The 72,089-nt window shown below is 46.3% G+C and overlaps 1 protein-coding gene across 7 annotated transcripts; it reads right to left on the bottom strand.

Moving 5' to 3' along the window:
* Nucleotides 1-27,140: 27,140 nt before the first annotated feature.
* Nucleotides 27,141-63,036, bottom strand: LOC119970403 (AN1-type zinc finger protein 5-like). 7 transcript variants are annotated; one of them, XM_038804969.1, is made up of 6 exons: nt 62,885-63,036; nt 53,935-54,094; nt 50,380-50,476; nt 41,708-41,805; nt 30,099-30,224; nt 27,141-28,983 (listed from the first exon to the last, which is right to left on the bottom strand). In XM_038804969.1, exons 2-6 carry the CDS (start codon nt 54,083-54,085, stop codon nt 28,832-28,834), a joined length of 624 nt encoding a protein of 207 aa, XP_038660897.1. In that variant the 5' UTR covers nt 54,086-54,094; nt 62,885-63,036; the 3' UTR covers nt 27,141-28,831. The 7 variants fall into 7 exon arrangements, with proteins under 7 accessions (XP_038660897.1, XP_038660899.1, XP_038660901.1 ...); XM_038804971.1 differs by having other exon boundaries at nt 62,925-63,031; XM_038804973.1 differs by having other exon boundaries at nt 62,966-62,990.
* Between the last annotated feature and the right edge of the window lie 9,053 nt (nt 63,037-72,089).

Raw genomic sequence — 72,089 nt, 5'->3', positions numbered from 1 at the left:
AGACACGAGCTGGCGGCTGGCCTCGGAAGGGTGATGGCTAATCGGCGGGGGGAGTGGGGGGGGGGGGGGGTGCAGACCCCCGACTATGAACCGCCCCCCCCCCGCTAGGATGATTACTTGGAACATCAGAGGGCCAAATGGGTGGTTAAGACGGCTCGCATGTTCGCGCATCTGAGGGGATTGAAGGCGGACATGGCAATGTTACAAGAGACACACCTAAAGGTTATAGACCAGGCCAGATTGAGGAAGGGGTTGGTCGGCCAGGTATTCCATTCAAGGCTGGACTCTAAGACCAGGGGGTTTGCGATCTTGATTAACAAACGTGTGGCATTTGAGGCAGGGAGAATCATGGCAGACGCGGGGGGCAGGTACATTATGGTGAGTGGGAAGCTTGAGGGGATGTTGGTGGTACTTGTGAATGTATATGCACCAAACTGGGATGATGAAAAATTTATGGGGTGGGTGTTGGGTAAGATCCCGGACCTAAGTCACATAATCTGATCATGGGGGGAGATTTCAATACAGTAATTGATCCAGGATCGGACCGGTCAAAATCTAGGACAGGGAGGGTACCAGTCGTAGCAAAGGAATTAAAGGTGTTTATGGAGCAGATGGGGGAGTAGACCCAAGGCGGTTCAGACGGCCAAGAGTGAAGGATTTTCTTTTTTCTCCCATGTCCACAAAGTATATGTTCGGATCGAGTTTTTATGCTGAGCAGGGCTCTGCTGCCGGGGGTGGTGGATACCGAGCACTCGGCAATCGCGGTGTCGGATCATGCCCCACATTAGGTGGATCTGCGGGTTAGTATGGAGAGAAGGCAGCGCCCGTCATTGAGGCTGGATGTGGGACTATTAGCAGATGAGGGTGTGTGTGAGCGGGTGAGCAAGTATATCCAGAACTATTTGGAAATAAATGATACGGGGGAAGTCTCGGCTGCAACGGTGTGGAAGCTCTGAAGACAGTGGATAGAGGGGAGTTAATTTCGATACGGGCCCATAGAGAAAAGGTGGAATGTGCAGAGAGGGGTAGGTTGGTTGGGGAGATACTCCAGGTGGATAGGAGATATTCGGAAGCCCTGGACGTGGGGCTACTGAAGTGGGGCAGAGGTTACAGGTGGAATTTGGGCTATATCTACAGGGAAGGCGGTGGAACAATGGAGGAAGGCAAGGAGAGTGTTGTATGAGTATGGGGAAAAGGCCAGTAGAATGCTAGCACACCAGCTGAGGAAAAGGGAGACGGCCAGGGAGATAGGGAGAGTAAAGGACAGTGGTGGGAATGAGATCCAGGACGCAGTGGGGTGAATGAGGTGTTTAAGGACTTTTATAGCAAGTTATATGGGACGGAACCCCTGGTTGGGGTGGAGGGGATGAGACAGTTCCTGGGTCAGCTGAGGTTCCCGAGGGTGGAGGAAGAACTGGTGGAAGGGCTGGGAACCCCAACTGAAATTGAGGAAATAAAGGAGGGGCTGGAGATCATGCAGTTGGGCATGGCCCCGGGGCCGGATGGCTACTCTGTGGAATTTCACAAGACGTTCTCGGAGATATTGTGCCCACTGCTGGTGAGGATATTTAATGAGGCAAGGGAGAGGGGAGCCCTTCCCCCAACAATGTTGCAGGCCTCAATTTTATTGATTCTGAAACGGGAGAAGGACCCTGAGCTATGCTGGTCACACAGGCCAATCTCCGTATTGAATGTGGATGCCAAACTGCTGGCCAAGATATTGGCCACAAGGATAGAGGTCTGTGTCCCTGGGGTGATAGGGGAAGACCAGATGGGGTTTGTAAAGGGCAGGCAACTCACGGCCAATGTTAAAAGGCTCTTAAACGTTATCATGATGCCCTCAGAGGGCGGGGGGAAGATGGAGGTGGTAATTGCGATGGCTGCGGAGAAGGCCTTTGATCGGGTGGAGTGGAATTATTTGTGGGAGGTGCTGGAAGGTTTGGGTTTGGTCACAGCTTCATTGATTGGGTGCGGTTGCTATATCAGGCACCAGTAGCAAGTGTGCGTACGAATCGGCTGATGTCGGGCTGTTTTAAACTGTACCGAGGGACAAGGCAAGGGTGTCCCCTCTCCCCGCTGTTGTTTGCTCTGGCTATAGAGCCATTGGCTATGTCGTTAAGAGCTTCCAGGAACTGGTAAGGGCTGGTCCAAGGGTGGGTGGAGCATTGGGTTTTGCTTTATGCGGATAACCTGCTCCTGTACATTTCGGACTGTTAGAGGGGATGGGGGAGATTATCTGGATCTTAGGGGAATTTGGCAGGTTCTCGGGGTGTAAATTGAATATGGGGAAAAGCGAGATGTTCGCGATCCAGGCAGGGGAGCAGGAGAGGAGACTGGGAGAACTGCCGTTTAGAATGGTAGGAAGGAGCTTTCGCGATCTGGGAATCCAGGTGGCACGGGAATGGGAGACATTGCACAAGTTAAACTTGTCCGGGCATGTAGGACAAATGAAGGAGAACTTTTGGAGATGGGACATGCTCCTGCTGTCACTGGCGGGGAGGGTACAGACCGTGAAAATGACGGTCCTCCCCAGATTTCTGTTTGTCTTTCAGTGTCTCCCCATCTTTATCCCGAGGGCCTTTTTTAAACGGGTGCATAAAGTGATTTCAGGCTTTGCGTGGGCGAGTAACACCCCGCGAGTGAAGAAAGTGTTGGAGCGTAGTCGGGGGGAGGGTGGGCTGGTGCTGCCGAACTTTTGTAACTACTACTCGCTGGCTAATATAGCCATGATTAGGAAGTGGGTAGTTGGGGGGTCGGTGTGGGAGTGAGTAGAGGCGGCATCGTGTAAGAACACAAGTTTGGAACTGACAACGGCACCTCTGCCGTTTTCGCCGGCCCGGTACTCCACAAGCCCGGAGGCAGTGGCGGCTCTGAGAGTCTGGGGGCAGTGGAGGAAATATAGGAGTGCGGAGGGAGCATTGTTCTGGGCCCCGATTTACAACAACCATTGGTTTGTGCCAGGGAGGCTGGATGGTGGGTTCCGGAGAAGGCTGGGAGTAGGGCTTGAGAGGATGGGAGGTCCATTTATAGTCAGGAGCTCCCCTAGCTTGAAGGATTTGGAGGAGAAATTTGAACTGCCATCAGGGAATGGGTTTAGATATGTGCAGGTATGGGATTTTCTGAGAAGGCAGGTTCCGACCTTCCAGCTCCTGCCACCATGTGGGATACAGGACAGCGTATTTTCCAGAACATGGGTGGGAGAGGGGAAGGTATCAGATATCTACAAAGAACTGATGGAGTTGGTGGAAACTCAGATAGAGGAACTAAAGGGCAAGAGGGAAGGTGAGCTAGGGGGAGAGATAGAGGTGGGTCTGTGGGCGGATGCCTTAAGCAGGGTTAACACATCCTCATCATGTGCCAGGCTTAGCCTTATACAATTTAAGGTAGTCCACCGGGCACACATGATGGTGGTCCGGATGAGCAAGTTCTTTGGGGTAGAGGACAGGTGTGCGAGGTGTGCGGGAGGTCCAGCAAACCATGTCCATATGATTTGGGTATGCCCGAAGCTTGGAGGGCTTTGGCAGGGTTTTGCTAAGACTATGTCCACGATACTTAAAACACGGGTGGTGCCGAGTCCAGAGGTGGCGATCTTTGGAGTGTCGGAAGATCCGGGAGTCCCAGGGGCGAGAGAGGCGGACGTTTTGGCCTTTGCGTCCCTGGTAGCCCAGAGACGGATACTGTTAATGTGGAGGGACTCGAAACCCCCAAAATTAGAGACCTGAGTTAGTGACATGGCTCGAGAAAATAAAGTTAACCCTAAGAGGGTCATTGTTAAGGTTCTTCCGGAGGTGGCCGCCGTTCGTCGACTTTCTCAAGAAAATTCAAATGTCAGCAGAGGCAGGAATCTGGGCGGTGGGGGGTGGGGGGGGGGGGGGGGGGGGGGGGGGGGGGGGTGGTTAGGCTATTGTCTCATTGATTGGGGGTGCGAAGAACGTGATTGGGGTGGAAATGTTTTATGTACCATGTTTATGTTGCTGTTATTGCTGTTAGTATAAAAACTACAAATACCCTATAAAAAATTTTTTTTAAAAAAGAATTCTTTGAAGATGTAACTAGTAGTGTTGACCAGGGAGCCATGGTGGATGTGGTTTATCGCGACATTCAGAAGGCTTTCGACAAGGTCTCACATAGTAGACTACTATGCGACGTTAAACCTATGGGATTCCAGGTAGTGTCTTGAGATGGATAGAAAGCTGGTTAGCAGGTAAGGTAAAGTTGCCATAGTCCCAGGTTACATAGAACATAGAAAAATACAGCACAGAACAGGCCCTTCGGCCCACAATGTTGTGCCGAACCTTTGTCCTAGATTAATCATAGATTATCATAGAATTTACAGTGCAGAAGGAGGCCATTTGGCCCATCGAGTCTGCACCGGCTCTTGGAAAGAGCACCCTAACCAAGGTTAACACCTCCACCCTATCCCCATAACCCAGTAACCCCAGCCAACAATATGGGCAATTTTGGACACTAAGGGCAATTTATCATGGCCAATCCACCTAACCTGCACATCTTTGGACTGTGGGAGGAAACTGGAGCACCCGGAGGAAACCCACGCACACACGGGGAGGATGTACAAACTCCGCACAGACAGTGACCCAAGCCGGAATCGAACCTGGGACCCTGGAGCTGTGAAGCAATTGTGCTATCCACAATGCTACCGTGCTGCCCTTAAGAACAAATTAATCTACACCCCATTATTCTACCGTAATCCATGTACCAATCCAATAGCCGCTTGAAGGTCCCTAATGTTTCCGACTCAACTACTTCCACAGGCAGTGCATTCCATGCCCCCACTACTCTCTGGGTAAAGAACCTACCTCTGACATCCCCTCTATGTCTTCCACCATTCACCTTAAATTTCTGTCCCCTTTTAATGGTTTGTTTCACCCACCCGGGGAAAAAGTCTCTGACTGTCTACTCTATCTATTCCCCTGATCATCTCATAAACCTCTACCAAGTCGCCCCCATCCTTCTCCGTTCTAATGCGAAAAGGCCTGGCACCCTCAACCTTTCCTCCTAAGACCTACTCTCCATTCCAGGCAACATCCTGGTAAATCTCCTTTGCACCTTTTCCAAAGCTTCTACATCCTTCCTAAAATGAGGTGACCAGAACTGCACACAGTACTCCAAATGTGGCCTTACCAAGGTTTTGTACAGCTGCATCATCACCTCACGGCTCTTACATTCAATCCCTCTGCTAATGAATGCTAGCACACCATAGGCCTTCTTCACAGCTCTATCCACTTGAGTGGCAATTTTCAAAGATCTATGAACATAGACCCCAGGATCTCTGCTCCTCCACATTGCCAATAACCCTACCGTTAACTCTGTTGTATTCCACATTCATATTTGTCCTTCCAAAATGGAAAACCTCACAGTTTTTAGGGTTAAACTCCAGCTGCCACTTCTCAGCCCAGCACTGCGTCCTATCTATGTCTCTTTGCAGCCGACAACAGCCCTCCTCACTATCCACAACTCCACCAATCTTCGTATCGTCTGCAAATTTACTGACCCACCCTTCAACTCCCTCATCCAAGTCATTAATGAAAATCACCCAGAACTGATCCCTGCGGTATGCTGGGCTCCAGGCTGAATATGTGCCATCCACCACCACTCTGACTTCTATTGGTTAGCCAGTTCGTTACCCAACTGGCCAAATTTCCCACTATCCCATGCCTCCTTACTTTCTGCATAAGCCTACCATGGGGAACCTTATCAAATGCCTTACTAAAATCCATGTACACTCCATCCACTGCTTTATCTTCATCCACATAAGAACAGAAGAACTAGGAGCAGGAGTAGGCCATCTGGCCCCTCGAGCCTGCTGATCTTTTGTGGACTCAGCTCCACTTTCCGGCCCGAACACCATAACCCTTAATCCCTTTTTTCTTCAAAAAACTATCTATCTTTACCTTAAAAACATTTAATGAAGGAGCCTCAACTGCTTCACTGGGCAAGGAATTCCATAGATTCACAACCCTTTGGGTGAAGAAGTTCCTCCTAAACTCAGTCCTAAATCTACTTCCCCTTATTTTGAGGCTATGCCCCCTAGTTCTGCTTTCACCCGCCAGTGGAAACAACCTGCCCACATCTATCCTATCTATTCCCTTCATAATTTTAAATGTTTTGATAAGATCCCCCCTCATCCTTCTAAATTCCAATGAGTACAGTCCCAGTCTACTCAACCTCTCTTCGTAATCCAACCCCTTCAGCTCTGGGATTAACCTCGTGAATCTCCTCTGCACACCCTCCAGTGCCAGTACGTCCTTTCTCAAGTAAGGAGACCAAAACTGAACACAATACTCCAGGTGTGGCCTCACTAACACCTTATACAATTGCAGCATAACCTCCCTAGTCTTAAACTCCATCCCTCTAGCAATGAAGGACAAAATTCCATTTGCCTTCTTAATCACCTCTTGCACCTGTAAACCAACTTTCTGTGACTGATGCACGAGCACACCCAGGTCTCTCTGCACAGCAGCATGCTTTAATATTTTATTGTTTAAATAATAATCCCGTTTGCTGTTATTCCTACCAAAATGGATAACCTCACATTTATCAACATTGTATTCTATTTGCCAGACCCTAGCCCATTCACTTAACCTATCCAAATCCCTCTGCAGACTTCCAGTATCCTCTGCACTTTTCGCTTTACCACTCATCTTAGTGTCATCTGCAAACTTGGACACATTGCCCTTGGTTCCCAACTCCAAATCATCTATGTAAATTGTGAACAATTGTGGGCCCAACACGGATCCCTGAGGGACACCACTATCTACTGATCGCCAACCAGAGATGCAACCATTAATCCCCACTCTTTGCTTTCTATTAATTAACCAATCCTCTATCCATGCTACTACTTTACCCTTAATGCCATGCACCTTTATCTTATGCAGCAGCCTTTTGTGTGGCACCTTGTCAAAAGCTTTCTAGAAATCCAGATATACCACATCCATTGGCTCCCCGTTATCCACTGCACTGGTAATGTCCTCAAAACATTCCACTAAATTAGTTAGGCACGACCTGCCCTTTATGAACCCATGTTGCGTCTGCCCAATGGGACAATTTCTATCCAGATGCCTCGCTATTTCTTCCTTGATGATAGATTCCAGCATCTTCCCTACTACCGAAGTTGAGCTCACTGGCCTATAATTTCCTGCTCTCTGCCTACCTCCTTTTTTAAACAGTGGTGTCACGTTTGCTAATTTCCAATCCACCGGGACCGCCCCAGAGTCTTGTGAATTTTGGTAAATCATCACTAGTGCATCTGCAATTTCCCTAGCCATCTCTTTTAGCACTCTGGGATGCATTCCATCAGGGCCAGGAGACTTGTCTACCTTTAGCCCCATTAGCTTGCCCATCACTACCTCCTTAGTGATAACAATCCTCTCAAGGTCATCACATGTCATAACCTCATTTCTATCAGTCACTGGCATGTTATTTGTGTCTTCCACTGTGAAGACCGACCCAAAAAACCTGTTCAGTTCCTCAGCCATTTCCTCATCTCCCATTATTAAAACTCTCTTCTCATCCTCTAAAGGACCAATATTTACCTTAGCCACTCTTTTTTGCTTTATATATTTGTAAAAACGTTTGCTGTCTGCTTTAATATTCTGAGCAAGTTTACTCTCATACTCTACCTTACTCTTCTTTATAGCTTTTTTAGTAGCTTTGTGTTGCCCCTTAAATATTTCCCAGTCCTCTAGTCTCCCACCAATCTTTGCCACTTTGTATGCTCTTTCCTTCAATTTGATACTCTCCCTTATTTCCTTAGGTATCCACGGTCGATTTTCCCTCTTTCTACCGTCCTTCCTTTTTGTGGGTATAAACCTTTGCTGAGCACTGCGTAAAATCGCTTGGAAGGTTCTCCACTGTTCCTCAACTGTTCCACCATAAAGTCTTTGCTCCCAGTCTACCTTAGCTAGTTCTTCTCTCATCCCATTGTAATCTCCTTTGTTTAAACACAAAACACTAGTATTTGATTTTACCTTCTCACCATCCATCTGTATTTTAAATTCCACCATATTGTGATCGCTCCTTCCGAGAGGATCCCTAACTATGAGATCATGAATCAATCCTGTCTCATTACACAGGACAAGATCTAGGACCGCTTGTTCCCTCGTAGGTTCCAATACATACTGTTCTAGGAAACTATCGCGGATACATTCTATAAACTCCTCCTCAAGGTTGCCTTGACCGACCTGGTTAAACCAATCGACATGTAGATTAAAATCCCCCATGATAACTGCTGTACCATTTCTACATGCATCAGTTATCTCTTTGTTTATTGCCTTCCCCACCATAACGTTACTATTTGGTGGCTGATAGACTACTCCTATCAGTGACTTTTTCGCCTTACTATTCCTGATTTCCACCCAAATGGATTCAACCTTATCCTCCATAGCACCGATATCATCCCTAACTATTGCCCGGATGTCATCCTTAAATAACAGAGCTACACCACCTCCCTTACCATCCACTCTGTCCTTCCGAATAGTTTGATACCCTCGGATATTTAACACCCAGTCGTGACCATCCTTTAACCACGTTTCAGTAATGGCCACTAAATCATCGTCATTCACGATGATTTGCACCATCAACTCATTTACTTTATTCCGAATACTACGAGCATTCAGGTAAAGTACACTTATGTTGGTTTTTTTACCTCTGTTTTGAATCTTAACATCTCCAGTTTTACTCCTTTTAGTATTACTGGGCCTATTCACTGAGCTCCCCTCAGTCACTGTACCTTGTACTGTCGCCCTTTTTGATTTTTGACTATGTCTTCTCTGCCTTACACTTTCCCCCTTACTTCCTTTTGCTTCTGTCCCTGTTTTACTACCTTCCAACTTCCTGCATCGGTTCCCATCCCCCTGCCACATTAGTTTAAACCCTCCCCAACAGCTCTAGCAAACACCCCCCCTCAGACATCAGTTCCAGTCCTGCCCAGGTGCAGACCGTCCGGTTTGTACTGGTCCCACCTCCCCCAGAACCGGGCCCAATGCCCCAGGAATTTGAATCCCTCCCTCTTGCACCATCTCTCGAGCCATGCATTCATCCTAGCTATCCTGACATTCCTACTCTGACTAGCTTGGTTACCTCCTCAAAGAATTTATTAAGACTTGTAAGGCAAGACCTACCCCTCACAAATCCGTGCTGACTATCCCTAATAAAGCAGTGTCTTTCCAGATGCTCAGAAATCCTATCCCTCAGTACCCTTTCCATTACTTTGCCTACCACCGAAGTAAGACTAACTGGCCTGTAAGACCCAGGGTTATCCCTATTCCTTTTTTGAACAGGGGCACGACATCCGCCACTCTCCAATCCCCTGGTACCACCCCTGTTGACAGTGAGGGCGAAAAGATCATTGCCAACGGCTCTGCAATTTTATCTCTTGCTTCCCATAGAATCCTTGGATACATCCCGTCAGGCCCGGGGGACTTGTCTATCCTCACGTTTTTCAAAATGCCCAACACACCTTCCTTCCTAACAAGTATCTCCTCGAGCTTACCAGTCTGTTTCACACTGTCCTCTCCAACAATATGGCCCCTCTCGTTTGTAAATACTGAAGAAAAGTACTCGTTCAAGACCCCTCCTATCTCTTCAGACTCAATACACAATCTCCCGCAACTGTCCTTGATCGGACCTACCCTCGCTCTAGTCATTCTCATAATCCTCACATATGTGTAAAAGGCCTTGGGGTTTTCCTTGATTCTACCCACCAAAGATTTTTCATGCCCTCTCTTAGCTCTCCTAATCCCTTTCTTCAGTTCCCTCCTGGCTATCTTGTATCCCTCCAGCGCCCTGTCTGAACCTTGTTTCCTCAGCCTTACATAAGTCTCCTTCTTCCTCTCAACAAGACATTCAACCTCTCTTGTCAACCATGGTTCCCTCACTCGACCATATCTTCCCTGCCTGACAGGGACATACATATCAAGGACACATAGTACCTGTTCCTTGAACAAGTTCCACATCGGGGCAGCAGGGTAGCATGGTGGTTAGCATAAATGCTTCACAGCTCCAGGGTCCCAGGTTCGATTCCCGGCTGGGTCACTGTCTGTGTGGAGTCTGCACGTCGTCCCCCTGTGTGCGTGGGTTTCCTCCGGGTGCTCCGGTTTCCTCCCACAGTCCAAAGATGTGCGGGTTAGGTGGATTGGCCATGCTAAATTGCCTGTAGTGTCCTAATAAAAGTAAGGTTAAGGGGGGGGTTGTTGTGTTACGGATATAGGGTGGATACGTGGGTTTGAGAGGGGTGATCATGGCTCGGCACAACATTGAGGGCCGAAGGGCCTGTTCTGTGCTGTACTGTTCTATGTTCTATGTTCTATTTCGCTTCTGTCCTTCCCTGGCATCCTACGTTCCCAACTTATGCACTTCAATTCTTGTCTGACAGCATCGTATTTACCCTTCCCCCAATTGTAAACCTTGCCCTGTTGCACACACCTATCCCTCTCCATTACTAAAGTGAAAGTCACAGAATTGTGGTCACTATCTCCAGAATGCTCCCCCACTAACAAATCTATCACTTGCCCTGGTTCATTACCAAGTACCAAATCCAATATGGACTCCCTTCTGGTCGGACAATCTACATACTGTGTTAGAAAAGCTTCCTGGACTTCCGGTGGCGGCGATGTCCGAGTGAGCCGCACATTCGGTGGGCTCTCACTCCGGCGGGCCTGAACAGCTGTTTCCCCGCGATAGCGGGACCACGGAGGCGGCAGAAAGGCTGCCGGGAACAGAAGAGGAGAGCGGGCTGCAGAAGATGAAAGTGTGGGAGGCCAGCAGGTGAGGAGGAAGGAGAGAGAGACGGAGGAAAGGAGGAAGCTGACCTGCAGGGTAAGATGGCGGACCCACGGACCTTCCTTCCTCCAGGACAAAGGGAAAAAGAAAAAGTTTGGAGTTGCTGAGGAGGGACAGCTTGGACCCACTTCAGATGCCCAGGAGGTAAAATTGAAGGAGCTGGGCGAAGGAAAGCGGCAGCGGAGGTGCTGAGGAGCGGGCTGCGGCATATGGAACAGCGGGATTCCAGAAGGCAGAAGAAGAAGGAGAAAAAGGGACAGAGACAAGGACCGGAAGAAAATTACCTGGGACCTAAGATGGCGGACACACGGACCCCGGACTCAGCAATCCAGCTGGCGCTGGATAACATGCTCCAGGTAATGAAGTCCAGTTTTGAAGCACTGAAGCGGGACAGCTTGGACCCAATCCAGAAAGCGGTGGATCAGCTGAACCAGAGGCTGGACGCCCAGGATGTTAAAGTTAAGGAGCTGGGAGAGGCGGTGGAGGAGCAGGCGGATGCGCAAACGGTTGCAGCGGTAGAAGTGGACGGCCTGAAAGAGCGGCAGAGAAGACTGCTGGACAGAGTGGAGGAGCTGGAGAATAGAGTCCGCAGGAACAATCTGAGGATGGTCGGCCTCCCGGAGGGGGCGGAGGGAGCTGATGCTGCAGCGTTTGTAGCAGACCTGCTGAAGCAGCTGATGGGGGCCGAAGCCTTTCCGCGACCGCTGGAGCTGGAGGGGGCACACAGGGTGCAGGCAAGGCAGGGGCGGCTGGGCGGACCCCCCCCCCCGCCCGATGGTGATTAGGTTCCACAGGTTCGTGGACAAGGAGCGGGTGCTGCAGTGGGCAAAGAGCGCCAGGAACAGCACGTGGAATAACAGTGTTCTCCGCATCTATCAGGACCTAAGCCAGGAGGTGGCTCGGCGGCGAGCAGCCTTTAAGAATGTCAAGGAGGTGCTGTTCAAGAAGCACGTGAAGTTTGGTCTGCTGTTCCCAGCTCGGCTATGGGTCACGCACCAGGGTCAACACCACTACTTTTCCAAGCCCGAAGAAGCGATGGATTTTGTGAGGGACCTGGGGCTGGTCCCGAAAGGAGGCCCCAAGGACGCGAGTTAGGGCCCGAGGATTTCTGTGGGGAGGAACGCCGAATGTGCCTGGACTGCTGCTCAACGGTTTGCTGGGCCAAAGGGGCCAAGCGGAACATTTGAGACTCTTTCCTTTGTTCATGGACATTTATGTGCTTTTTCTCTTTTTTCTATGTTTTTTCCCTTTTTTTTTTCCTGTTTGGGCTTTTTGTGCAGCTTGCGGAAGACACTGGAGCCGGCTTGCCCCAGTGGGTGGGGAGGAGGGCGGGGAAACAAGGGGAATGGGACAGGAAGGCGCCGGAGTGTTGAGTCACCGGGCTAGCAGATTGGCTAGTCAAGGAAGTCAGATGGGGGGGGAAGTTACAGCCAGTAGATGGCAGGGGTGGGGGTATCGGGGGATGGGGTTAGGGGAGGGAGGGGTTGTTCTGCTGACGGGAGAGGGACTTGAAATAGGCACTGGAAAGGAGGTCGAGGGTGGAGGCAGCTATAGGGCGGGCCAGGAAGGGCGCGACGCACGGGTCAGGGGCCGGCCCGAGAAAGGCTATGGCTGACCGGCGGGGTGGGGGGGGTGGGATGTGCCCCCCGACCAGGCTGATCACCTGGAACGTCAAGGGACTGAATGGGCCGGTTAAGAGGGCGCGGGTGTTCGCGCACTTGCGGGCCCTGAGGGCGGACGTAATTATGTTGCAGGAGACACATCTGAAAGTGTCGGACCAGACCAGGCTAAGGAAGGGCTGGATTAGCCAGGTCTTCCACTCGGACTTGGACTCGAAGTCCAGAGGGGTGGCAATCATGATCAACAAGCGCGTGCAATTTGAGGCAGAGGGCATATCCGCAGACAGGGGGGGCAGATACCTGATGGTACGGGGCAGGCTGGAGGGGAGAAGAGTGGTGCTGGTGAATATATATGCCCCGAACTGGGATGACGTGGACTTCATTAAAAGAGTGCTGGGGAAGATCCCGGACTTGGATTCTCGCAGGCTAATAATGGGAGGGGACTTTAACATGGTCCTTGACCCGACTTTGGATCGGTCGTGTCCCAGAACGGGTAGACTCTCAGCAATGGCAAGGGAGCTGAAAGGGTTTATGGAGCAAATGGGGGCGGTGGACCCCTGGAGAGAGGGACAGCCAACAGGAAGGGGCTACTCGTTTTACTCGCACGTCCACAAAGTATATTCCAGGATAGATTTCTTTGTGCTAAGCAGGGACTGTATAGGGGAGGTAAAGAACACGGAATACTCAGCAATTACCATTTCAGACCATGCCCCGCATTGGGTGGACCTGCAGTTCGGGGGAGCGAGTTATCAACGCCCGCAATGGAGGCTAGATGTGGGACTGCTGTCGGAGGAGGGGATCTGCTAGAGGCTTCGGAAATGTATAAAAAATTACCTGCAGGTGAATGACACTGGGGAGGTCTCAGCGGCGACCGTGTGGGAGGCGCTAAAGGCAGTAGTGCGGGGGGAGCTGATTTCAATTGGGGCCCATAGAGCCAAGGCAGACCGGGCAGAGATGGATAGATTGGTCAGGGAAATGGGCCGGATAGATGAAGAGCACGCGGAGTCCCCGGGGGAGGTTTTACTCAGGGAGAGGTAGAGGCTACAGGCGGAACTGGGGGCACTATCCACGAGCAGGGCCGTGGAACAGCTTAGGAAGGCGAGGGGAGTGGTGTACGAGTATGGGGAAAAGGCTAGCAGACTGTTAGCGCAGCAACTTAGGAGGAGGGAGGCGGCCAGGGAAATAGGTAGAGTGAGGGACGAGGGGGGGCACAAAGTGGAGGATCCGGTAGAATTGAATAGGGTATTCCGGGACTTCTATCGTAAGCTGTATACTTCAGAGCCGCCAGAAGAACCGGAGGGGATGAAAAGGTTTCTGGATGGGTTAACATTCCCAACAGTTGGGGGGGGGGGGGGCGCGAGTGGAAGAGCTGGGGGCCCCGATTAGAGTAGAGGAGGTATTGGGGGGCCTAAAGGCCATGCAGTCGGGGAAGTCCCCGGGGCCGGATGGATACCCAGTAGAGTTTTATAGGAAGTTCTCGGAGCTGGTGGGCCCGGTCTTGGCGAGGGTTTTCAATGAGGCAAGGGACGGAGGGACCCTGCCGCCGCCGATGTCACAAGCCACCATATCTCTGATATTAAAGCGGGGTAAAGACCCGGAGGTGTGCGGGTCCTACAGGCCAATCTCCCTGATTAATGTAGATGCCAAGCTCCTGGCAAAGGTACTGGCGGGTAGAATGGAGGACTGTGTACCGGAGGTGATTGGGGAGGATCAAACGGGGTTCGTGAAAGGTAGGCAGCTGGCGGCCAATCTGAGGAGATTGCTCAATGTGATAATGATGCCCCCGGCGGGTAGAGAGGTGGAGGTAGTGGTGGCTATGGACGCCGAGAAGGCCTTTGACCGGGTGGAGTGGGAATATCTATGGGAGGTGCTCGGACGGTTTGGGTTCGGGGAGGGATTGGTGGATTGGATCAAATTATTATATCAGGCCCCGAGGGCCAGCGTCAGGACCAACAGAGAAGTGTCGGAGTACTTTAGGTTGTACCGAGGGACCAGGCAGGGCTGCCCGCTCTCCCCGCTGCTGTTTGCGCTGGCCATAGAGCCGCTGGCGATTGCGCTGAGAGCCGCAGAGGGTTGGAAGGGGATGGTGAGGGGCGGGGTTGAACACAGGGTTTCTCTTTTTGCAGACGACCTGCTCCTGTACGTGTCGGACCCAGTGGCCGGGATGGGAACTATACTGGGAATGCTGAGGGAGTTCGGCCAGTTCTCAGGATACAAATTAAATACGGTCAAGAGTGAAATGTTTGTGGTACAGGCAAGGGGCCAGGAGAACAGATTGAGAGGGCTACCGTTTAGGTTAGTTGAGGAAAATTTCCGGTATTTGGGAATCCAGGTGGCACGAGACTGGGGCAGGCTGCATAAGTTAAATTTGGCCAGGGTGGTGGTGCAAATGAAGGGAGAGTTTCGGAGATGGGATGCACTCCCGCTGTCGCTGTCAGGGAGGGTGCAGACTGTAAAGATGACAATCCTCCCTCGATTTTTGTTTATTTTTCAGTGCCTCCCGATCTTTATCCCACAGTCCTTCTTCAAAAGAGTTAACGGGCTGATCATGAGCTTTGTCTGGGCGGGAAAGTCTCCGCGGGTGAAGAAGGCGATGTTGGAGAGGAACCGCAGCGAGGGAGGGCTGGCGTTGCCGAGTCTGGTCAATTATTACTGGGCGGCCAACATCGCTATGATAAGGAAGTGGATGGTGGGTACGGGGTCTATTTGGGAGCGGGTGGAGGCGGCTTCGTGCAGGGGCTCCAGTTTGGAAGCCCTGGTCACGGCTCCTCTACCGCTGCCGCCGGCCAAGTACACCACCAGCCCGGTAGTGGTGGCGACCCTGCGGATATGGGGCCAGTGGAGGAGGCATGTGGGGGAGATGGGGGCGTCTGTTTGGGCGCCAATCTGCGACAACCATCGGTTTGCCCCCGACAGTATGGATGGGGGGTTCCGAGTATGGCGGCGAGCAGGGGCGGGAAGAGTGGGTGATATGTTCCTGGAAGGGAGCTTCGCGAGTTTGAGGAGCTTGGAGGAGAAATTTGGGTTGGTAAGGGGAAATGATTTTAGATACCTACAGTTGCGGGACTTTGTTCGTAGACAGGTCCCATCTTTCCCGCGCCTCCCACCAATGGGGATCCTAGACAGAATAGTCTCTGGGAGGGACGAAGGGGAGGGTAGAGTCTCGGGTATTTATAAGGTGCTCATGAGGGAGGAAGGGTCCCAGACAGAGGAACTGAAACTTAAATGGGAGGAGGAGCTAGGCGGGGAAATGGAGGATGGGCTGTGGGCAGAGGCCCTGAGTAGGGTAAACTCGACCGCGACATGTGCTAGGCTCGGGCTGATCCAATTTAAGGTCGTTCACCGGGCCCATATAACGGTGGCTCGGATGAGCAAATTTTTCGGGATAGAGGACAAATGCGCTAGGTGCGCGGGAGGACCAGCGAACCATGTGCACATGTTTTGGGCATGCCCTGAGCTGAGGGGGTACTGGGAGGGATTTGCGGGGGTCATGTCCCAGGTGCTAAAAACAAGGGTGGTGATGAGTCCAGGGGTGGCAATTTTTGGGGTTTCGGAAGACCCGGGCGTCCAGGGGGAGAAAGCGGCCGATGTGCTGGCCTTTGCTTCCCTGATAGCCCGGCGACGAATATTATTGGCGTGGAGGGACTCAAAGCCCCCGAAGACTGAGTGGTGGCTTGCGGACATGTCAAGTTTCCTGGGGATGGAAAAAATTAAGTTCGCCTTGAGGGGATCTGTGCAGGGGTTCACCCGGAGGTGGCAACCATTTATTGACTTCTTTGCGGGAGAGTGAGCGTCAGCAGGGGGGTGGGGGGAGGGGGGGGGGGTAGAGTAGAGTAGGAGGGAAAATATGGCGGGTAGTACGGGTGGGAGGGGAGCGGGCTTGTGCAATACGGTACGATGGAAGTATTGAAAGTACGTGGATGTTTGCACATTTTTGCCTTTTTTGCTGCCTTTCTGATGATGTCTGTAACTGTTTATAAAGCCAAAAACTACCTCAATAAAATTGTTTATTAAAAAAAAGAAAAGCTTCCTGGACACACTGCACAAACACGACCCCATCCAAACTATTTGATCTAAAGAGTTTCCACTCAATGTTTGGGAAGTTGAAGTCACCCATGACTACTACTCTGTGACTTCTGCACCTTTCCAAAATGTTTCCCAATCTGTTCCTCCACATCTCTGCTGCTATTGGGGGGCCTATAGAAAACTCCCAACAAGGTGACTGCTCCTTTCCTATTTCTGACTTCAACCCTAACTACCTCAGTAGGCAGATCCTCCTCGAACTGCCTTTCTGCAGCTGTTATACTATCTCTAATTAACAATGCCAACCCCCCCCCCCCCCCCCCCCACCTCTTTTACCACCCTCCCTAATCTTATTGAAACAGGGGCTGTTTAGCACAGGGCTTAATCGCTGGCTTTGAAAACAGACCAAGCAGGCCAGCAGCATGGTTCAATTCCCGTAACAGCCTCCCCGAACAGGCGCCGGAATGTGGCGACGAGGGGCTTTTCACAGTAACTTAATTTGAAGCCTACGTGTGACAATAAGCGATTTTCATTTTTCATTTAATCTATAACCAGAGACCTCCAACAACCATTTCTGCCCCTCTTCTATTCAAGTTTCCGTGATGGCCACCACATTGTAGTCCCAAGTACCGATCCATGCCTTAAGTTCACCCACCTTATTCCCGATGCTTCTTGCGTCGATGTATACACACTTCAACCCATCTCCGTGCCTGCAAGTACTCTCCTTTGTCTATGTTACCTTCCTCACTGTCTCACTATAGTACACGCTTTGGCGTCCTGAATATCGGCTACCTTAGTTGCTGGACTACAAATCTGGTTCCCATTCCTCTGCCAAATTAGTTTAAACCCTCCCAAAGAGTACGAGAAAAGCTCCCTCCCAGGATATTGGTGCCCCTCTGGTTCAGATGCAACCCGTCCTGCTTGTACAGGTCCCATCTTCCCCAGAATGCACTACAATTATCCAAATACCTGAAGCCCTCCCTCCTACACCATTCCTGCAGCCACGTGTTCAACTGCACTCTCTCCCTATTCCTAGCCTCGCTATCACGTGGCACCGGCAACAAACCAGAGATGACAACTCTGTCTGTCCTGGCTTTTAACTTCCAGCCTAACTCCCTAAACTCGTTTATTACCTCCACACCCCTTTTCCTACCTATGTCGTTGGTACCAATGTGCACCACGACTTCTGGCTGCTCACCCTCCCTCTTCAGGATCCTGAAGACACGATCCGAGACATCCCTGGCCCTGGCACCCGGGAGGCAACATACCCTCTGGGAGTCTCGCTCGCGGCCACAGAATCTCCTATCTATTCCCCTAACCATTGAATCTCCTATTACTATTGCTTTTCCATTCTCCCCCCTTCCCTTCTGAGCCCCAGAGCCAGACTCAGTGCCAGAGACCTGGCCGCTAGGGCCTTCCCCCAGTAGGTCACCCCCCCCAACAGCATCCAAAACGGTATACTTGTTTTGAAGGGGAACGGCCACGTGGGATCCCTGCACTGTCTGCCTATTCGTTTTCTTTCCCCTGACTGTAACCCAGCTACTCTTCTCCTGTACCTTGGCTGTGGTTACCATAAGCTGCTTTTCCCTTTTGAGGGGGAGAGCTGACTGGTGGTGAATCACCACACGTTGGCTGAGGGGTAAGGTTGAGAAGGAAACCTTCATGAATAACTTAAGCCAGTATGGGAAATGAACCCATGCTGCTGGCCTCACTCTGCATCAAAAACCAGCTGTCTAGTTAAGTGAGCTAAATTGCCCCCCTAAACCTTACCTAAAACTGGTTAGCAGACAGGAGTCAAAAATTTAGAATAAATGGATCTTTTTCCGATTGGCAGGGAGTGCCTAGTGGGGTACCGTAGAGATCTGCGCTAGGACCCCAACTGTTCACAAATATTATTTGATGAGGGAACTGAATATATTTTCTCTAGATTTACAGATGAAACAAAGTTTAATAATAATAATCTTTATCGTCACAAGTAGGCTTAGATTAACACTGCAATTAAGTTACTGTGAAAAACGCCTAGTCGCCACACTCCGGCGCCTGTTTGGGTGCACGGAGGGACAATTCAGAATGACCAAATGATCTAATAGCACATCCTTCGGGATTTGTGGAAACCCACGCCGACACGTGGAGAACGTGCAGACTCCGCAGATAGTGACCCAAGCCGGAAATCGAACCTGGGACCCTGGCGTTGTGAAACCATAGTGCTAATCATGCATGGTATCACAATGGGTAGCGCTGTTGCTTCACAGCTCTAGGGTCCCAAGTTCGATTCCAGGCTTGAGTCAGTGTGTGGAGTTTGGATGTTTTCCCCATGTCTGTGTGGGTTTCCTCCAGGTGCTCCAGTTTCCTCCCACAAGTCCTGAAAGACGCGCTATTAGGTAATTTGGACATTTTGAATTCTCCCTCAGTGTACCTGAACAGGCGCCAGAATGTGGCGACTAGGGACTTTTCACAGTAACTTCATTGCAGTGTAAATGTAAGGAGAGTCCACGACAGGACAAAGCAGTGCTGGTGTGAGTTGGAGACAGAAATCCAGGGGCTCTGAAGAATTCCCAGTAAGAAGAAACTGAAATCTGGAACAAAGCAATAGAAAGATGTTTTCTGAAGGTATGGCTTTGTTAATTGTGCCAATGCATATCAGGATGCAAAGCCTATGTGTGTTATATGCAGCGAAGTACTGGTAATGAGAGTTGGATGCTAACTATATTTTACCATCTTTTTAATTCTATATGAACAGAAGCTCAAATTGCAAATGAAGGATGATGATTGCTTTTGACACTGAAGAAATAGATGCTTTCCAAAAGTAATTGAAAGTTTGTCAAGTGTGAGTACAAAGCCAAAACTATTACATGTTCCCCACACTGCTACGACATATCAAACAAAACAATGTTAGTAAGGGAACTGTCAATAGCTTTATTCAGACGCATCTGGCTGCACTGATCAACAGTTTTTGTCACTACTTTCCAGAGGAGAAATTTCAGATGTTTAAAGAGAAGAGGTGGGTGAAAAATTCTTTTGAGTTTGAGACCCCAGTCAGTTATTAACTTACAGCTGACACCAAATGAAGAGACTGAAGTTCTGCCCCTCACCTGTGACAGCATATTAAATACAAGTCCATAAAGTTGTCAGCATTCTGGAGTAGCATCTCTGAGGAGTATCCAGTGCTGAGTAAAACAAGCATTTTGTTGCTATTGCCCTTCACAACGATCTACATGTGCGAGGTTGGAATTTCTGTCCTCACAAAGATGAAGGCAGCACCGACTGCACTCTGCACTTGATATACACATTGCCCTCTCCTCCTGTGAACCTGATTGGAGTGAGATTGTGAGGACCAAGTAGGCTCATCTGCCGCATTATAGGTAAGTGAAAATGGTGGGTCACGTATGTCAGCTAGTGTGGGTTGGTCGGTTGGTAAAAGTGGGTCCCTGGGAAAAAGATTGAAAAACACTGCTGTAAAGCACTTTTATTAAAAAAAAGTTATTTATGTTTTGGTAATCAGTGCTAATTTCTCAAGTATCTTCGCATCAAATGTTTGTTTTATAACACTCCTGTGAAGCACCTTGGGACTGCGATGTTAAAATATACTATACAAATTGTTAAAAGCCTTTCATGGCCCTTTCACCCAATCACCCCATCCATCACAAAGCTTTAGAGACCCTTAAACCTCAATCCTGGCACCACTCTTGAACAGACTACTCATTTTATCCAAGCACGAGCAGGTATGTCACAAGGCTCCATCAAAGCTGTGGCACTCCTTGTACAAACTGCTCCATCTCCTGGTTCCCTGTATTCTTTGAGTTAAGCATTAATCTCAGTTATATACATGAGTGACTTGAACTTGTCAATGTGATGCATCTAGTGTTGGAGAGTTAATATGTTTTATGTTTGTGCTATTTTTCTTCATTTTCAGCCTACCCCAATTGCAGTCTAACAGCAATGTGAATAGGAGAGCTAAATGTAGAAGTTTCTCTCTATCAACACGAGAGTCAATTGATTGGCAAATCTTGTCCTGAGCCTTCTAGTGGGGACACAAGAACACTGGCCCCTTATGGCCCCCAGGTTAAATCTTCAGAGGAGCTGGAGCTTTGGTCACCAGGTATGTGAGGCTGAATTCTCTGCCCCCTGACGCTGAAATCGCGTTCGGCGATGGGGCGGAGAATCTGTTTTGACGCCCATATAGGGAGCAACGCTGGTTTTCTGATTCTCCGCCCCTGCAAAGCGGCGTACTCTAGGAGTACACAACGCCGATTATCCACGGCCTCAGACCATTGCCTGAGGCCCGCTCAATGATGCGCCAACCCCGTTCTGCGTGGGTTAATGTGCTCACCCCGTTCGTGAACTTAACGTTGTGGCTGCGGATTTAGTCCGGGGTCTCCAGTCGGGGGGAGGGCCGATCCGCAGGCAGGGGGAGCTTCACCTGGGGCTGGGGGCACTGTGGACGTGCAGTTCGGGGCGCACGGGCGGCCGAAGGGGGGGTGGGGGGGGTCACTACTTTAGTGATCCAGGTCCAATTTTCCTGGCGTAAAAGACGACTGTTTTCATGCCGGCGTGGGGAACTTAGTCTCCAAAATGGAAAATCCAGCTCGTGGTGTGCAAGCTCACTGGCAGGTGGACAAGCCTTGTGGATACCTCAGAAGAGTTGCTGAATAGAGTAAACACTGACAAAACACTGGCAGCTCTGGCCAGACCCCATTTGGAGTATTGTATCTAAGGAAAGATGTGCTGGCCTTGGAAAGAGTCCAAAGGAGGTTCACAAGAATGATCCCTGGAATGAAGAGCTTGTCATATGAGGAACAGTTGAGGACTCTGGGTCTGTACTCTGAGTTTAGAAGGATGAGGGGGATCTTATTGAAACTTACAGGATACTGCAAAGCCTGGATAGAGTGGATGAGGAGAGGATGTTTCCACTTGTAGGAAAAACTAGAACCAGAGGACACAATCTCAGACTAAAAGGACGATCGTTTAAAACTAATCGAGGAGGAATTTCTTCAGCCAGAGGGTGATGAATCTGTGCAACTCTTTGCCGCAGAAGGCTTGGAGGCCAAATCACTGTCTTTAAGACAGAGATAGATAGGTTTTTGATTAATAAGGAGATCAGGGGTTATGGGGAGAAGGCAAGAGAATGGGGATGAGAAAAATATTAGCCACGATCAAATGGCAGAGCAGACCCGATGGGCCGAGTGGCCTAATTCTGCTCCTATGTCTTATGGTCTTATGTGGAGTGAAATCCAAAGGCAGACTCACGTCGAAATAGGTAATCCTTTCAACAACTCCTACAACCAAGCTGGTGCTAAATATAACACATTGCATTCCTTTGAACACAACTGAGAAGGTAGAGTGGGCCAGCCCAGAGGTTTGCACAGACCACAAAAACCCATAAATATTGCCAAGACTTGCATGCTGGAGAAGATACTTCAGTTTTGTTGAGTTAAAGTAACATGGGAGAAAGTCGTTAAGTGATCAAGCCCAATTGGATATGCATAGAGAAGCAGCTGTCTTTGACAGTGGTAGGGATCATAGGTCCCACTGACCAGCCACCACCCACCTCGAGTCAAGCCAAACCTGACCAGTAAGATGCTTACCCGCCATAAACCACCTGTTTCAATGGCTGCTTTGAGTTTAGTTCCTGCTCAACAAGTGGACAGAATCCTTTGCAGCAGACCATCAGGAACATGTGTATGGAATTGACAACTTTCCAGGGGTTGCCACCTCTGGTGCTGCAAGGTAAGCTTCAGTGGAGGGCGAAATAGGGGAGGGAAAGGGGTCAAATATTTACAAGGAACTGGAGTGTGAGAGTGCCTGGGTGGAGAATATTAAGCGCAAATGGAGGAGGAGTTGGGACATGGATGAGGCTTTGCAGAGGGTGCATGCGTCCTCATCATGTGCAATGTTAAGTCTCATCCAGTTTAAAGTTATGTATAGGGCCCATATGACCGTGGCGAGGATGAGGTTTTGTTTGAGGGGTTGGAGGATCGGTGTGGGCAGGGCAGAGGACAGCCCATGAACCACATCCACATGATTTGGCTGTGTCCAAGATTGAGGGGGTTCTGGCAGCCTGGGGTCCAGAGGTGGCAGTATTATTTGATGTGTCGGAAGACAGCTTTGGGGGAGGGGGAAAGAGAAATAAGAGAAAAGAGGCCGACGTATTGCCCATTAGACATAGGAGAATTAGGCTATCCGGTCCATCAAGTGTTCCGCCATTTAATCATGGCTGATATTTTTCTCATCCCCAATCTCCGGCCTTCTCCCCATAACCCGATTAATCAAAAATCTATCTCTGTCTTAAAGACACTGATTTGGCCTCCACAGCCTTCTGCAGCAAAGTGTTCCACAGATTCACCACCCTCTCTGGCTGAAGAAATGCCTGTTTTAAAGGATCTTCCCTTTAATCTGAGATTGTGTCCTCTGGTTTTAGTTTTTCCTACAAGTGGAAACATCCTCTGCACGCTCACTCTATCCAGGCCTTGCAGTATCTTGTAAGTTTCAATAAGATCCCCCCCTCATCCTTCTAAACTTTTGAGTACAGACCAGAGTCCTCAATCGTTCCTCATAAGACAAGCTTTTCATTCCAGGGATCATTCTTGTGAACCTCCTCTGGACCCTTTCCAAGGCCAGCGCATCCTTCCTTAGATACAGGGCCCAAAATACTCCAAATGGGGTGACCGAGCCTTTTACAGCCTCAGAAGTACACCCCTGGTCTTGTATTCTAGCCCTCTTGACGTGAATGCTAACTGCTGCCTCCTCCTCAGATTAGTTTTAAACGATCGTCCTTTTAGTCGGAGATGGTGTCCTCTGGTTCTAGTTTTTCCTACAAGTGGAAACATCCTCTTCCTAACTGCTGCCTGAACCTGCATATTAAGAGAATCGTGAAGAAGGACTCGTAAGTCCCTTTGTGCTTCGGATTTCCTAAGCACTTACCCATTTAGAAAATAGTCTATGCCTATTTCCTCCTTCCAAAGTTCATAACCTCACTTTTCCACATTGAATCCCATCTGCCACTTCTTTGCCCATTCTCCTAGCCTGTCCAAATCCTTCTGCAGCCCCCCTGCTTCCACGATACTACCTGCCCCTCTACAGATCTTCGTATCATCTGCAAACTTAACAGTGCATTCAGTCCCTTCTTCCAGATCAATGTATATTGTGAAAATTTGTGGTCTCAGCACAGACCCTGAGGCACACCACTAGTCACCGGCTGCCATCCTGAAAAAGACCCCTTTATCCCCACTCTCTGCCTTCTGCCAGTCAGCCAATCCTCTATCCATGCCAGGATCTTACCCCGAACACCATGGGTTCTTAACTTATTTAACAGTCTCCTTTGCGGCACCTTGTCAAAGGCCTTCTGGAAATCTAAATAAATCATGTCCACTGGTTCTCCGTTGCCTAACTTCCTTGTTACTTCCTCAAGGAACTCTAACAGATTTGTCAGACATGAACATCCCTTGACGACGCCGTTCTGACTCAGTCCTATTTCATCATGCACTTCCAAGTACTCTGCGATTTCATCTTTAATAATGGACTCTAAAATCTTACCAATGACCGAGATCAGACGAACCCGGCCTATAATTTCCTGTCCTCCTTCCCTCCCTTCTTAATCAGTGGTGTTACATTAGCCACTTTCCAGTCCTCTGGGCCCATCCCTGCCTCCAGGGTTCCCGAAAGATCAAAACTAATGTCTCCACAATTTCCGCAGCTCTCTCTTTTCGGACCCTGGGATGTATTCTATCCAGTCCAGGTGATTTATCCACCTTCAGACTTTTCAGTTTCCCCAGAACCTTCTCGGTGATGGCCACGGCACTCCCTCTTCCCAGATTCTCCTGGAATTTGGCATCCCACTGGTGTCTTCCACCAAGAAGACTGATGCAAAGTAACTATTTAGTTCCTCTGCCACTTCTTTGTTTCCTATTACTTTTCCAGTGGTCCAATGTCTATTTTTGCCTCTCTCTTACCTTTTATATATTGAAAAAAGAACTTCCTATCTTTTTAATAGTAAGAAGTCTTACACCAGGTTAAAGTCCAACAGGTTTGTTTCAAACATGAGCTTTCGAAGCGCAGCTCCTTCTTCAGGTGACTGGAGAGGTAATCTAATCCAGTCACCTGAAGAAGGAGCTGCGCTCCGAAAGCTCGTGTTTGAAACAAACCTGTTGGACTTTAACCTGGTGTTGTAAGACTTCTTACTGTGCTCACCCCATCCAACGCTGGCATCTCCACATCATGGCTACCATCTTTTATATTACTGGCTAACTTGCACTCATTTCATCTTCGCCCCCCTTATTGCTTTTTTAGTTGTCCTCTGCTCACTTTGTAAAGGCTTCCCACTAATCCTTAACACTTTGTCTGCATTTTCTTTTGCTTTTATGCCGTCTTTCACTTCCCTCGTCAACCTCCTCCCCTTAACAGGTTTCCTCTTCCTTGGGATGAATTTCTGTTGTGCCTCCCAAATAACTACCTGAAAACTTCTGCCATTGCTGTTCCATTGTCTTCCCTGCTAGACTCCCTTTCCAATTAACTCTGGCCAGCTCCTCCTGCATGTCTTTGCACCGTTACATCGGACTGCAGATTCTCCCTCTCAAACTGCAGGGAAATTCTATCATATCATGGTCACTGCACCCCAAGGGTTCCTTCACCTTAAGTTCCCTAATCAAGTCTGCCTCATTACACATCACACCAAATCCAGAATTGCCTGTTTCCTTGGAGGCTGTCACAAGCTGCTCCAAAAAAAACACATCTCAGCCATTCCACAAATTCCTTTTCTTGGGATCCACTACCAATCTGATTTTCCCATTCCATGATTGTGATATTGCCTTTGTTACCTGCCTTTTTTGTCTCCTGATTTACTTTCTGCCCCACATCCTGACTACTGCCTGTACATAACCCCCATCAGGGTCTTTTTACCGTTGGGATTCCTCACCTCTACCCACAGTGATTCTATGCCTTCTGATTGTATATCGTACCTTGCAATCGATTCAACTTCATTCCTTACTAAGAATGCAACCCCGCCCCTTTGCCCATCTGTCTGTCCTTTTGATAGGACACAAATCCTTGCATATTTAGATCCCAGCCCTGATCCCCCTGCAGCCATGTCTCTGCAATGCCCACAACATCCAATTTCAATGTGCGCAACAAGCTCATTTACCTTGTTCCATATACTGTGTGCATTTTAGGTACAACAGCCCTGCATTGACTACCTCTGTTCACACTTGGCCTTTGCCTCCCTGATAACCCAGAGACGGATTGTTTTGTTGGTGGCACTCGAGCCCTTGAAGGCAGCGATATGGGTGAGCAACCTGACAGAAATCCTGCAGTTAGAGATCAAGTTTGCTCTGCGGGGCTTGGTCAAAGGGTCCACTTGGAGGTGGAAACCATTCATTGATTTCTTAAAGGAGGTTTGAGGGGTCAGCAAAGAGGGGGGGGGGGGGGGGGGGGGGGGGGAGAAAGAAAGTTTTTTTAAAAAGGCGAGTCGCAGTCAGAAGGGTTGGGGTTTTTGGTTGAGTTGATGTGATGCTCTTTTGACATTTTGTATATTTATATTTGAATAAAAATAGTTAAAAAAATTTTTTTTAAAAAAGGCTCACCGCTGTAATGGAACCAGTCATTGAAGCAAAGTGATCAACTTTCAACAATTACAAGAAATCAGAGTTAATGCATTAAGACTGCTCGAAGTCAGACTGCAGATGCTGCACCAATGATCACTAGTTACAACTTTGCCAGAACATTGAGGTGCCTTTCAATGTGGGGAATATGAGCATGCAGAGACACTAAGCCCATAGTAGAGAAGTTCAAAGCTATTTTGCCCATGGCAAACTAGTCAAATGCAGCAGAGACCATGCTGCATGTTGCTCTGCAGCCATACCAGGTAACATTTGGAGTTGATCACTCCAATGCAAACAATTGTTTCAAGAAGTGTCTCGAAACATTTCTGAGATAGAAATTTCTTGAGCAGCCTATGCTGAAGAAATGCCATAAAAAGATGTTGTGATGACCAAATGAGGCTTACTTCAGTCAAGGTTTTTTTGTTTCCTGTTGTGCACAACACAAGAATAATCCGCAGTCAAGAATCACTTATGCCTCATATTAAAAGGCAATCATAACTTTTGAAGACATTTATGCAACCTCACATCCTGCATGTTTCTGATCTTCCCCACCAATATTTTATGCATTAATCAACCTTTGATTCTCAGTGTGCAATCTACAAAAAAAAATTATTCAAGCTATTGAGCATTTCAAATTATAGAACAAGAATGCACAGTGCTTTGCTCACTGTTCACACGGTCCATTTCTAAGTCAACTGCTTTCTGAATGCCACTACATATTTGTCGGTTTAACTATACTCCTTACAAAAAAAATTGTACTTCCAAAATTGTATTTCCTATTTTGATTGCAGCACTGATGTTCAGTAGCATCATTGCGGCAACACAGCCGTGCTAACAAGCCACACTACGATTATGTTCTAACCATCTGGTAAATGGGGAAAAACAGCAATACTCAATTTGCACATTCGCGCAATCTGAAATTTTCCAGCTCAACATAATGGGATGAACATTCCCACCAGAGAAGAGTGTAAAATTAAGAGGAAGTGCTGAAATGGTGTATTGGAAGAGAAAAACAGGTATAGTTACATGGCCCATCTGGAGTGCGTGCACACAACTCCTTATTGAGAAAATGGGAGACAAAACAAAATACAAGTGCAAAATGAAACTATTCTGTACATTTTTATTTACATCCAATTTCGCATAAATGCGGACTAGCATGATTATATGCATTACATAAATATAAATACTTCTGTACAAATCACATACCCAAGATTAAAAATTAAAAAGGCATACTGTAGTTTAACAAAAAATAAGCTCCTGTGTACTGTCGTTAAATATGCTAGAATATGAGTTATTGCAAGAATGAACAGTAATCAAAATCACAGCTTAGATAAAATTGTAAGATTCTGATTACGCTACATGTCTAAATTGTACTGGATTAAAAATGCAACTATTTCGTACATCACAAATCTTCCAATAACAGATTTAAAAAGTACAATAGCTTCAGTTAAGTATATTGTCATTGCTACAGTTCAACATTTTACACTGCTGGGGATGTGCAGTCCATGCAATAAGCCAATGCTACACTCCTATCACTGTAGAATATATAGCCCAGTTATAATGCACTGTGGTAGAGGTGGAACTGGTGAAGACGATGGGAGACAGAAATAAACCACCTACTCAAAATCCATGTAAGAGCAAGGTAGCACATGTTTGAGCCACCTCAGCTGCTTGAACAGAGGACACGCCAGTTTAGTAGACCAATAAGTTCAAGGAAAATGACTGGGCACCACATGCAGTCATACGAGCCATGCAAGGCCATCTCTTCCAGGTTCTCCTGTGTTATTTTGGACATTTGGCGTTCTGTTACACATATGGAAACCATGTGGCAAGTACCAACATGCAGTATAACTGGGACATTAAATTAGTTGCCTGGACACAATTGAGTGATTTAATTTATTAACATTTTCTAACATCTTCTGTTAAAAAGCATGTGCAACTTTTGTAAACATAGCCTGCATTTATCATAGAGCTACACAAAGTTAATGTACATAGACTTTGATAAATGAAGGCAGACTTACTGTTCTATGAAATGTAAAAGAGGCTCAGATTCATTGGCCTCTACAACATTCTGCATTATTCAGACTGCCACAGTTAAATACTTTCTGAACACATTACAGGCTGACTGTGTTCCAGTAGAGGCAAGGAAAATTGCTTTCTAATTAAATATTGAACAGAAGTTAAACGACTACTTTGGAAGCCGTCCCTATTTGCACAAGTTTTCCCTGAATAACCCCGGCATTAAAGTCATTAACCTACAAAACTTGGTCGAAGTATGCCTAAGTGAAGGCAGCTCCCAAAATCTTCATGGAATCAGCTACCTACCTCAAAATCCTGCTTATTCAAAGATATGCTCGATTGCATCATAACATCCTTAGAATTCCATAGACTATATGAGAAGAAGTCCAAAAACTGAGTCTGCTTAGGCACTAAAAACATATTCAGGTTGCCAAATAAGTTTTTGGTTGGTCATTTTACTCAATTAAAAGCACAACAACATGTCTCAAGCTAGCTTGGCAGATCACCCACCGCTAGCAATCACCATTTAACCAGCTCATTCCATTCATTTTGTAGGTCAATGGTTTCACTTGTCGTGATTAATACTGTGTGCTTAATTGCATCTAGTAATGTCCAGCCACCTTACAATTAGAAGAAACTAGGGTTAAAGCACAATTGGAGAACAGACAAGGATTAAAAACAGCCCATGCATCTGCTCTATGAAGGATCCCAAAATAGATCAGGGAATAAAGAAATAAATGCAGTCTTTGATAGTTACTGTCCTCTTCAATTGCCTGTTTAAATCCTCTGAATTTTCTCAGCCACAATAATAGGGTTCTCTTTCCGGATCTTCATTGCTGCTTCCGCCTTGTAATCATAAGGGCAATTGTGTTTATCTGAGTAACGATGAAGTCCGCAAAACAAGTTCCCACACCGACAGTCAAAACCTGCTACAGAAAAGAAAATCCTTATTCGGCATGCAAAGTAGTACGATTTGAGTTTTATCAAAATACCATTAGTGCAGTTGCATCAACTTCATCCATTGCAGCCACATCTCTAACTTAAGGGCAAAAGACTGAAATGAAATGAAAATAGCTTATCGTCACGAGTAGGCTTCAATGAAGTTACTGTGAAAAGCCCCTAGTCACCACATTCCGGCACTTGTCCAGGGAGGCTGGTATGGGAATTGAACCATGCTGCTGGCCTGCTTTAAAAGCCAGTGATTTAGCCCAGTGAGCTAAACCAGCCCCTAGACTGGCCTATAGAATGACAAATTTAGCATTCCACTTAAGAGTTTTCCCTTTCAAGTTATCTTTACATCTAAAAAGTCATATGAAAGGCAAGCTCAGTTCAGCTTGACCCAGTATCTACAAGGATAAACTTCCAGAATTATTAGAATCATACCCAAATCCATTCCTAGAGCCATAAGTGAAGATCTCAAGCTAGGCAATAGTAGGGACCAAAATAGGACCCTCCCTAGTCTGAGAAAAACAACTCGTAGCTATAAAAAGATATTCTAAGACATTTAGCAGGGTTTTTTGTGGGTGGTTGGGGGGGGGGGGGGTAGAAGAATGGACACAAACAGTGAAAAGTCAGGTAAAGCAATAGTCCTGTTGGGGGGGGGGGGGGGGTTGATTAGGTGGTAACGAGAGCAGCAGTAGGTACGATGATTAAAGATTATGGGTATTCCTGCTGGCATAAAGTGATTGGAGGATTAGCAAATGATCGGGCGGTTGTGCTGGTTTGAGACGCAAGAGAGCAAAGACAGGAAATACATAAAGGTGTTATGGGTCAGGGTTTTGAACACACCAAATTATATTATGGAGTTCACCTGACCTACAACTGTTTACTGATTTTGGCTAGGATGAGCAAAAGAATCTGCCTTTCAGGTGATAATGAACAGACTTCTTAGACTTTTCACAGTAACTTCATTTGAAGCCTACTCGTGACAATAAGTGATTTTCATTTCATTAAGGCCAGTCCCCAATTTGGCCCTTTAAAGCAACAAATTTCCGACCTAACAAAGGATTACATTCTGTTCTCTTTTTATACTGATCAGTCTCACCTGTAAGACCAACTTTTTTCCGGCATTGAAAACATCTGTTCTTCTTTGGTCGGGGTACTTCTGGAGACTTCTCTTCACTCTCTGATGGACTTGCTGGCGTAGCTATTGCAGATGGCTGCGCTATAACTATCAACACAAGTAGGTAATTTAAGTTACATGAATTCTGCAGTTAGACATCTACAGCAAATAATTACAATTCATGCTGTTATTCTGATTCACAATTTTGCAAACACTTCGGATAAATATTCAGAAATGAATAACTTGCCTATTGTGCCGTATTCAGTATTGAATGCAATGAAGCACTGTAAAAATCAGAAAGGTTCTGAGCCCCTCGTGGTATTTATACTGCAGTCATGTTGGTTATGAAGCATTTCCCATTTCATAGTAACACTAGGTGCAGAATGTCAGCTATACACTCAACCAAAAGGTGCCCTAAACAACTTCCTAGAGCACTGTTTTAAACAGCTTGGGTTTGTTTTGTTGAATACTACCCAACCGCAATCTACCTCCACTACAGACTGCAGTGGTTCGCCACCTTCAAAAGCAATTAAGGATGGACAATAAATACTCGCCTTGCATCAAAAATAGACCAAATTGCATTTAAACAGCACCCCAAACAGAAAAAAAAAACACTTGCACGAGAAATATAGACTGAGTTGAGTCAAAGCAGGCGAGCAAAAACCCATTTGTGACCAGGTTTTTAAATGAATTAAGAGGGAGGAGAAAATGGTAGAATTCCCCGATGACTGGTGGCATGGGTGTTGGGGAGGTGTGGTGATATGTTACAAGGCTGGGCAAGATCATGGAAGAATTTAAAAATAAATTTCAGATGTTAAAGATCCAGGAATCAAATTCAGGCAGGTAAAGACAGAACATAGGAGGGGGAGTCAGGTGAGCCTGTTTCACTATTCAACATGGTCATGGATGATAGTTATCCTGAGCTCCACTTTCCCAGCTGCACAGTACTCTATGGCCTCACCAAAGCCCTACACAATTGTCGCAAGAGACTTTTGTGAACTCGCACATCCCGGAAATGAATTTAAAGGTGTTCCTTGCACAAAAATAAATATCTCACTTCTCCAAAAATTTGGAACTTAAAAATTCTATTTTCCCAATCTTGTTACAAGAGTGAATAACCTCATTCCCCACCTTTCAGCTCGTTGTCCACATATTTAACATGCCATCTCCTCACAGAATACAGTCCTATTTAACTTTATATTGGCAGCAAACCTGGATACATGATGAAGAGGTCGAAAATAGTTCCCAGTGCTAATTCCTGTAGCATTCCACCAGCCACAGCCTGTCAACTTGGAAATTTCCCTTATATCCCAGCTGCTTCCTTTTAACCAACCATTAGAATTAGAACAGTACAGCACAGAACAGGCCCTTCGGCCCTCGATGTTGTGCCGAGCAATGATCACCCTACTCAAGCCCACGTATACCTATACCAGTAACCCAACAACCCCCATTAACCTTATTTTTTTAGGACACCAAGGGCAATTTAGCCTGGCCAATCCACCTAACCCGCACATCTTTGGACTGTGGGAGGAAACCGGAGCACCCGGAGGAAACCCACGGGGAGGATGTGCAGACTCCACACAGACAGTGACCCAGCTGGGAATCGAACCTGGGACTCTGGAGCTGTGAAGCATTTATGCTAACCACCATGCTACCGGGCTGCCCATCTTACCACCTCACTCCATGAGCACTTATCTTGCATAGTAACTGTAATAACCTGCACGTTCACATGGAGCAGACTAGATGGTTTTCCCCTGTGGCTTGAGGAGCGTGAACCATGTTGTGCAAAAGGTCAGCCAGACAAGAACCAACCAATGGAGGGGGCCCGGTGAGGTTCAACCAAACCCCTTGCAAATAGTACATCATATTTTACTCGTCCACCCCTCCTCCTTTATTAAACTGGCAACAAGGATAAACGAACTGCCAATGTACAACTCTGCCAACCATGCCACCTCTGACTTTGCTTCTCCCTTGGACAAGGGTACGGGAGTTAGTACTTCATTATGCCTTATTTGGTTGATTTGATGATTTTGATGACCCCATTGTTGAATCCTGGAAGGCCCAAGATGTTGTATTACCGAAAGCGAGCACCAGACATTGATCCTATTAACGGCCTGCAAAACACATCTTCAGCAGCACCGAATAAGATAGCATTTGACTAGCTCATGGCTTTGGTGGGAAATAATTTAAACTCATTGAATGTGCAAAAGGTACAGATTCAATTCTGTGGAAAGGGAGTCAGTTGCTGGGTATGTTTCTGAAAAATATCAATATTATGAATATGGCACTTGGCGGATACGACAGCTGGTTTGCGGTATTAATAATCCCGACAATTCGAGGTGAAAGCACCCCAACATTCCACAGGCTTTGCAAAATTTCTTTCACAGGAGTACACTGCTCGGGGCATGCAGGAACTCCAGGGAATGGAGGTGATGTTGTCTGGTGCCACCCCTCCACAGTGACTATAATGTACCGCCGTGATGTTGTAGGGGCTGGAGGTCCTGGACTGTGGTAGGTCCAGCACGGTAGCATGGTGGTTAGCATAATTGCTTCACAGCTCCAGGGTCCCAGGTTCGATTCCGGCTTGGGTCACTCTGTGCGGAGTCTGTACATCCTCCCCGTGTGTGCGTGGGTTTCCTCCGGGTGCTCCGGTTTCCTCCCACAGTCCAAAGATGTGCAGGTAAGGTGGATTGGCCATGCTAAAATTGCCCTTAGTGTTGGGTGGGGTTACTGGGTTATGGGGATAGGGTAGAGGTGTTGATCTTGGGTAGGGTGGCTTTCCAAGAGCCGGTGCAGACTCGATGGGCTGAATGGCCTCCTTCTGCACTGAAAATTCTATGAAAAATATGCCCTCTCGAGATTCAGGAGGGGCAGACACCATCCCTTCGAGGTGTGGATGGAGTCGCCAAGGTCACCAGCAGCGTGATAGACAGTGGCCTGACTGCCCAGGACATGATAGACATCAGCCCAGTGCTACCCTATATTTGGGCACCCCGAAGTGCAGAGGCAAGTCAGAAATGCAGCTGAACTATGTGGCTGCGTTACAGGTGGCCTCTATTCCTATCCCTGTGCAGGTCAACAGACACTAGTTGGAAACAGAGCTGCCGCTCTGTGTTGCCGCACCAAGTGTTCGACCGGATCTCTCACGGGTGAGTCAATTGATGGCTGTTGGCATGCATGGCCGCATGCCTTGCCGTGTACACCAGGAGTATGCTTGGCTATTGTAGGCTCCACGCTGGTCCTGGTGGTTTACCAACATTAGTCCTTGCACCGCCTCATTGTGGCACAGGGGGACAGTCCCGACTTGCTGGGTAGGGACTGGCTGCATCATTTGCAGATAGATTGGCAACATATCCTTCAGATGGGAGGGGCTTAAATGCAGTATTACAGACACTCCTGGACGTTTTTGGGCCTGGCCTTGGAAAAATGAAGGTAGCTGCCGCGAAAATAGTGGATCTGCAGGCCTGGCCCTGCCTTTTTCGTGCTCGACTGGTCCCTTATGCGATTGTTGGTATGGTAGAGGCCAAACTTCTGTGATTTCAGAACCTTTATAATATGGCCTGTTCGTTTCATTGACTGAGTGGCACCAGTGGTTCCGGGGTGAAACTGGATTGGACTGTCCACTTTCAAGCCGGCTTCACTTTTAGACCCATAAGCGCTACCTCGAATTGAAGATCTCTACCCCATGTTGGCAGGTGATTCTACATTCACTAATTAGATATGAGCAATGCTTATTTATAACTTAAGGCCTCAAGAAATCATGTTACTATCAACACTAAATAGGAAAAAAAAAGTTCACCCGGCTTCCATTTGGCATCTCCTCGGCATGCGCGGTGTTTCGGTTAGGTAGTCGCCAGCGCGTTGCCATCTCTCTATAATGTGATCATGTAGGCCACGGAGGCAGAACCTTGAAGTAGTACTGCAGAGGAGTTTCAGAATATGGCGCCCGCCCTCGTAAAGCAAAGTGCGTTTTCAGAGAGGTTGTGTAGCTGGGCTACTGGGTTGACGGGGATGGCCTGCACCCAGTAGCCGACAAAGTACCAGGTGATCAAGATGGCCCCCACGCCATGTGTTGCTACAGAGTACCGGTCCTCCTTAGGCCGGATCAATTATAATGGCCATTGTATTCAGAATTAAATCACCACCTTGGCCCCCCTTCACTTTCTCCTACAGAAACACCGGCCCTGGGCAATGCCAGTTGGTAAAGCAGACATTTGGGGCAATGCCAGTTGGTGAAGCAGTCATTGGTTTTGTCATGAGTACCGACTCACTTTGACACAATTAAACCCCTGTACCGGTCCAATGATGCATCGCTGTATGGCATTGGCACCATCCTCTCCCAACAGACAGGTGACTAACAACTGTCCAGTAGCTTTTGCCTCTAAGACATTGATGGCCGCGGAGCGTAACAACGTGCACAGAGAAAGAAGGTCCGGCGGGCATGTTGAGTTACATGTTTTCATCAGTGCGTTTATGGCTGCCAGTGTTTCATAAATTACTGATTGTAAACCATTGCTTGGCATTTTGAAGGCAGTGCCACGACATCAGCCCAGATCAAGGGGTAGGCTCTGCTTTTAAATTGTTTCAACACTGGGGATATGGATAGCAAATGTGGACTTGCTGATTAGTCTTCCCCTGCTTGCATCCATGAGTGGACACAGTAAGATCTGCTGTGGTTTTGTCCGGTGGACCAGGACAACACCTTCCAATGGAGTTTCTACCAAGATATCGGAGCTGACTGTCGAGGACTGTATTCTCCCATGGGACACAAGTGTCATTGTCCCTGCGAAGGAACAAGCTTTGGTTCCAAAAAGACTTTCACATGGCACATTGGACGTCTCCAAGATGAAAATGTTGGCCAGGAATCAATACGGACCGTGAGCTGGTAGTCCAGTGCTGCCCAGCTTGTCAAGACCATCAAAAGTTTCTGGCAGCAGTGCCTCTCCACCCATGGGATTAGCCTGGACATCCCTGGGTTTGAGCTCACGTGCATTTCACGGCCCATTTTTAAGATCCATGTTTCTCAGCTTGTTGGACGCGCACTGGAGTGGCTGGCGGTCAAGGTGTCGGTAATCCCCCGTGCCACCATTGAGTGGTAGTGCACCTTTTTTTGGCCCATGGTTTACCGGTGATGTTCGTTGCCAACAACATGGCCTCGTTTACTAATAAGGAGTTCGCTGCATTTGCAAAAGCAAATGGCATTGACGTGCTCACACCACTCATCACCCAGTGTCTTGAATGGACTGGTAGAGAATGCCGTAGAGGGTGAAGCAGGGCCTGAAGAAATAAAACCACAGGTTTGATGGATATCAGGCTGGCACGTTTTTTATTCTCATAGAACTACACCTCATGCTGTTACTGGAGTGGCCCCGGCTGAAATGTTGATGGATTGCCAACTCCAGACTAGGTTGTCTTTGTTGCTCCCTGACAGGCACAAAAGCACGCTGCACACAAGATTTACAAGGGTGTTACCCGAGTAGGTGTTTTGCTTCGCACCCGCGAGACTGCGCTAGTTCCTTCCGTTCCCTCTTAGTCATTGGTGTTTTAAACATCTTTGTCTACTCCTAGCCTTCATTGGCCTCATCATTCCTTTTGGGGGTGGTATAATAATCTGCACAGGGCAGGCTTGATTGTTTTCCCCTTGTGGCTCGAGGAGTATGAGCTCCCCAGCTAACTACAGGGCTGAGGACAGCCAGATAGGAGCTGACTGAAAGAGAGGGGACCCAGTAAGGTTCACCCCGGTCCCTTGTAAACACTATGTTCTTATAAATAAACATCTTTTGTTTACTTGTTTGACTCCCCTTGCCTTATTAAAAATCATAAAATTCTTAACAGTGCAGGAAACCATTCGACCCATTGGATCTGCAAGAGCATCCTATCGAAGTCCACTTCCCTGCCCTATCCCCATAACCCCATCTAACCTACACATCTTTGGACACGAACGGGCAATTTAACATGGTCAATCCACCTAAACTTCTTAAGCCACCTAAACAAAACAACCTTCCGTAATTGCGTCAAAATGTCAGTACTCATGAAAAAACCAAGCAGTGTCATAATAATAATAATAATAATATTATTAGTGTCACAAGTAGGCTTACATCAACTCTGCAATTAAGTTACTGTGAAAATCCCCTCGTCACCACACCACTGCGCCTGTTCGGGTACACGGAGGGAGAATTCAAATTGTCCAATTCACCCAAAAAGCACCTCTTTTCGGGACTTGTGGGAGGAAACCCACGCAGGCACGGGGCGTGTAGACTCCGCACAGTGACCCAAGCCGGGAATCGAACCTGGGCCACTGTAAAACAAAGTGTGAACCACTGTGCTACCGTGCCACCCAATGCCTTTTGTTATATTACATTTGCTGACTGTCCCTTATTGATCCTACTCATAGCATTCTTAATAAACTAAAATTTCTCAAACGTTAAAAACTATGTTGACTGACAAATTTAGTACATTGTAGCCAAAAAAGTGTTGAGGTGTCTAAATCAGAAAATTAGAGAAGCATGCAGGAAAGGTAATGCAAATATGGGAATTTTAATCTTCATATAGAATTGCTAAGTCTAGTATGAAGACAAAGTTCAAGGAACTAACAAGGGAACCCAGGCCAAGTTTAATATTGTTTAACAAGACAAGGATAATTAGTAATTTTATGGTATCTTTTGGGAAGAGTGATCAAGAAGAAGAATTTGAGTTGATGATTGATGCAAGGTCAATTATGCAGGTTTGAGGGGCAAATTGGCTATGATAGATTGGGAAATTAAAATCAAAAGTATTAAGAAATGAAAAATATTTAATTTAAAAAAGCTTTAATTCCTATATACTGTCCTGAAGAATAAAGATTTCACCAAAGTGGTCCAATTAGAAAAGTGTAGAGGAGAGTAGAGCTTAACTGAGCAGCAAGTCAGAGGATTGGGAGAATTTAGGAATCAGTACAGGATGACTAATAGAGGGGCAACACGGTGGTGGAGTGGTTAGCACTGCTGCTTCGCAGCACCGAGGTTCCAGGTTCGATCCCGGCTCTGGGTCACTGTCCATGTGGAGTTTGCACATTCTCCCAGTGTTTGCGTGGGTTTGGCCCCCACAACCCACAGATGTGCAAGGTAGGTGATTGGCCACGATAAATTGCCCCTCATTTGGAAAAAATTAATTGGGTACTCTAAATTTATAGAACAAAAAGGATGACTAATGAGGGAGGGAGAAACCATTAACTTAGACTAAACTTCAGAAGTCACCCCCTTGTTCTAGACCCCACATCCAGTCTGTTCCGCCGTCATGCACTCAGATCCTGCGCAGATCAACTGGGTGATCGCAGATATCTTCAACCTCTCCCATCTCCGCTCAGAGGTCCCATCTGCTTCAAGGTGACCACCATCATACCGGTGCCAAGGAAGAACCAGGCAACGTGCGTCAATGCCTGCCGTCCAATGGCCTGGACATCTTTGCAGTAAGGAGGTTCCAGTCAATATTAGGGAAGTTGAAGTCACCCATGACAACAACTCTTGTTACTTCTGCACCTTTCCAAGATCTCTACAGAGTAGTACTGTACTCTGTATGCTCACCCAATGCCTGTGCATTTACATTGCGTACTTACCGTATGTCCTATGTTTTTTCATGTATGGAACAATCTGTCTGGCCTGTACACAATAATAAGTTTCCCTGTACCTTGGTACACGTGACAATAAATCAAATCCAAATCTAATCCGGTCAGAATTTAATATGTTTCAATTAGATACACTCACATTCTACTAAACTCCAGTGAATTTAGGCCAAGAACAAAGAATAAGAACAAAGTAATGAACTCACGATACCAACCTTTGCCAAAACCCTCAGCACTTCCTTGTGCCGTATCCCTCCATATCCATTTATTTGTTGAGAGTCTTTTGAACGCTGTTAATGTATCTGCTTCCTCAACCTCCCCTGGCAATGCTTTCCAGGCACTCACCACCCTGTGTAAAAAACCTGCCTCGAACATCTCCTCTAAACTTTGCCCCATGGACCTTAAACCTATAGCCCCCGGTGACTGACCCCTCCACCCTGGGAAAGTGTGCCTGCCTATCCTTGCCCCTCAATCTTGTAGACCTCTGGTCACCTCTCAACTGCCATCTTTGTAATGAAAACAGTTGACCCTAGTTGATCCAATCCCTCATACAACAATTCTGCTACCCCAGCAATGTGGGGTGAACCTTCACTGCACTCCCCCAGTGGCCGTGTGTCTTTATAGTCAAGGAGATAAAGACCACACACAATTCTCCAGATGTGGTCTCAACTGCCCTGTATAACTGCAGCAAGACATTCTTGCTCCTGTATTTAAGTCCTCTGGTGAACATTCCGGTTTGCCTTCCCAACTGCGTGCTGTACATGCATGCTTGCTTCAGGCTTTGACTGATCGGTATACTAGAACACCCAGCTGCCTCTGTACTTCAACATTTACCAATGTATCACCATTTAAATAGTACCTGGCCATTTTGTTCCCCCATCTGAAGTGGATAAACTCAATGATCTACATTATACAGCATCTGCAATGTATTTGCCCACTCACTCAACTTGAAGCATCTTAACTTGGTAGGAAGGTGAGTGGTGTGACGGATTTGTATGTCATCAACAAACCTGGAAATCTTACTTTTGGTTCTCTCATCCAAATATCTGATGTATACTGTGAATAACTAAGGCCCCATGAACTGATCCCTGCTGAACTCCACTGGTCACTGTCTGCTACTTTGAAAAAAGACACCACTTATTCCTACTGTTTCCAGTCCGCTGCCCAATTCTCACCCATGTCAATATATTACCTTCAATCCCATGCACTTTTAATTTTGCACACCAACCTCTTACGTTGGACTTTTATTAAAGCTTTCTGAAAATCCAAATGCACCACATCCACTGTTTCATCCTCATCCATTCTACGAGTTTGTCATACATGATTTCCCGTTCATAAATGCATGCTGACTTTGTCTAATCCTGTTGCTAGAAAGTGTCCCATTATCACATCCGTAATAATAGACTAACTTTTTATCTCCTACTGATGTTGGGCTGACAGGTCCGAAACAGTTTCTTCACTCCTTTTTTAAAATAGCATACATTTGCCACCCTCCAATATGCCAGGACTGTTCTGGAATTTTGGATAATGACGTTTGCTCATTCACTCTGCAGCAATCATCCGTACAGACCATCACGACCAGAACCTCAAATCTGTTGGGACAATTGCAAAGGTTGAGGGTTCGCTACTTCTCCCTTTTTTGATCCCCTTACCTGCTTTGCTTGCAGTCTCACATCCTACCCCAAGGGATGTGATTGCCACCTGGATCAAAGTGTTGCGATAACTTTTCCCTCACTGATGCCTCAGTGTCTAATTTGGTCTCCAGCTAAAATAACTGAGTTGAAGTTCCGCCAACCCCAGACACTGCAAAGGAGTTTGCTTTTGATCACACAAATCCATGAACTCAATTCTGCAGCCACGGGCACCCCACATAATCTGTCCAGTCATGTTTATAGCATGTAATTATTTTTCATCGATTACACTTTAAATGTTTTAATGTTCTGCCTATGTTTATATTACTATTTCAATGAAATTAAAATAAACAGGAAATGGTCACCAGTCAATCTAATAAACTGGGGCACTAGCTTAATCTAATAAAACTGTACAAATACCAGAGATTCTGAAAGGTAAGTGAGAAAAATACTCAACCATTTGCTTTCCTGGGACACCACATTTGGATTTTCTCAGAACTTGGCCAGTCCCCTCTGGAACCAGGGACTGGGCTTGCCATTTAGGAAGTATCCTGGCCCGCTGCTTTTGTGCTCTTATGAAGTCTCTATATAATGTAGCAATTTAAGTGAACAGCACTTCCTCCGTCAATGCACTCATTGAGTTCCATCACTCACCAAATTCTCAAGCTCACACTCCATCCAGCTGCAGTCTTCATGCTTGCTTACTTTCACACAAATGTCACCTGCATACTGCAGTCCAATGACCAAAGTTGGTGTGATTTTGGAATGAAGGCATCATAGATTGAACAGTTTCTCATTTGTTCTGTAATTATTTCAATATACGTGGGTAATTTGCTGAAGGTGATGTGCAGCATTGCAATGAAGAAAATGGAAGAGAAGAGATTTGCAGTGATGACACAGGCTGGTGGTCTGAAGTTCTATGGCAAGGATCATGGCTTGCATGTCATAGAATTAGAATCATTACAATGCAGAAGACGACCATTCGGCCTGTTGAGTCTGCACCAGCCCTCCGAAACAGCACCCTATGTAAGCCCACACCCCCACCCAACCCATTGAATACTAAGGGACGATTTAGCATGACCAATCCACCTAACCTGCATACCTTTGGACTGTAGAAAAAAAGCACCAAGAGAAAACCCATGCAGACACAGGGAGAATGTACAAACTGCAGTGATCAAAGGCCAGAATTGAACCTGGGTCTGGTGCAGTGAGGCAGCAATGCTAACCATCATGCTACCCTCATTGTGGAGCACAGCAACAAACTTCTGTAGTGCATTCTAACAATGAATCCTTCTTAGTGAATGCAGTCAATCAAAACGCCCCTCCCGTGTCCCAACTCAATAAATTGCATTCATGATCACTGTAACTGAGCTACACTGTTGGCTAGGCTTGTATTTCAAAATTCTCACTCATTTTCAATACCCTCACCTCTCATCCAGCCCCACAACCCTCGAAATAATTGATGCTCCTGTAGTTCCAACCTCTGAGAAGCCCAAAAATCCATTTCCTTTTTTGGATTGAAATCCATCCATTAGTTTAAGATTCCTTTACGGAATCAAACTACGACAAAAACATACCTCCACATACCTTCAGTGGCAGAGGCAATTAGAAAGGGTTGCAGCGAGAGTAAGGAAATCTTCTGCAATTATATAGGGCTTTAATGAAATCCCAACTGGTGTATGGTGTACTTTGGGACTTAAAAGGACATATATTTGTCTTAGAAAGGATACAGTGGTTCGTAGATTGAGAAAACTAGCCCCACAATCCAGAGAAGAGGAAGGTGATCATAGAGCTCAACAGCATTATTGCCGAGAGTCCATTCCGAACTAAGGATCAACCAATCAAGATGGAGATAGAATTTCCTAGTTCTAGGAAAGTTTGCTCAGTTGTTGAGTATAGTCAAGGTTCAGAGACTTTTGAACGCTAAGTGAATGAAACAATATGGGAATATGACTTGTGTAGGTGTTGAGCACAATAGATCAGTCACAATGTTAGTTAAATGGCTGAATCGCCCCAAGGTCTACTCCTATTGCCAAGTGACGTTCCAGAGGCATCTTGAAGTTTTTGTACATATATTCCCAATTTCAGAGATATTATTTTTCCTTGAGTTGCACAGGAACATTTGAGCAAAGTCCCAAGATTGTAGCACAAATAAACTTCCATGTCTGAAGGACTACTACAATTCACCATCTATGGTCAAGAGGAAGAGTTTTAGGCAACTATGTGGTCAAAGAATAAACAAGTTGCTTTAATGGAAACAACTTGAAGTGGCCCCAAACCTGGCATTGAACAAACTTCTGTTTAACCCATGCAAGTTAGTGCAACTGTTGAATGCAGATTGTTTAAACATTTAAGCATACCTGACTCTGCTACCTCAACTTCTGTCTCGTTTTCCTCTCGGGAAATACTCATTTCCGTCATCTGCTGCGTCACAGGCAAGGTTGATCCAGACATACATCTGCCAAGCACAAAAGTACACCTTCCATCAGTAAAATGAATTTAAGTTCTCATTAAGGAAATAAGGAACAAATTCTCAAATCCTTAATTCTACACCAATACTTTCTTAAATTTTTAAATGAGCATGAAGGAAAGTCACGTCAAAGACTTAGGAAAACTCAACTGCCCTCAAGCCAGCTTCAAATTATAAACAAAGTTCAATAACAGGCAAATAAAAAAAACATTAGTCTTGTGCACAAGTCTGAATGACATCAGAGCATCGAAAAAATGTTAACTCAATGTGGATTACAGCCTCTGTAGGTGGTTCAAGGAAAAAGGCCAATAAAGTCTTAAGTCAATGGCAATTAATGTGGTTTTGACAATATTTAAGTGAAACATTCAGTTTTTGGTCGAGTCCAAAATAGACTAATTGACATGTGTGCATCATGGACATTGCCAGATGGACTGTCTTGGGTTCATCCAAATGCAGTAGTATGTCTAAGCATTGCATCAAATACATTTAACTCAAACAAACATTCAGAATTCTGTACTCAAATTAATTACTGTAGGGTCAGTTGCTTTGCAGATTTGCTTCAGAAAGGACAGTTGCACCAAAGATTTTTTCAAAATTACTTCACATGGTCACTTGCACAACCATGAATTGAAATGCATCTTATATCCAATTCACCCATGACAATTCGTTGTTTTATAAGTCAAGAACAAATGTAACAAAAGATCTGCAATGCAGGGCAGCATGGTAGCAGAGTGGTTAGCATTGTGGCTTCACAGCGGCAGGGTTACAGGTTCGATTCCCGACTTGGGTCACTGTGCGGAGTCTGCACACTCTCCTTGTGACAGCGTTGGTTTCCTCTGGTTTCCTCCCACAAATCCCAAAAGACACACTGTTGGGTAATTTGGACATTCTGAATTCCACCTGTGTCCCAGAGCAGGTGCCGGAATGTGGCGATGTTAATGTGTTAATGTAAGCCTACTTGTGACAAAAAATTATATTTCTGATATCTAATACATTGTAATATTAGTGAACATTTTTATTCCTACAGCCACCTTCAAACTACTTAGCTATCCCAACAGGGGCATGGGGTCTACAATCTCAAGTGTTGTAAAATAAAGTTGTAATTTGACGAACTACAATCTCAACCCCATGAAGGGCCGCCTTCTCAACCTTGCCATGCCACTTGCCCGAAGTGTGGTGATCCTCAGGTTAAACCACTAGTTATCTCCCCCTCAAAAAGGGGAAAGTAGCCCATGTCATCTCGGACTACTTAAAAAAGAAATTAACTTAGAGTACCCAATTCATTTGTGGCCAATCCACCTACACTGCACATCTTTGGGTTGTGGGGCGAAACCCACACAAACACAGGGAGAATGTGCAAACTCCACACAGACAGTGACCCAGAGCTGGGATTGAACCTTGGATCTCGGCGCTGTGAGACAGTAGTGCTAACAGTCATCTGGGACTATAGCGACTTTACCTTACCGTACATATTTTCACCAATTTTTTTTTTTAAGCCCACCCCACAGAATGCAATTTACCATAGATTTCAGCATACAAGTCAACTTAAATGCTTTTTAAAAATCCTGAGGGTCAATTTATATACCAAGCATAAAATGCAAACTGCCAGTGTTGGTGCAGGATCTTTGGTCCTTTCGGTCAATCAGTAGTCATGCCTCATTTGCACTTGTTCGGTAAACAAAGTTAGTTTTAGGGATTTTGTATTAGTAAGCATTATAAATAGATTTAAGTGTGTTTATTATTCTGTGTCTGGAAGGGGACAACTATGTTGGTCAAAGGTGTTTGTACGTGTGGGGGTTGGTTAAGTTCTAACTGTTTCTATTGTGTTTGTGGCTTGAAGAATAAATAGTAGCAGGGGTGTTGCTCAGCAACTGGAGGCCACCTTCTTTTGTTCTTAATTTTAACTGGAAGCCAGAGTAGTTGGTTTAGAAGGCTAGAGGGAACATCCCTCAGCTTTGCTAGAAGAAAAGCTGTACCATGGAGTAATGGTTCAGAAAATGTCCAGAGATCTGAAGAGCATTTAATTAAGGAAATTAGAGAAATGAAGAGAAGCTTCCAAGAAACAGGTTGAAAGGTTACTAGAACGGAGCACTGTTCAATTAGAGAGAATACAGAGACTGAGCGAGGAAAAGGCGGAGACACCAGAAAGATATATTTGAAGTGATTTGCAGGTTTGTGAGATTTTACTACAGGGATTAAAGGACTATGGAAAATTGGTGGCTGGATCTCAGTTTGTAAAAGCAGTTAAGACGAACGAAATCCTGAAGGGGTTGGTGCAAAACAATGGACAGGATTGAGTGGAAGTTTTGTTTAGAAGTGCCATTTGTAAAATATGGACTGGATTTTGGAATGCAAAGTGTCAAGGGAAATTATTAGTATGAATAATTTAAAGTGTGCTTTTGGGAGTGGAGTCCCATGTGACAATCATCTGGGGACTGAGCAGAAAAAACAACACTTGGGGTTCAGACGGAATGTGTATTTGACGAGTCACCGTGTGCGCTTAAATGGGACTCGTGTTAATGAGACCCTTGTTGCTCAAGATGTACTGTGTGTCGGACTTCCGGTTGCGGCTATGCGGAGCTAAGCCGCACGTTCGGCAGCTCCTGCTTTAAAAGGATTTGTGGGCTCTTTTAAGGGCCCCAAACGGCACTGATTCGATGATTCCCAGTGGATAAAGGAGTCTGGAGCAAAACCCCCCGGGATTTATGGTTCGGACTCAAAGTGGGGCGAGGAGAAAAACGGCAGCAGCTCCCCTGGAAAAGCGGGGGAAGGTGGACAAAATGGCGGCCGGTGGAGCCCGAGGAGTGGACTGAGGAGCAGCAGGCGGCCCTTCTGCGCTATTTCACAGAGCTGAAAGGGGAGTTGTTGGAATCCCTGAAGGTGACGACGAGTAAGCTGCTGGAGACCCAGAGTGCAGCGATACTCGAGTTGCAGCAGCAGGCCTCTGAGCGCGAGGAGGTGGTTTCGGCCCTCGTGGGGAAGGTGGAGATACACGAGGCACTTCATAAAAAGTGGCAAGATCGGTTTGAGGAGATGGAGCTTCGGTCACGGAGGAAGAACCTGCGGAGCCTGGGCCTCGAGGAGGGGCTGGAGGGGTCGGACCTGCCAGCCGATGTGGCCGAGATGTTGAACTCGCTGGTGGGGGCAGGATCCTTCCATCTGCCCCTGGAGCTGGAGGGGGCCCATAGAGTGCTGGCCAGGCGGCCTAAGGCGAATGAACCCCCGCGGGCAGTGCTGGTGCGGTTCCATCGGTTCAGCGACCGGGAGTGTGTTCTCCAACGGGCCAAGAAGGTGAGGAGCAGCAAGTGGGAGAATTCGGTAGTGCGTATCTACCAGGACTGGAGTGCGGAGGTGGCCAAGCGGAGAGCCAGGTTTAACCAGACGAAGGCGGTGCTCCATGGAAAGCAGGTGAAGTTCGGCATGTTGCCACCTGCGCGCCTGTGGGTCACCTACAAGAACCGGCATCACTACTTTGAGTCCCCGGAGGAAGAGTGGGCCTTTGTGCAGGCTGAAAAGCTGGACTTGAACTAGAGATTGGGGGCTGTGGGAGTTTTTCTATTCTATTCATGTATCATTGTTTATGCTGTAGCTGGTTATTCGGTTTGTTTTTGTTTTTTCTCTCGCTTTCGGACGATGTGGGTTATGGTTTTGTGTTCTAAGGGGGGTACTGGGGTTTGTGGTTGATCTATGTCTTTGTTTGTATGGAGTTGGTAGTTGGGTTGGGACTGCGGTTTGGAAGCTGCGTTGGTGGGATGGGGCAGTGTGAAAGCGTGGGCTTTTCTCTGGTTTCCCACGCTCCGGGACAAGGGGGTGGAGCTGGTGGCGAGGGGCGTGGCTATTAGACCAGGTTTCCCGCGCTGAAGCGGTGCCCAGGAGCTGATGCAGGGGAGGAGGGGGACCTCATGTCGGGAGGGGTCGGAGTTAGAGCGGGAGCTGCCGGGGTCAGCTGGCTCACGGGAGTACAGTGGAGGGAGAGTCGCGGCTAGGAGGGGTGGATACTGGGTTTCTGCTGGATTGGCCAGGGAGGAGTTTTGGGGGGGGGGGGTGTGAGGTTCTATCGCCGAGGGAAACGGGCCGAATGGGTGATGGCCAGGGGCAAGCAGTCGATGGGTTATGGCTAGTCGACGGGGGAGGGGTGCCCCCTGATCCGGCTGATTACGTGGAACGTGAGGGGGTTGAATGGGCCGGTTAAGCGGGCCCGGGTGTTTTCGCATCTGAAGGCGGACGTGGCCATGCTCCAGGAGACCCACCTGAAGGTGGCGGACCAGGTCTGTCTGAGGAAGGGATGGGTGGGGCAGGTTTTCCATTCAGGGCTCGACTCGAAGAACCGGGGGGTGGCGATCCTGGTGGGGAAGAGGGTGGCGTTTGAGGCTGTGGCTGATAATGGCGGCAGATATGTGATGGTGAGCGGTAAGCTGCAGGGGGAGAGGGTGGTGTTGGTTAATGTGTACGCCCCAAATTGGGATGATGCTGGTTTCATGAGGCGTATGTTGGGCCGCATTCCTGGCCTGGAGGTGGGGGGGCTTGATCATTGGGCCCCCTGTTGGTCAGGACCTTTAACGAGGCATGGGAGGGGGGTGTTCTGCCCACGACGATGTCTTGGGCACTAATCTCCCTGATCCTAAAGCATGATAAGGACCCCTTGCAGTGCAGTTCATACAGGCCGATTTCACTGCTGAATGTAGACGCCAAGTTGCTGGCGAAGTTCTTGGCCACTAGAATAGAGGACTGTGTGCCGGGGGTGATACATGAAGATCAGACGGGTTTTGTGAAGGGGAGGCAGCGTAACACTAACATGCGAAGGCTGCTAAATGTGATAATGATGCCGGCAGCAGAAGGAGAGGCGGAGATTGTGGTGGCATTGGATGCGGAGAAGGCCTTTGACAGGGTTGAGTGGGGGTACTTGTGGGAGGTGTTGGAAAGGTTCGGGTTTATTAAATGGGTGAGATTTCTGTACGAGGCCCCGATGGCAAGTGTAGCGACAAATGGGAGGAGGTCCGAGTACTTCAGGCTCCACCGTGGGATGAGACAGGGGTGCACCCTGTCCCCCTTGCTTTTTGCGCTGGCAATAGAGCCTCCTGCCATGGCTCTCAGGGAGTCGAGGAGGTGGAGGGGTTTGGTGCAAAGGGGGGAGGAGCACAGAGTGTCACTGTATGCGGACGACTTGCTGTTGTATGTAACAGACCCGGTGGGGGGGAATGCCGGAGGTGATGGAGATTCTTGCTGAGTTCAGGAGTTTCTCAGGATATAAATTTGAACCTGGGCAAGAGTGAGCTGTTTGTCGTGCACCCGGGGAGATCAGGAGGAGGGGATTGGTAGGCTCCCGCTAAAGAGGGCAGTGAGGAGTTTTAGGTACCTGGGGGTTCAGGTGGCTAGGAGCTGGGGGACTCTGCACAAGCTCAATTTTACTAGGTTGGTGGAGCAGATGGAGGAGGAATTTAAACGGTGGGACATGCTGCCGTTGGCGGGTAGAGTACAGTCCGTTAAAATGACGGTGCTCCCGAGGGTTTTGTTTTTGTTTCAGTGCCTCCCCATTTTTGTTCCAAGGGCCTTTTTTAGGAGGGTGAACAGCAGCATTCTGGGATTTGTTTGGGTGCATGGGACTCAGAGGGTAAGGAGGGTCTTTTTGGAGCGGGGCAGGGATAGAGGGGGGCTGGCGCTGCCCAACCTCTGGGTACTATTGGGCAGCTAATGTCTCGATGGTACGCAAGTGGGTAATGGAGGGGGAGGGGGCAGCATGGAAAAGGATGGAGATGGCGTCCTGCGGAGGCACGAGCCTGAATGCACTGGTAACGGCTCCGTTGCTGCTCCCTTCAACGAGTTACACCACGAGCCCAGTGGTGGCGGCCACCCTAAAAATCTGGGGGCAGTGGAGGCGACACAGGGGGGGGGGGGGGGGGGGGGGGGGGGCTCAGTGGAGGCCCCGCTGCGTGGGAACCACCGGTTTGTCCCAGGGAACATGGATGGCGGGTTCCTGGGATGGCACAGGGCGGGCATTAGGAAGTTGGGAGACCTGTTTATTGACGGGAGGTTCGCGAGCCTTGGTGAACTGGAGGAGAAGTTTGAGCTCCCCCCGGGAATATGTTCAGGTACCTTCAGGTCAAGGCGTTTGCTAGGCGACAGGTGGAGGGGTTCCCTTTGCTGCCCCCGCGGGGGGCAAGGGATAGGGTGCTTTCGGGGGTGTGGGTCGGGGATGGGAAGGTGTCTGACATCTGCCAGGTAATGCAGGAGGTGGGGGAGGAGTCAGTAGAGGAGCTGAAGGCTAAGTGGGAGGTGGAGCTGGGGGAGCAGATTGAGGAGGGGACATGGGCGGACTCCCTGGAGGGGGTGAACTCCTCCTCTTCATGTGCGAGACTTAGTCTCATCCAGTTCAAGGTGCTACACCGGGCCCACATGTCCGGATCTAGGATGAGTAGGTTTTTTGGGGGCGAAGACAGGTGCGTCAGGTGTTCGGGGAGTCCAGCAAAACATGCCCATATGTTCTGGGCATGCCCGGCACTTGAGGACTTCTAGAAGGGGGTGGCGGGGACAGTGTCGACGGTGGTGGGATCCAGGGTCAAGCCAGGTTGGGGACTCGCGATATTTGGGGTTGGGGTGGAGCCGGGAGTGCAGGAGGCGAAAGAGGCCGATGTCTTGGCCTTTGCGTCCCTAGTAACCCGGCCGAGGATCTTGCGGCAGTGGAAAGATGCGAGACCTCAGAGTGTGGAGACCTGGATTAATGACATGGCGGGATTCATTAAGTTGGAAAGGGTCAAGTTCGCCCTGAGGGGGTCGATACAAGGGTTCTTTAGGAGATGGCAGCCTTTCCTCAACTTTCTGGCTCAACGATAAGGTACTACGTCAGCAGCAACCCAGGCGGGGTTTAGGGGGATAGTGTTTAAGTTAATTTGCTTATTGTTAATTTATTCTGTTGTTTATTGGGGTTGGGAGGGGGTGGGGGGTTTGTTATATATGTGTTGTTACAGGTGCCGGGGGGGGGGGGGGGGGGGTGTTTATTATTATTATTGTTATTATTGTATTGTTGATATATATTTTTCAAAAAATTTCAATAAAAATTATTTTTTTTAAAAAATGTACTGTGTGTCCAGGGGAGCAAAGTATTGTACAGTAGTCCCCCGTTATACCGCGCTCCGCAATACCGCGGTTCGCGATATACCGCGGGGAGGCTTATGGACCCCAACTGTCAGTTGTGTCAATTTCAGCGGCCGGCTCACTTTGATCCGGAGAGGGAAGCTGCTCTCTCACTGAAACAATCAGCCGGCCGCTGAAATTGACACTGCCGGCTGCTCTCTCCCTCCAATCAGAAACATTAAAACTTAAAAGTTGGATTGGAGGGAGAGAGCAGCGGGCAGTGTCAATTTCAGTGGCCGGCTGATTGTTTCAGTGAGAGAGCAGCTTCCCTCCGGATCAAAGTGAGCCGGCCGCTGAAATTGACACTGCCCGCTGCTCTCTCCCTCCAATCCAACTTTTAAGTTTTAATGTTTCTGATTGGAGGGAGAGAGCAGCGGGCAGTGTCAATTTCAGCGGCCGGCTGATTGTTTCAGTGAGAGAGCAGCTTCCCTCTCCGGATCAAAGTGAGCCGGCCGCTGAAATTGACACTGTTTTAATTAGATCCACGATGGGGGTTTTAAATTTATTTAAAAATCTATGCTAGCGCTTCCCATTGAGAGTCTACGGGGGTTTGACCTCTCCCCCCGCCCCCCCGTAGACTCTCAATGGGAAGCGCTAGCATAGATTTTTAAATAAATTTAAAACCCCCATCGTGGATATCCGCGGCTCGGTTGCAACGCGGGTGGCTGTCTTGGACCCCAACACCCGCGTTATAAAGGGGGACTACTGTATAATAATCCAACTTTCATGTTTAATAAATGTTTTCTCTTGTTGATAAAACCAATTTGCAACCCCATGACTTTGTTCCTTCAAGTAGTTACGTTCTTTTGAACCAGGGTTTCATGGGGTCTTCCTGTCCAGTTACAACATCAATTGGGGTAGTAACAACTCCTGCAAATCTGCTTGGCAATATGGCTGGTACTACATGATCTCAAGCAACAACTTATAAAAAGGAGAGTATAACTCTTAAACATGTACCCTATTTTTCAGCTCACTCTAAAATGGGAGTAAACCCTTAAACATAAATTTATTTGTTGAAATAAATTGGGGTGCGAGGTTGTCTTATATATTGCTATTTAGGTCTAAAAATGCATTTTGGTGCTAAAAAGACACCATGACCTTTGGTGTCCATACAATCCTTACACAGTGCAGAAGGAGGCCATTTGGCCCATGAGTCTACACCAAAATTGTGAAAAAGAGCAGTAACTTCACACACTGATCATGGCAAAACCTAACCTGCACATCCTTGGGATTGTGGGAGAAACCAGAGCACAGGGGAAAGAAACCCATGCAGACACGGGGAGAGAGAATGTGTAAATTCCTGTCACCCAAGGCAGAAATTGAACCCGGGTCTCTGGCGGAGAGGAAGCAGTGGTAACCACTGTGCCACCATGCTGCTCAGATTCACACAAATTATACCCAAGTGCGCAATAAATATATACATATACTTACTTTGTTTTGACAGTTACATTGATAGAAGCACCTTCAGATTTAAAGCTCTCTGTTCGTTGGACATGAGCAAAGTCTGAGCTGGAGCTGTTAGCTGCACCTAAAAATTGAAAATAAATATCATTAACTGTTTGCATATTGTCACTGATACGAGGAAGGGTTATCCACAAGTTGGTGGGGGTCATGTATGAACACATCTTGCATGTGTATTATATGACCAGTTCACAGAATGAATCACAGCCATTAGTGGTAGAAACACATCCTTTTGAGTCACAAATACAGCTGTGCACAGATCATGTTTCACAACAAATGTGGAAGCCAATGCTCTCAGGCAGTAGAACAATAGGAATAAAGACAGTAATCAGATGCAGGACATGCTAAATTCTAAAACCAATTTACACCTCCTCTAGACGGCTTGTTTCTTCACTTGCCCCATTAACATTCCCTTTTTCGACCTTGCACCATTCCTAATCATTTAAATCATCCATAGCAAACTTTTGCCCAGTTCAAGTCATCAACCTGAAACATTCCTTCCACAACCAGCATTTTTAAGTTATTATGCTCTTTATTTTCTTGCCCTATTATGTATTTTCTTTTATTTTCTTTCCTTTCACGTACTTGATAATCTGTCGAGTTGCTCGCAGAAAAATACTTTTCACTGTACCTCGGTACAGGTGACAATAAACAAAATCCAAATCCAAGTTTATTTCAGATCTCCAGTCATTTATTTTTGTGGAACTAATTTTCTCACTGCAAGGCAAAAATCAAGTTCGAACAAAGATAATTTGGAATATTAAGATTGATTTTTGTGGCCTTTGACAAAAAGCACCAAAACTGCACTAACAAAATTCTTAAGTGACATCCCACAGGTCAAGGGCTCGGAGAGAAAAAACAAACTGTCTGGCCCGATTTTGTCGATGGCTGCTTTTCTCATTTTCAGGGGTTGTGCTATTAGATGATAGTCACACTGACAGTGCCTCAAGTATCAGTTTCTGGATGAACAAATAAGAAATTTGCTTCAGACGTGTATCAATTAAAATTATTTGGAATTTAAGTATTCATTGCCAAAAGATATTTGTCATAAGTCATTTAAATTGCAATAACACTACAGAAGCAACCGAAATGTATATTGAAATTTCTTTGGGTAGGTTTGTCCATTATAGATCAGTCAAGATTCAATTGTTCATTGGAAAAACAGTTAAACCCACTACCCACAAGGAAAACAATGACTGATAAAGGACAAGCAAATTAAATTCTCTTAATTTGAAGCTAAATTTTATTAAATGCAGAATTCTATGGGCATGTACAAGTAGTTACAAGTGTTTAAAATTGAGCTTTTAGGAGTCATGAACATAGAACATACAGTGCAGGAGGCCATTCGGCCTATCGAGTCTGCACTGACCCACTTAAGCCCTCGCTTCCACCCTACCCCCGTAACCCAATAACCCCATCTAACCTTTAGGTTAGATGGTTCTTCCTTCCACATTACCACTAGACCATAAGACATAGGAGCAGAATTAGGCAACTCGGCACATGGATCCCTCATTCCATTGGCACTCAAATCCTATTGTTTATTAAATATTGCCACTCCTCTCCATCGCAAATTGAACACCACTCCTCTCCATTGCGAATCAAACCCCCCACCACCCCCCCCAGATAAACGCTTCACCCCTACCAGCCTTATAATCCCAACAGTAAACTGCAAACCCAGAAAAAGGACCCCCTCCAAACCAGAAGGGACGAAAATCCCCCAATTCCTACGTCCGTTTCAAACATGTTCCCAACTACAAGTGCCAGCATCCCGGTTCCCAAACATTGTCCACTCAGTTCATGCTCCTTAATGAAGTCTTTGGCCACTTCTGGAGTCTCAAAATAATACGCCTTCGAACGTCACCCATAATTTTGCAGGATAAAGTACCCGAACCGCCGCCGGTACAGCATCTCCTTGACCTTGTTGAACCATTCCGGTTCCGACGTCCTAATAAATTCAGACCTTGTTCCACCCCCTCCCATTCGCAGTTACACTTTTCCCTGGCCCAACGCAAAATCATCTCTTTCTCCACAAATTTGTGGAGTCTCACGATCACCGCCCGCGGCGGCACCCAGCTCTAGGCTTCTGCCTCAGGGACCTGCGCGCTCGCTCCACTTCAGGAACCTTATCGAGCACTACATCCGTCACCAACCCCACCAGCAACTTCGAGACGCAACTCATGGTACTCTCACATTCCACTCCTTCAGGCATTTCCACTATTCAAAATTATCTGATAAGTATCACTTACTAGGCTTGTTTGCAGATTTATGGGCATGCAATAAAATAGGGCAAAGCAGTCCAAATTCAAAATTGGCTAAGACATAGAAAACAGTTGAGATGAATGATGGTTCCTTTGGAACTGGAATTTATGTACTGGAGTTCCCTCAGGTTCAGTAGTAGGACCACTGATGTTTTCTGAAATACATGGTGATTTGGACTGAGAAGTACAGGTTACAATTTACGGATGACACAAAAAACTTTGAAGTGCAACTTCAAGGAGACGCAGACAGGCTGGTGCAATGAGTAAACACATGGCAGATAAAAGAGAGTGAAAACATTGTAGCAGAAAGAAGATACAGGACAAAATATGTTAAAATGGTACATCTTCATGGGGAGGGGGCAGGTGGCAAGATGGATATGAAGATTCTGGAGTATACCCGAGAGAAGTAGAGGGATTAGATTTATGCGGATAGATTAAAGCAGCTGGGGTTGTTCTTCTTGTAACAGAAGGCCAAGAGGAGATTTGATGGGTGTTTCAAATCATGAAGGATTCAGTTAAGAGTAATAAAAGATTCTCTGAAGGAGGGTCACTAACCAAAAGGCAGAAGGGTCACTAACCAAAAAGGCAGTGACTGGTAAAACAAGAGGACGGTGAGTAAAAAAAACCCAATGAAATAAGTGGTTTGAATTTGGAATGCACTGTACTGTCTGATAAGATGGTGTATATGGATTCAATTGCAGCCTTCAAAAGGGAACTGAATAAATATTTTGGAGGGAAGAAAATTGCTGGGATATCATGGGCAGGGGAGTGGGACAGATTTTTAGGGCCAATTGCTTCCTTCTGCATTGTACTAGGATTCACAACAGGGACTCCTTTCTAAGAGCAACTGAAAGTACAATCTCTTATACACATGTATTTAGAAAAATTATAAAAAATATAATTTAAAAATCCTCCCGTCAAAGTTTGCCACTTTTATGGACTGGATTATATGTAGTGCTGTCTGCAAGAAAAAGCAGGCACCGCATGTGTAGAGTCTTACATATAAAAACACGGTTTTGGTCGTTCCCCCACCATGTTACTTTTGTGCATTATTTGAAACTTTTGATTAATTACCAGCAATATTAGAACTCAAGCCATGATCTTGCGCTGCATTTTCCCAACCTGTCCCCAATTTTAACAGCTAGTAACGGTATTTAGGTTAACTTGAAACATCATTCACAATCATTAAATCTGCAATATTAAAGTTATTCTTCATAGGGCAGAACAATGTTTGGAAGGAGAAGGAAACAATCACGAGTCATATTACCCATTGGACTCATCCGGCCACCATTTTGCTGTCTTTGTAGGTGTTCCTTGTAGCACACAGAACACATTCCATTGGTCCTAGGATTTCCATAAAACCCACAACCAGTTGCACACATAATAGGCACTTGTGTTTGATTGGTTTCTTGAGCCATACTTGTATACTGTGTGGACAAAAGGAAAGCATATTATGGAAGTGATTGGCCATAGCAGTTTTAAGAATTACCTTTAGACAAAAGTATGAATATGGCAAGCAGAGTTCAAAACATCTTGCACACAACATTTGCACTTTACAGCAACAGAATTTAATCACCATATAATAAAATGCAATATTTGAATCTTCATTTTAACATGTGCTGTACGATTCAGAGGCCACATAGAAAACACATTGTTATATGCAGCTACATGAAGTCCTATATACACAGTTATGTATCACGTCTCTAATGTTTCCCTGAATGACAGACTTGCTGCCCCTTTACTTTGATCCAATAAAATCAGAACTAAGGTTGGAAATATTAGAATCATCGAAAGCTGCCAGCAAACAGCCAGTGGAAAAACTTAGAAAAATAGACCAATTAAGAGAAGCTACCAATAATACACTGAATAAATTAAACTAAAATTCTATTACCTGCTCCCTCCCAAAAAACTGTTGCCCAAAGCGACATTTTAAATGATGAAATTCACAGAATTAAAATTTGCCTACCGACTTAACAACCTTGTTAAACCTCAGAAACCTATGTCTGGGCTTGATATTTTTGACCAGAACCTTGATTGTTGAAGGTTGCTGAGCATGAAGAATGTACCCAAAGATGCATCAGAAGAATTTAATCAGCCAAACTGTTGAAATGTTTTACTTTAGCTTACAACAGTATCAAATATTCCAAAATTAAGGAAAATTCAGAACAAATATTAAGTTGAGCTTATTTTAAAAAGGCCTCAAATACTAAACCAGTGCAAATCTGTTGTATCCTTGTTCAAATTGTGCCCATTTATACCACAACTTGCTTTTGCAAATAATTTAAACAGATGCTCAACTAACTTTTAGATATTCAAGCTTTACTTCAGAAAGTCACATATACAACCCGTTATCCCAATGTGAATTATTTTCCCAAATAAATATATTGTTATACAAATATAAACACTATAATGAGCGACAGCATCTACCCTAGCTGTGAATTAACACCTTTCTCGAGCTGCACTCCAATTAGTCCAAAAGGCTCACCATTTGACTCATGCCAATTAAATTACAGAAGACCCTGCACCCATTTCCAGCACCACCTTGCCCACAAAACTAGCTGTTATCACCAGCTCCCCAAAAAAGTGCCGGTCTGTTCCTTCATTCCTTGTAAACTACAGTTCAATTGCCAACCTCCTGCTCTTCAAATTGCTTATAGATGTGAAAAATGAAAGGTGGTAACACAAGTCCATGTTTGAACATTTACAATTCTGCCACAGCACTGCACTACATGCTGAACCGATGCAAAGCTCTAGTTATACTCCAATGAGAGCATTGCATCCAGTTCCAATCATCATACTAAGAAGAAGGCCATTGAGAGGGCAGAGAAGATTGACCAGAATGGTTCCAAGGATTAAGTGGGCACTTGAATAAAATCATTTGTCAGAGCTACAGGTAGCATAACTGACTGGATGACTCCGTGGAGAGCTGGCATGGTTCAATGAGCGGAAAGGCATCCTTCTGTACCATATTTAGCTCCAAGACATCCACCATGACCCATGCACTAATCTGGCCAATGTTTTCAGTGTTACAGTCTTTGACGTAGTTAAGCACACCATTTTCCTCCATTGCATCTCTTTGCCCAACTGAGTGGCTCTTACACACTCTTGCTCAACTAGTCCAACATCCAGAAATGGCTTCTCTTCCTGCCCTTGCATCTGGAAAGTCAAAGATATATCTTTGGGCCTTGCTTTTAATCTACTTGCTACCTTCAGCCATAAAAGACCTAATGTCAAGTTCCACATGTATACTTGCAACATCCAAATCTACTCCACGCCTGTTGACACCACAAAGGCTTCATCAACTTATTCCGACATCCACTCCTGGATGAGTTACTCCAAGACTGAAGATGAAGTTCAGAGATGTGGGACTGACTTAATTGCTCTGCAAGGCACGGAATAGCTTTCTTCTATGCTTTACATGACTATGACAAATCATTTCATTGCTACTGCTTCCATCCCCTTCCCAGCCACTGTCTAATAGTATCCATGACTTTAATGCCACACTTCATTCTGCATAAATTTCCAATTTTGCATCCTTAAAACACCACCAACATCAATGCACCATAGTAGCATCATACCTCTCCACCCCATTAGTCGACCTACTGCTAAAACCCTTCATACGATGGACTCAACTATTCTGATGCTGCACTCACCAGCTTCCACCCTCCATAAACTTGATCTGACCACAAACCTCTCCAGTTAATATCCTGATCTGCACTAAGCCCTGTTCACCCATCATCCCATATTCAATTGACCCAGTGGTTCCTGAATGATCATAAATTTAAAATGCTAATTTTATTCAAATCCTTCAATGGCCTTGTTCATACCAGTCTTCAAACTCCTCCAGCACTCCAGAAACTCCTTATCCCTCCAACTTTTACATATCCCCCACCCAATTTACCCTACGACTCGCAATTTTGCCATTTGGCTTCAAGCTCTGGAATTCATTTTCTAGACATCTTTTTTCCCCCCAGAATCTCAAAATATACTGAACTAAACTGTTCACCCAACACCAGCAGCACCCTCTCTCCCCCAATACAGTACCTCTTTGGTTAGGTACCAATAGTTTGCCCCATTACCCTCACATGGAAGATCTTGATAAAAGGAAATTGTGCTGCTGAGACTCATACCACAAGGAACAATCAATGCATCATTTGTAGATGTAGTAAATCAATGCTACTACATTCAAGATTTTCTTCCTAACAGACTTCCCAATTCTGCCAAACCCTTGGTTCTTTTTGGTGCAAAAAAAATTAAAAAATTCTAGTCTCACCAATAATTAGGGCCACTTTTTGACAGATAACATTATTTTATTAGTACACTGACTAGTAGACCTAGTCTCCAAATTACAAGTAGAAATCCTAAACTATCATGCAACAAGATTTGACCAGTTCCCTTATTGTTAGAGCAAAATCATCAAATCTCTCATTCAAGGAAAGAAATTCTAGTTCGGTTACCATGTGCCAGGAATCATTGAAACCAAGACTGATTAGATCACATGATAAACAAAACAATTGTGGGGGGGGGGGGGGGTCTGGAAAGGATATGACCAGGGGGAACCATATTGCTATGGTTGATTCACTCAAAGTATTTTTCTGCTGCACAAGGTGCAGTTTAAATACAGAATCAAAATGTAGATTTGCATTGCATCCTTTTTGGAATTTAGTTTCAGTATGTAAATACTTTTGACTCAGTCCAATGAGAACTGATTGCGAAATTGTCTTGCTTGTGACAGTGTGTCAGATCAGACAAGTTTATGACCTAATAGAAAAACAAAATATTTTAGCACTCAGCTTTCTTGTCCACCTCTCCCACAGAGTTCCCTCTCCCAACAGGTCATGTTGACTTAGGCTGTTCATACACAACCAACATTAGTCACAAACATTGTTTTCTGGAGGACAGAAACATTTCTCAAAGAACAGTTTGACAAGGTAGGAAGGACTGTAATTAGCTTCATTTTGAAAACTATGACAGTCATATGATTTGCTGTTATGGCAAATTAGGAATGAATTTTAATTAGCTAAATGCTCAAAGTACAAGAAGTTTGTTTCACTGTACTATATCCAATGTACATTTAATAATCAGAATGCTGAAAACAATGGTTCAATTGCTTTGGAGATTTTACTGCATGTGTTCCACCTCTCCCTACATAATTCGAAAGTGGCAATTACAATAATTGAATAAAGGACAACTTTGTTTTAGTTTACTGTATTCAGCTCTTAACTCGATTGGGCATCAGAACACCAATGTTGCCATCTGAAGCTTATTCATATAAAACGATGAAGAAAATCTAACAATACCTCAAAAACATGTTGTGCCACTTGTCTTAATGGCTGACAACTGAATACTTGGCATAATGTTAATGCAGATGGACTGTGGTGACAGCGTCATTTTCAATCAGATTCATGGTACAATTCTTCATCAAGTTCTGACTCAGTGAACAAAACCAAGCCCAAAAATACTTGGTGAGACAAACATCTGTATTACCAAGAAGTAGGTCACCCGATGAACGAGCAAAACAAGTTTTGCAGTCTACTGCTTTCGGTGAGACACACCCATTTCTCGCAGTAAATAGTCACGGTTGAGTCAATAACCTGCATCTTTAAAAATTAATTCACAGGCTAGGACAGCATGAATTGCTCATCCCTTGTAGCCCTCGAGAAGGTGGTGGAGAGTTGCCTCAGCAGTCCCAGAGTGTAGGGACACCCACAGTGCTGTCAGGGAGTTGCAGGATTTTGGTCCTGCAACAGTGAAGGAACGGCGACATATATCCAAGTCAGGATGGCAAGTGACTTGTAGGGGAACTTCCAGTTTCCAATCGTGTCTCTGTAACATCCCGCACAGGACTTGTGGGGTGGGAATGATTATTTTCCCTTTGTTTCATGCCGAGTACGAGCTCACCAACTGAGAGAACTTAATTTAGCATTGTATAAAAAGGGCAGCCAGTCAGGCCGAGGAGAGATTAAACAGTTTTGGCTTATACTCGCTGGAGTTTTTTTAATGAGGGGGGGGGGAAAGAGATGATCCGATTATGGTGTGTAGGATACTGAAAGTGATTGATGAAGTTGACGCAACTAACCAAATGCTTCCCTTTGCGCAGCAATCTAGAACGAGAGGTCAGATATAGGTTGAGGCGCAGTAGATTTAGAACAGATGAGGAGGAACTACTGAGTTGAGGAGGTGGGGCAAAATGTAGAGACAACATGCGACACAGCTTTTCTCACATGGAGGGTGGGGAGTGCATGGAACACACTTCCCACGTCAGGGGAGGTTGTGGAAGCTGATAGATTAACAGTGTTCAAAGGACATCTCAACAAATACATGGATAGGGCGGTTTAGAGGGATACGGCACAAGGAAGTACTGAGGGTTTTTGCCAAGGGTAGCATCATGATCAGGACAGGCTTGGAGGACCGAAGGGCCTGTCCCTGTGCTGTATTGTTCTTTGAACTACTTCTCGCAGAGGGTGGCAAATTTGTGGAATTTTCTGCTCCAGTGCTGTGGAATCGGAATCATTAAATGGTTTCAAGAAGGAGAAAGTTATATTTCTGATTTTAAAGAAATGGGTTAAAGGAATATGGGCAATAGGCAGAAGATGGATTTGAGGCCTGGAAGAGATCAGTCAGGATCTTATTGAATGGCGGGGCAGGCTCGAAGGGCTGAACTGCCTACTTTGGCTCCTAATGCCCATGTTCCTTTGGCACCGACCAGAAAGTGACCTGGTAGGGATCTACTGGTAAGTGTATATACTGTTTTGCAAATAAATCTTATTTTAAATCTGTGTGGACTCCCTGTGTCCACAAAGTTGCCATGTGCCTGCTGCCCTTATCCCTTCTAGATGGCATTGTTTGTGGGTTTGGAAGGTGCTGTCTAAGGAACCTTTGGAGAGTTCCTGTAGTGCAACTCGTAGATGGTACACACTGTTGTTACTGTTCAGTAGTGGAGCAAATAAAATGTCTGTGTCAGGGATACCAATTCAGTGGGCTTTGTCCTGGATGATATTGGAACTGCACTCATCCAGGCAAGTGGAGAGAATTCCATCACACTCCTGCCTTGTGGACAGGCTTTGGGGAAATCAGGAGTGTTACTCCCCACAGGTGGTAAGCAAAGTAATGGAAAGGGTACTGAGGGATAGGATTTCTGAGCATCTGGAAAGGCATTGCTTGATTAGGGATAGTCAGCACGGATTTGTGAGGGGTAGGTCTTGCCTTACAAGTCTTATTGAATTCTTTGAGGAGGTGACCAAGCATGTGGATGAAGGTAAAGCAGTGGATGTAGTGTACATGGATTTTAGTAAGGCATTTGATAAGGTTCCCCATGGTAGGCTTATGCAGAAAGTAAGGAGGCATGGGATAGTGGGAAATTTGGCCAGTTGGATAACAAACTGGCTAACCGATAGAAGACAGAGAGTGGTGGTGGATGGCAAATATTCAGCCTGGAGCCCAGTTATCAGTGGCGTACCGCAGGGATCAGTTCTGGGTCCTCTGCTGTTTGTGATTTTCATTAACGACTTGGATGAGGGAGTTGAAGGGTGGGTCAGTAAATTTGCAGATGATACGAAGATTGGTGGAGTTGTGGATAGTGAGGAGGGCTGTTGTCGGCTTCAAAGAGACATAGATAGAATGCAGAGCTGGGCTGAGAAGTGGCAGATGGAGTTTAACCCTGACAAGTGTGAGGTTGTCCATTTTGGAAGAACAAATCTGAATGCGGAATACAAGGTTAATGGTAGGGTTCTTGGCAATGTGGAGGAGCAGAGAGATCTTGGGGTCTATGTTCATAGTTCTTTGAAAGTTGCCACTCAAGTGGATAGAGCTGTGAAGAAGGCCTATGGTGTGCTAGCGTTCATTAGCAGAGGGATTGAATTTAAGAGCCGTGAGGTGATGATGCAGCTGTAAAAAACCTTGGTCAGGCCACATTTGGAGTACTGTATGCAGTTCTGGTCACCTCATTTTAGGAAGGATGTGGAAGCTTTGGAAAAGGTGCAAAGGAGATTTACCAGGATGTTGCCTGGAATGGAGAGTAAGTCATATGAGGAAAGGTTGAGGGTGCTAGGCCTTTTCTCATTAGAACGGAGAAGGATGAGGGGCGACTTGATTGAGGTTTATAAGATGATCAGGGGAATAGATAGAGTAGATACAGACTTTTTCCCCGGGTGGAACAAACCAGTACAAGGGGACATAAATTTAAGGTGAATGGTGGAAGATATGGGGGGTATGTCAGAGATAGGTTGTTTACCCAGAGAGTAGTGGGGGCATGGAATGCACTGCCTGTGGTAGTAGTTGAGTCGGAAAATTTATGGACCTTCAAGCGGCTATTGGATAGGTACTTGGATTAGGGTAGAATAAGGGAGTGTAGGTTAACTTCTTAAGGGCAGCACGGTAGCATTGTGGATAGCACAATTGCTTCACAGCTCCAGGGTCCCAAGTTCCATTTCGACTTGGGTCACTGTCTGTGTGGAGTCTGCACATCCTCCCCGTGACTGCGTGGGTTTCCTCCGGGTACTCCGGTTTCCTCCCACAGTTCAAAGATGTGCAGGTTGGGTGGATTGGCCATGAAAAATTGTCCAAAATTCTATGATTAACCTAGGACAAAAGTTCGGCGCAACATCGTGGGCCGAAGGGCCTGTTCTGTGCTGTATTTCTCTATATCAGGATTGATTCCTTACTTCAGACGCTCCTGTAGACATAGTACAGCTATTCAAGTTCAGTATATATAGAGCATCTCAAGAAAATCATCCTATCCACAAGAATATCAACCTCTTGTGAAACTAGCCTTCAAATATGGCTACACCATGACAGAAGTACACAAGTAACCAGAATTTAAACTGAAGCCTTAACTGGAAGCCCAGTTTAAAATGACAATACCTAAATCTGGATTTCAAAAACTAAATTTATTTAAAGAAAATAAAGAATCAAAGATCAGAGAGTTTACAGTGCAGGAGGCCAGCCAGCCCATCGAGTCTGCACCAGCCCTTAGAAAGGGCACACTACCTAAGCCCACACCTTCACCCCATCTCCTAACCCAGTAACCCCATAAGCTTTTTGGGCACTAAAGGCAATGTGGCATGGCCAATTCACCTAACCTGCACATCTATGGACTGTAGGAGGAAACCGGAGCATCCGGAGGAAACCCACAGACTCCAAGCCGGCAATCGAACCTGGGACTCTGGAGCTGTGAAGCAATAGTGCTAACCACTGTGCTGCTATGCCACCAACACTGTGCTACCGTGCCATCAGATATTAGAGTATATCCACCATCTCACATAGTTATCACTAAAAATTATTCAGTCAAACAATTAGTCACATTCATTGTCTCTCCCAAAATGTAGCAATAAAGAGAAGTTAGTGTAATTAAATAACTGCATGATGGCACAGCTCCCTCGCCTACCAAAAGGACACATCCTTAAATAGATCCCCACTGATAACATTCTTAGGAAGATCACAAGGACCAAAGCATTCAATTCTAACCATCACAAGGCTGCAATGTGACTGCACTGATCCACACAAACAGCCATGGAAAACAGCTGCTTTTTGCAGTGTCAGGGTACAAAAAAAAGCAATCACCAGGTGAGTTTGTGCAGGTTAAGAGCTTTTTAAAAACAGGAGACTTCCCTATCATCTAGTAATGCTGTAGATGGCAACTATAAAATTGTACGGTTTAAAATTACAGTTTTTCCTGGTATCGGTTAGGAGCAAAGCAACTTTATTGCCCAACATCGGATGACGAATGTTATTTAGAATAGAAACATGTAGAAAACAACCTGGCCAGTTCCCCTTCCTCCCCAACCCCACACCAAATTCAAGATTTTATATCCCAAAGGGAAACCGCACATTCATCGCCAGATCCGCTTTTACTGTTTGAACAAAGATTCGAGGCATGCCAAAATAAAATATCACTTTCGATATAAAAGTTTTCCACCGTTTCTTAAAAGCAGCAACTGGCCACCGTCTCGAGCCGTCCCCGAGTCCAGGCCGCGGAGCGCGGGGGTCCAGGCCTGGTCCCAAAGAGCCTCAGCGCCCGGCCCCAACGCACAATGAGTGAGCAAACAGCGACTCTAGTCCCAGCTGGGCCCTCATCCGACACGCACAACAGCCCGGCCAGGAGAGGAGGCCCGCCGGAGAAGCCGAAACATCGCCCTCCTTTCCCGGCCCGCCGCCATCACTGGGCCTCACCAACTCAGCCTCCGCCGCCGTAAATCCCGGCTCTCTGCCTCACTCACTCTTTCCCCGTGTATCCCGGAGCCCGACTCTCTCACTCACTCCGTCCGCCGTGTATCCCGGAGCCCGACTCTCTCACTCACTCCGTCCGCCGTGTATCCCGGAGCCTCTGCAAGAAGAAGTTCTCGTTCTTTCCTTCTTCAGCGACAGGGTTTGACGTCACAAAGAGGATCCGCTGAGCTCTGATTGGCCGTCGAGCGCGAGCCTGTCATCACCGCCCAATTTTCCCGGAAGAGCAGGTGTCATTTGGAGGCACGTGTGTCCCCGGGCCGCATGGAATGATTGTGTTTGTGTAGGTTTGTTATTTCGATGTTTGGCTTCAGTTTAAAATTAGCAGTCTTCAAACTACAGTTGTCACTCTGCAAAGCTTGTGCTAATCATCTAGAACTTTTCTGAGATCTGTTCTCTGGCTACTAATCAATCCGCCCTCAAGGTGCCTAACATAGTCACGATGCTCTGCCATCTTGCCCATGAATGGGCCCACAAAATCAATGTGGATCCTGATCCACAGGTGATCTGGAAGGCGGCAAAGATCGCTGCATTTGGCAAGGGTAGCACTGTTGTACTAGTTCTTCAGTGATTTATCTATGCCTGGCCACCAGATGTAACTCCACGCCAATATCTTCATCTTTGTCAGCCCTGGGAAGGCGCTATGTAGCTCTTGAATGAGTGGTCCCCTGCCTGAGACAGGACAACCACCCGTGCCCCCACAGAATCATGCCATCTTCACACATCTACTCATCCTGATGAGTGAAGTAGGGTCTCACCTGTTTGGACTTCTCGTAACGCCAGCCAGACTGTATAATTTGATTAATCTTAGAAAGAATAGGAGGGTCATTTGGTTCTGTTGTGGATGGGACCCGCGGACACTGGCAGAGTGTCTAGGAAGTTTAAAGCTAGAATGATGTCCTGAGGTACAGGTGGTGGCAGAAGAGGGGCAGGAAACTTAATGCATTTGCATTAGCAATTTGCATAGTCACCTGAAGAAGGAGCCGTGCTCCGAAAGCTCGTGTTTGAAACAAACCTGTTGGACTTTAACCTGGTGTTGTAAGACTTCTTACTGTAACATAGTCACAACACATGCCCCCCAGGGCAGCACAGTGGTTAGCACGGTTGATTCACAGTCCCAGGTTCGATACCCGGCTTCGGTCACTGTCTGCGGAGTTCTTCCCGTATCTGAGTGGGTTTCCTCTGGGTGCTCCATCACCCCCATAGTCCAAAGATGTGCTGGTTAGGTGGATTGACCATACTAAATTGCCCTTAGTGTCCAAAAGATAGGTTAGGTGGTGTTCCTAGGTTACAGGGATAGGTTGGAAGTGTGGGCGTAAATGAGGTGCTCTTTCCAAGAGCCGGTGCAGACTTGATGGGCTGAATGGCCTGCTTCTGCACGGTAAATTCTATGATTCTATCATCAGATAGGGATTTGACAGCCCTTGCTGTCCTTGTCCACCTGAATTAATACCTCATCCTCGGCCTTGCAATGTATAAGGCTTTGAAATGCACATCCATCTCTCACCAATCCTTGTTCAAGAGTGCTTCCAATCTACTTTTCATCCCATCCTCAAGCCATTCAATTACATAATGGCTGATGTGTACCTTAATATCATTTTGGTTTTATGACATGAAATATCCTTGCCGAACAAAAAAAATCACTCAATATTAGTACAGAGCTCAGAAATATCATACACTCCTCTATCAACCCTCATACACTCACAGTAAGTTACGAGGCTTTTGCTTTTTCTAAAGCTTGCCTCAAATTTATTGTTAGCACAGGGCCGCATTAATTATTTTTATTAGAGCTATGGAAGAATCCACCATAACTATTGCTAGTTATGGTTGAAATTAATTTCTTCCACCATCTCTCCTTCGCACCAAAGCCCACAAAATATTTTTCAATAGCACAGGTTTCAAAAAGTTTCATTATCTAGTGCCTTACAAGATAGCTTCCAATTTTCAAATTAAGCCCAATTATACAATGTATAAGGCAAACTGGCCCCACCAGCCCTGACAGATGCATCTGGTTGAACAGAAAAAGGAGTCCCTGGTTCCCCTTGGCTGGACAGAGTTACAGGAGTATTCTCGGTGGAACATCATGGTGGCACAATGGTTATCACTGCTGCCTCACAGCACCAGGGACCCAGGTTCAATTCCGACCTTGGGTGACTGTCTGTGTGGAGTTTGCACATTCTCCCTGTCTCTGCATGGGTTTCCTCCGGGTGCTCTGGTGTCCTCCCACAGTCCAAAGATGTGCAGGTTAGGTGGGTTGGCCATGCAAAGTTGTCCCTTGGTGTCCAAGCATATGTAGATTAGGTGGGGTTACAGGGATAAGGCGGGGGAGTGGTGCATGGATGGAGTGCTTTTTCAGAGGGTCAGTGCAGATTTGATGGACCGAATGGCCTCCTTCTGCCCTGTCAGAATTCTATCATTTTATGATCCTGGCTGGACTTGTCAACTCCAAGCTGAAGATCGCCAGCTATCAACTCCTCAAATGGCTGACGTCTTTTCTGATGGGCCTCCCATTCACATTGACCACACAAAACACCAGCCCTGACTGGGCCACATCCGGTCCATCCAACCAATGCAAACCTGAGGAGAAATAAGAGACCAAAACTGGATCTCCCACCCGGAACAACGTGTCACTTCTCTGCTCAGACCGCTGATTCTTCTGGGAGGCCTGACCTGCCTCCATCCTCCACACCAAATTTAGAAACACTAGATCCAATTGGGTTCTCATGTCCAGCTCAGCTGGTGTGACCCCCATGGTTGAAAGAGGGTTGAGTTTTACAACAAAAAAATAGCCAATTGCTTGAGAAGGGGTTTATCAGTTGCTTTTTCATGGCATTCTTGGAAGTTTGGACAGCCCTTTCAACCAAAGCGTTTAATACTGAATAACAGGGGGCTACCCTCGTATGCCATATAATATTGGCTCACACAAAAACAAGGAAAGCATCGCCCGTGAAGGGACTGCCGTTGTCTGAAACAATTGACTCGGGAAGCTCATGAATGGCAAACAATCGGCACAAGGCAACTACCGTGGCCGCCGAGTTAGTGGCCCCCACCTCTTGAACCGCTAATCATTTCGAGTGGGCATCCACCAGCACCAAAAACATCTTGCCCATGAATGGGCCCACAAAATCAATGTGGATCCTGATCCACAGGTGATCTGCCCATTCGCAAGGGTGAAAGGTGATGGAAGGCGGCAAAGATCGCTGCATTTGGCAAGGGTAGCACTGTTGTACTAGTTCTTCAGTGATTTATCTATGCCTGGCCACCAGATGTAACTCCATGCCAATATCTTCATCTTTGTCAGCCCTGGGAAGGCGCTATGTAGCTCTTGAATGAGTGGTCCCCTGCCTGAGACAGGACAACCACCCGTGCCCCCACAGAATCATGCCATCTTCACACATCTACTCATCCTGATGAGTGAAGTAGGGTCTCACCTGTTTGGACTTCTCGTAACGCCAGCCAGACTGTATAATTTGATTAATCTTAGAAAGAATAGGAGGGTCATTTGGTTCTGTTGTGGATGGGACCTGCGGACACTGGCAGAGTGTCTGGGAAGTTTAAAGCTAGAATGATGTCCTGAGGTACAGGTGGTGGCAGAAGAGGGGCAGGAAACTTAATGCATTTGCATTAGCAATTTGCGCCACAGGCTGATGCTGAAAAGCACAGTTGTAAACCGGCAACAACAAGGCCCAACGCTGCAGCCTCGCTGAGGTTATGAGCAGTATGAGCTTATCTTCCCTGAAAAAGCCACAAGTTATGGCTTGTGGTCAGCCACAATGTCGAACCGTCGACCTTATACATACTGTTGGAATATCTTCACACCGAATGTAAGCACTAAGCCCTCCTTCGCAATCTGGGCATAGTTTTGTTCTGCTTCAAAAAGGGTCCTTAAGGAAATGGCAATAAGGTGTTCCGAACCATCTCCAATTCTGTGGGATAAAACTGAGCCTATGCCATAAAGGGATACATCACATGTCAGCACAATTGGTTTCCCAGGGTCAAAATGCCCCAAGATGTTTGAAGATTGTAATGCTTACTTCACGACTCAGTGGGCTTCCTCTCTCCATTTCCAATGTAATTGTGGTTTCCGCTAGGAGCGATACCTGGATATTAAGGTTATGGATCACACAAACCAGCCGATCATGTAACATGTCGCCAAGCGTGGTCCAGAACTCAGTGTTCAACAAGTTGGCAAAGCCTGGCTATGAAGGCTGAGACATACCTTCGTGGTCTCTCACTGCAGAGTTAAACTTCTAATGTTGGAGGATAATCAAGGACTTTGGGTTGAAATGTTCTTTAACCAATTTCAAATGTCTTTGAGTCGCGTGCCTCTGGTTCCTAATCAAATTATATTTTTGGGGCCTGCAAACTGTCAGAAGTATCACCTTTTGCTTGTCCTCACCTGTGATCTCATTCATGGGTAAAAAAAATGAACTCATTAATGTACTGATGCCAATCCTCAAAACTTTGTTGAAATGGGTCTAGTTTCCCAATGAAAGGCATTTCCACTCAGTTTATATAATTTCGACTCTTGCTGAGCTTCTCTACTTTCCCAGCTGTTCCCCTCAATTCACAACGACTGCCGGATGCTATCGAAAACATTTATTTCGCCGTCAATGTGGTGGCTCGAGACATACACTGGAGGATTCCAGTGGTTAACAAAAGGGTTAATTGATGAAAGCAATGACAGTTAAGTAACAGAACAACACTATACAACAGGTCTTAACACTTCGGCTTCTAGGTCCACACTGCCCGGGTCCTGGTCCTAGGGCACATTGCAAATTCCCCATTGGCCTGCACTCATGCGCTTCCGCATGATTGGCCCCGAGTCAGTCACGTGGTCCATGGAGCCTACTCTCTCTTAAAGGGGCTGCGCTAGCACAACAGATATAAAGCCTCTTCTGCTTAATATGCCAATTGTGCCCCTGGTGAGTGGGAAGATTTCAGTGCTGATTTATTTGCTTTTGCAGCAATTGCCTATTTTTTCAGCATTGTCTATGATTGTGTAAAGCTATTGCTACAAACAGCTTCATTGGGTTTCAGAGTTATTTACATGCTGTTGGAATATCTTCACACCGAAAGGAAATCCCTTTCAAAGCAATATTGGTCTTCTTTAAGTGTTGGGCACTGTGGATTTGTGAAGCAGATAGATGCCACCAACACTGAAGAAGGTTCAACACTATTTTATTAACTCTTATAAGATAATAGACATACTATAACTGGTTTTAAACAATGCTAGTTTAACTAGAGACCTGTGCCTGTCCGAACCATTTGAATCTCTCAGCACGTGGTGTGAATTTGTACTATACTTGAGCTCTTGTGCTTCTGAGAGGCAGCATCCAGAATGAGCGGGAAAAGTGATGCCCTCTTCCTTTATAGTGCGTGTGTTCTAACTGGTGATTGGCTGCAGTGTTTGTGCATGTTGATTGGTCCTAGTGTATGTCCATCAGTATGTGTCTGCACCACGGTATACTGGTGTATATTATGACATTCTTTATTGTCAAATCTGCAATGTTCTAAAAAGTACGATGTCATAAAAAAAAGACTGGACATAAAGGCAGCTGATATCCAACAGGGGATGGACCAGTTGAAAACAAGACTGTCCAATATAAAACCTGATTAGTGGACCATATTACTCAGTTCTAAAATTTTCAATTGACCCCGGCCAGACAGCTTTTTTCGGGATGGAATTCCAGCATATCACTCAGGAGTTCCTCAGGATAATGTCTGAGGCCCAATCATCTTCAACTGCGTCATCAATGGCCTTTCCCTCTCAAAGCTTGCCTACCATCTATAAGGCATAAGTCAGACGTGTGATGGAATACCCTGCATGTGCCTGGATGAGTGCTCCTCCAATAACAGTAAAGAAGATTGGCACTATTCAGGACGAAGCAGGTCACTTGATCAGTATCCTGCACACTATCTTAAATATTCACTGCCTCTACTGCTGGTGCAGAGTGACTTCAGAGGGTATCAGCTACAAGATGCACTACAGCAATTTACTGAAGCTCCTTTGACAGCACCCTCCAAAACCACAACCTCTACCACCTGGAAGAATACGGGGAGCAGACACATGAGAAAACCACCACCTGAAAATTCCCCTTCAAGTCACACATTATCTTGACTTGGAACTGGTTACTGGGTCAAAAACTTGGACCAACCTTCCTAGCAGCCCTGTGGGTGCACCTAATGGATTGCAGCAGTTCAAAACAGAAAGTAATTCACCGTCACATTTTTAAGGGAACAAGGGCAACAAATGCTGGCCACATAAAAAACATCCATGTCACAAAGTTGTCTCCAATTCCATGTGCTTCATTTTTACTTGTGTGAAATGCTATTGAACACCTTCCGGAAGTCCATATAAATGACATTATCATAGACATTACCTGATATAATATCTACTAAAAAAATTCAACTAGATTGGTTAGATGTGTTTTACTCTTTACAAATCCATGTGGGCTCTCTTTGATGCGTTCATATTTGTCAGAATGCTTAGCCACTCTACCCCGAAAAACAGATTATAGTAACTCTTGGACAAGAGACATTAGGCTAATAGACTTATAATTTCTTAGTTTATCTCTCTTACCTTTCTGAATTACTGGCAATAGAATGACATTGGGTATCTTCAGATCTGAGGGGTCAGTTTCTGAATCAAGAGATTTTTGGAGGATCATGAGAATAGCTTCTAGAATTTCCTCACCTACTTCTTTCAAATCATTTTACTCCTGGAATAGAAAACATTAGGTCCTGGAGATCTGCATCTGCTTTGAATACCTCCTAATGTTCATTTTTGTATATAATTTAATAGTTCTGCCCAGGCCACTGTGGTCAATCTCTACCTCATTCTTCTAACATCTGCCTCAGATAAATCAAAAACTTTGAATTGTGACCCTCTAAAACCTAATGTCAAATTCCATCAGATCATGTATGTGCTCCCTTAACATTAAATTGTTCACTATTTCATGAAAATTACTCATCGCTAAATCTATCTGTACAAGAAAAAGACAGACTGTGATGCTTACCCTGCTACTTTTTACCCATCTGGTGGTGCTGTCTCTTTCCACGTTCTGTAATTGTTGGGACCCAAAGATTTTGTCTTTTTTTACAAAAGTACTCTTCTCCTGACTTTACATCAGAATAAATGAAGGAAAACAAAGAAACCTTAATAAATAAAGGCAAATTGAGTTGATTTTCATGATGCTATATAGAGATAAACAAATATTTCTTGTGAAATCGGATTTGTTAAAATTTTTCTCTGCTTTTTCATAAAACAAATAATGGCTTTGTTTTGCTGTGCTAAATATGGATAAAATATATTGGTAGAAATTAACTGAGCCTCTACCTCCTTAACTGCATTAGTCTCTGCACTGCAAGCAGACCAAAGTGATGTCACACAAAAGGGACTTTCTGATGTATCAACTGAGCACGAGAGACTCACTCACTAAACACTGTGTGCCTTTGGTTATTTCAAATTGTCCCGGAGTTGTAGCCACAGTAAGACCAAGGTGAAAAAAATAGTGATTTAAGTTAAAAAGAACTAAGTGGACCTGTACACAAGATTTTCCTAATGACACGTTGTCACCTTAGCTGATTATTTGGGAATGTGCAATGAAGCCATGAGATTTTATCCGCATGATAAGAAAGGAAAATTGGTGCTATAACTCTAGCCTTCCTAATATCCCACCACACCGATGATTCAGTCACAATAGAGCGAAAGACTTACGAATGGAGAACTCAAGTGCATGATTAGGGAGATAAGTTTTTACAAACACACAGAAAAGATTTAGTGCCAAGTCACGGGCGCGATTCTCCGCTCCCCACGCGGCGTGGGAGAATCGCGGGAGGGACCCCCGACAAAATTCACGCCCTCCTGGCGCCCCCCGCGATTCTCCCCCACCCCGCTCGGAAGAATCGCTGCTCGCCGTTTTTCACGGCAAACGCCGATTCTCCGACCCGGATAGGCCGAGCGGCCTGCCGTCCACAACCGTTTCACGACGGCGGCAACCACACCTGGTCGCTGCCGTCGTGAAACGGGTGAGATATGCCCGTTTTGGGCTTGTGGGGGGAGTACAGGGGAAAGAGCACCACGACTGTGCTCGGGAGGGGACAGGCCCGCGATCGGTGCCCACCGATCGTCGGGCTGGCCTCTCAATCGGACGCACTATTTCCCCTCCACCGCCTCGCAAGATCAAGCCGCCACGTCTTGCGGGGTGGCTGAGGGGAAAGACGGCCACCGCGCATGCACGGGTTCGAGCTGTCAGCGTCGTGACGTCAGCCGCGCATGCGCGGGTTGGAGCCAGCCAACCTGCGCATGCGCGGCTGACGTCATTAGGCGTGCCGGCCATGTCATTCTCGGCGCGACGCCCCCGCGGCCGAGCTTTACGGAGCGCCGCTCCTAGCCCCGCCGGGAGGGGAGAACAGGGGGCGAGGAGCGGCCTCCGAGGCCGTCGTGAAATTCAGCCGAGTTCACAACGGCCCTCCCAATTTTTCCCGGGAGCGGAGAATTCCGCCCCACATCTTTAAAATATTCTAAGCATATCATATACAATTAATCACTTTATTATGATAGGCAAACTGTTGTTATGTAGGCAAACATGATAACTGTTTGTGAACAGCAAGATCTCATAAAGAGCAATGAGATGAATGGCTGATCTATTTATGGTGGTGTTGGTCAAGAGAAGACATTTAGTTAGGATATTGGAGAATGCGCTTCCTCCTCACACACACACACACACACACACCACCTCTTGTCAACAGAGGCATGGATTTATTAATATCCACCTGAAACAATAGTACAGGGAGATAGGGCCACAATATAATCTTATTGAAGGTTAAGACCTCCAATAATAAGATACTCCCTCAGGACTATATTAGTGTTAACCTAGCGATTGTGTGTTGGATATTGGAGTGAGGCTTGTCACTTGAACTGCTTTTTAATCAGAGTACTTTATGTGGTAACAATTATTTACAGAAGTGGTGATGAAATTTCTTCTGGTTATCAAATACAAGGGACATCTCTGCTGATAAATAGAACAACAAATCAATATTTTTGTACTCATTATCAGAATTAAACTTTGTTGCACCCCATGGGGGTGGGATTTCCAGCCATCTGTGGGGTTGGGGTCAGAGGCGGCTGGGCCTATAATCTCACACCGTTGGCTGTCGTGACAGTTTGGCATCACGATCTTGACCTAGCGTAAT

Source organism: Scyliorhinus canicula, chromosome 8 (assembly GCF_902713615.1).
Source record: "Scyliorhinus canicula chromosome 8, sScyCan1.1, whole genome shotgun sequence".
NCBI lineage: Eukaryota > Metazoa > Chordata > Chondrichthyes > Carcharhiniformes > Scyliorhinidae > Scyliorhinus > Scyliorhinus canicula.
The sequence above is the reverse complement of the archived record's forward strand: the minus strand, read 5'-3'. Positions and strand labels throughout refer to the sequence as shown.

Bases quoted from the DNA above. Each gene is read 5' to 3' on its own strand.
- LOC119970403 (XM_038804969.1), bottom strand. From the start codon at position 54,085: ATGGCTCAAGAAACCAATCAAACACAAGTGCCTATTATGTGTGCAACT. The intron at 50,477-53,934 runs GTAATATGACTC...TTCAATTTTTAG, and splicing joins TGGCCGGATGAGTCCAATGG to GTGCAGCTAACAGCTCCAGC. The intron at 30,225-41,707 runs GTATGCTTAAAT...TTGTGTTGATAG, and splicing joins AGTTGAGGTAGCAGAGTCAG to TTATAGCGCAGCCATCTGCA.